The sequence below is a fragment of the Humulus lupulus genome, chromosome 6 (assembly GCF_963169125.1).
Source record: "Humulus lupulus chromosome 6, drHumLupu1.1, whole genome shotgun sequence".
NCBI lineage: Eukaryota > Viridiplantae > Streptophyta > Magnoliopsida > Rosales > Cannabaceae > Humulus > Humulus lupulus.
In genome coordinates, this window is record NC_084798.1 from 16,340,620 (window position 1) to 16,412,708 (window position 72,089).

The 72,089-nt window shown below is 32.7% G+C and overlaps 2 protein-coding genes and 2 long non-coding RNA genes across 5 annotated transcripts; all 4 read right to left on the reverse strand.

Annotated features, from left to right (window-relative positions):
- Positions 1-13,240: 13,240 nt before the first annotated feature.
- LOC133783841 (uncharacterized) lies at positions 13,241-14,418 on the reverse strand. 2 transcript variants are annotated; one of them, XM_062223460.1, is made up of 2 exons: positions 13,860-14,418; positions 13,241-13,571 (listed from the first exon to the last, which is right to left on the reverse strand). In XM_062223460.1, the coding sequence occupies exons 1-2, from the start codon at positions 14,182-14,184 to the stop codon at positions 13,510-13,512; spliced, it is 387 nt and encodes a 128-aa protein (XP_062079444.1). In that variant the 5' UTR covers positions 14,185-14,418; the 3' UTR covers positions 13,241-13,509. The 2 variants fall into 2 exon arrangements, with proteins under 2 accessions (XP_062079444.1, XP_062079443.1); XM_062223459.1 differs by having other exon boundaries at positions 13,855-14,418.
- A 1,291-nt stretch (positions 14,419-15,709) lies between these two features.
- On the reverse strand, positions 15,710-26,172 carry LOC133783842 (uncharacterized). Its single transcript, XR_009870980.1, has 3 exons — positions 26,109-26,172; positions 16,598-16,662; positions 15,710-15,777 (listed from the first exon to the last, which is right to left on the reverse strand). It is a non-coding gene; the product is annotated as an uncharacterized LOC133783842 (long non-coding RNA).
- A 14,158-nt stretch (positions 26,173-40,330) lies between these two features.
- Positions 40,331-40,860, reverse strand: LOC133783844 (uncharacterized). Its single transcript, XR_009870981.1, has 3 exons — positions 40,799-40,860; positions 40,440-40,682; positions 40,331-40,352 (listed from the first exon to the last, which is right to left on the reverse strand). It is a non-coding gene; the product is annotated as an uncharacterized LOC133783844 (long non-coding RNA).
- Positions 40,861-44,627: 3,767 nt separating this feature from the next.
- On the reverse strand, positions 44,628-50,912 carry LOC133784758 (G-type lectin S-receptor-like serine/threonine-protein kinase At4g27290). The gene is made up of 3 exons (XM_062224034.1): positions 50,738-50,912; positions 45,385-45,437; positions 44,628-45,266 (listed from the first exon to the last, which is right to left on the reverse strand). The coding sequence occupies exons 1-3, from the start codon at positions 50,910-50,912 to the stop codon at positions 44,628-44,630; spliced, it is 867 nt and encodes a 288-aa protein (XP_062080018.1).
- Between the last annotated feature and the right edge of the window lie 21,177 nt (positions 50,913-72,089).

Genomic DNA, 72,089 nt, shown 5'->3' on the forward strand with positions numbered 1-72,089 from the left:
CAAAGAGCTACAAGTACCAACTGAAATTATGAACTAATAGCATCCTAGAAATCATTGAAACATGATGAAGACAACTGAAACAGGACAATATAACCAATCTCAACAGCTCCTGCATTATGAGGTTTATACACAATAAATTGTGGAAATTTGAGATCATTAGCGATATTGTGATGTTCCACAACTTCCCCCTACGTTTTATTCTGAAACTTGCTGGTATTCGCAAATACAAGATGGACAAGTAAACCTGAAGGAACAAGAATATTGTAGTAAAAATTTTGATTTCTGATAACTTATTCACTCAAAAGTTTTTCAACCACAGGCCTTTGTTGAAGAAATTCAAATTTAATTTGATAGGATTTGTTTTATTTGTATTTATTTGTTCGTGCATTTGATATTTGTGCCCTGAGACCCAATGTCATCAAACTATCATAAGATAAAAGCTAATATAAGTAAGCTAGAAAATAGAATGATAAACACATCACTTTACACAGCAAACATTTTCAGTATAATTGTATTTGTATGGAAATATGTCCTTTTATTATTCACACTAACACATGAGTAATTCATTTAGATGCTAATGGATATATCATCTTAAGGTAAAGGTAAAATCAATGTGACTTAGAACTACCAAAAAGAACTTCAAAACAAATTATGTTTGAGGCCCTCAAGATAGCAACAGGATTTTTTTTATTATTGATTTATTAACTCACTCACATCACAAGTGAGCAAATCCCCCATTTTACCCTAACAACCTCGTATAGTGAAGGGATCTGTCACATCTTTCCCATGACTAGCTGGAATTTCCTAATTCTCTAATATATGAAAAATGGGCCGCATGAATCCATGATTATTTCTTAGTATTTATAGACACAAGATGATTAATAGCAAGCATGCCTCTTAATGAGACTACGGAATGTATCAAGTTGAACTTTGTTCAAATCATTGACAATTTGGTGAATCAAGATTCAAAAGGTCACAGTGAAGAAATTAGTATCATGCAAATAAAAGTTAGAATTAAACTCAGTACGCGTGTGTTCAAAAAGGAACAAGCAAATGATTAGAAAATAATAAGATAATGATTATGTAAAAGCTTACTTGCTTCAGTACGCGTGTGTTCAAAAAGGAACACGCAAATGTGTATTTCCAAATCTACAGATAATCATGTGTAAGTACAAAGTGATACTTCCAAATCATTTTTTATTGCTAGATGAAATTGTACATATTACCTTGAATTAACAAGGCTGGATTTCCATCCCTTAGATTTGAGATTTCATCAACAACTACAAAAGTGGCTAAATTTTGGATCTGTCAAATTTTAAAAGCAAAAGAGTGAAGTTTAAAACAATGCCTAATTTGTTGAAACTAATCAAATCACATACCATAATTATTTTATGTATTACTTTATAATTTTACAAACATTGACTTTGCACATATTATTTTATGATTGGTCTGAGAAAAATATTACATGTGGTACTACTACCTAATGTAACAAGCTAATTAACAATCCAAAAGACTAGCTTTATGAGAGGAACTCCTATCTTATAAACCCAAGATCAACACAACACATTTTCAAAATGGGACAAATGAGACACATCCGACCTTGACTGCCTTTCCCTGTGACACTACAACAAAATAGATGTTTTATGACTTTAATTGGGAGACATTGGAAGTCTACAATGTCTCCCACTTAGTGAGACGTTGTTGCTAGGGTCATTGTAGGTATATATCCCACGTCTCCCGTTGGGAGACGTGCCTCACTTCCCACGTCTCCCACTGGGAGAGGTGGAAAGTCAAACGTTGACTTTCCACCTCTCCCATTGGGAGACGTGGGAAGTCACTCACCTCTCCCAATGGGAGACGTGGGAAGTCCCTAGGAGACATCCCACGTCTCCCATTGGGAGAGGTGAGTGACTTCCCACGTCTCCCAATGGGAGAGGTGGAAAGTCAAATGTTGACTTTCCACCTCTCCCATTGGGAGACGTGGGAAGTCTCCCACCTCTCCCATTGGGAGACATTGAAAGTCTCCCACATTTAAAAAAAATAAATTAAATAAATTTATAATTAATATTATTAATTTAAATTGAATAATTAATATTAATTAATTTAATATTATTAAATTAATTTAATAATTAATTAAATTTAAATAATATTAATTTAAATTTAAATTATTTTAATCTAAATTTAAATTAATTTAATAATCAATTAAATTGGAAGAAAAAAATATATTTGTTAGATATATACAAGAAATACAATATTTATTAGAAATATTCAAAATGAACAAATATTGCATTGTGTATGAAGAAAGAGTTAAAAAATTAAAAAAAAAAACCTATCAACGAGGTCGGTAACTTTGGATTATCGGCAACATATATGTCGCCCATTCTTGTCGCAACTCATCAATTTGTGCCTCTGTATATGATGTGCTTGTTAGCTGCAAGAAATATAAAGTAAAATATATTAATTAATTATTTGATTACATTTATAGTTTCAAAAATAATTTGTAAATTTTAATTAATAATACCGTTCTCAAGTAATGCCCAGGACTCGCATGCTCAATCAAATCCTTCAACATCCTCATTAAGTAGTATCCACATGCCACATTGTCCGGTTGGTGTGGACACTAATTATTTAAAAATATGAGTAATTTATTATTAAATTGAAACTTTTTAAAAAATGCATACATATTATTCTACTTAATTATTATAAATGTTCAAAAATTTCTGCTAAAGTTACTTACCTGAGGTTGCTTAATGCGTAGAGTATCAGGGATCTCGACATCAGGAAGATTCATAGAGAAAAAAAGATTGAAAGCGCTGACGATCACTGATACAATCTCCTCACGGTTATTTAGCTCTGAATTCACCGGATCACAACAATAAACATGATATGCATATGGTGCCAAAATAAGCAACATCCAATGTTCACTGTATAAGAAAAACAAAAAAATTATAGCTCAAATGTTAAACAAAGAAATTATTGATATGGGACGGAAAAATGACAAGTTTTTAAACTTACCCATGGTTCCAAGGGACAAGCATAACTTGTTCTTTTGATTTTACGTCATTGCAACGTCTGAACAGATTCTGAACACGATCGTCGAATGAACTCCCTTGAGTGGCGACGATATTAGGATTGACAAATAAAAACTTATTTTGGCGACCTTGTTGTACCACATATCTGTAAATGAACCTAATACAAAAATATGAAAAATTGTTATATGAATGAATAAATCAAATTAGAAAATTAAATGAACAAACTTATTTGTCAGATATATACCTCATGTAGCTGACGAGTACTGCTTGTCCAATCTTCTCCTTTCGAGCAAACTGAAGTATGTCATCCTTAAATATATAACAGTGAGACATATCCTGATCAAAAACTTCAGACTCTATGCCTAGATTGACACACTCACCATCATCCCAATGAGATACGATATTCTGTAATCGTTCCAATGGAGTTTGGGCCAATTGTGTTGGAGGAGTTTGTTGTCGTCTTCTTTCTCGAGGTTGTTGTGTTGATGGAGCTCTTGGTCGTTGTGATCTGGTCCTACTTGTAGAGGGAGTCTGTATACAATTATATCAACAATTAAAAAAATTACAAACAAATATAGAATTGTAAAGATAATTATGTAAAAACATGGCATCACCTCATGAGTTACATCTTCAGATATAATGACAAAATCCTTAGGCCACGCTATTGGCGTCCCAATGGCCTGAGCAACTATGTACATGTCCAAATCAGGATATGCAAAAGGGAGAGGACAGGTTGGCTTAAGAACACTCGTAATCATAACTTGGAAGTTGTTGCCTGCCTCTCTTTCAATGAGTGTACCTGATGCAACAATGTTTGAAGCCGAACCAATTGCTAATTGGCATGCTCGGCCCTGCATAAGAAACATATTATATACAAATAATCATGTTGAAGCAGTAAAGAAATTTATTTGGTTTCAGAATATTCAAGAAAGTTTAATTACCTCTTGCAAAAGCGGTTGTAGTGCAACAATGTGGTGTTCTGCTTGAGGCACTACTGGGTCCGGAGTATAGTAGGACGCCTGCGCTGGTGGCACTGGTGGGTCGGGCACATAGTATGATGATGGCGCTGGTGGGACTCCAACGTTAGATCCTGACCCGCTCTGTTGGGCCAATAATTTTCTCAAGAGCTCATCTTGTTGTTGAAGGCGCTCTTCTAGGCGTTGTGCTTGTTGACGATGCTCTTCTTCTTGTTTTCGAAATCTTTCTTCAAATTCCTTTCTAATGTCGTCATTCGAAGAAGAGGCTTTTGATTTATTTTTCGTTGAGGTAGGTGTTGGAGTATTCCAATATACTGAGCGGGACACACCGTGTCCTCCAGCCCTAACACGTCCTCGAGGCTCAGGAGTGCCCAACGCCCTCGTCAGCACATCATCAGGGCCATCAGGTGCCCATTTACCCTCAGCTTGGAGTTGCCGGTAATGATCCTGTGAAACAATATTCACAGAAAGTTATATATATAAGCTAATAATTTGACATATCAACATTATTAAATATGAGCACTTACAATATTTTTTTGAATCTCAGAGGCCTCTCCAATTAGCTCTCCTTTTGCATTCCGACGACCCATGCTCCATAAATCTGCCCTATCAAGTTCAGTCAGACTTTTCCCACTTTGTTCCATTAACATCTCTTCAATACGCACATAGCCTCCTCTAGAGAGGTTGTGATTGTATTTATTCAGTGCTCGATAATTTTGCATCTCCTCTCTCTTTCTTTGCCACTCGGGAGTTAATCTTGAGTTCACAAACGCTAACCATTCATCCGGAGTTATGACATTCTCAAATCCAAATGGCAAAGCTGGCGGGAACTCATTTGGGTATTTTTTCAAAGCGTCGTAAACATGTACCCTAGTAAGATTAGTCTTCCAATTTCGGAAGTACTTTCCCGCATCCTTCAACATCTGTTGCTTTTGTTTGGGGTCCAAATCATAAGTTTTCTGCAAGTTTGAAAGTAATAAGAAGCATATTATCAAAATAATATATATTTTAAAAACATTAAATGAAATATAATTAATAAAAATATACCTTCATTGTGTCCCATATTTTATTTTTATCCACCACACTAACATCTTTCCAACTGTTAATGTTGATGGACACAGTTGCTCGAACAACTGATCCAAGCTGTGATGAAACATTACTTCTAGATCCACCCACTAGTTGACCATACTCATTGTATTCAACAGGAGTAAGATGTCCTTCACTCCTTTTTTTGGTGTTTCTAGACATCCATGTACGTCCTCTCACAGATTTATTTTCTTGCTCCACTGACTGAGAATTAGGGCGTTGCTCTCCCTCATCAGAACTACCACCAAAAGGATCAGCCTCCATCTGTGAAACATAAATATCATTATCATAACAATTTTGGACACTCATAATCAAAAGATGAAACACATTGTGATAACAACTAAGAATTTCACATATCATAAACATATGAAACCTATTAAATGGTACCTCAAGACCCATTATCATCAACCCACAATCCTTCACCATTTTCACGGAAACAAATACAATCATCATCAACTTCGTCATTATCTTCTATTGCGGTGAATGTGACAAGTTCTTCTCCGAGAGGTATATCATGTAAATCACCATCTTTAATGTTCCATTCTCTTGTTTGCGTTGGAAGAACAATTGACCATTGGTTGTCTGAAGGATCATTCACATAAAATACTTGTTTCGCTTGTGAAGCTAATATAAATCGATCAGATTTGTGCCCAATTCGATTTAGATTAACTAATGTGAAACCAAAATCTTCATATATTATGCCGCTGTCACTTTTCACCCAATCACAAAAGAAAACAGGTACTCGAGTTGTGATATAATCTAACTCCCAAATTTCATTAACTACTCCATAAAAAGTCATATCACATTCAACTGGATTTTTATCTTTTGCACTAGAGACTTGCACAGTTTTAGCAACAAGGCTAACACCACTGTTTTGTGTGTTTCTGTTGTTATCGCGCTCCCTAGTGTTAAATATAGTACCATTAATCATGTATGATGGAAACTTGATGACATTAACTGAAGGTCCTCGAGAAATCCACTTAACAATGTCTGAAACCTTAATTGATGTGTTTTGTAATTCTGACACAACCTATCAAATCAACATACCAAAAACAACAAAAAATGTCACCTTGTAATTAAGTACTAATTAATGACAACTTTCAATAATCAACACAATTTACCTTTTGTTCTATCCAACTACTAAAAGTTCGATAATGTTCGTCTTGTAACCATTTTGAGTTCCTTGACTTGGATGGAAATTTGGTCTTTATCTAATTAAAATGTTCCCTTCAATTATAAATATGTTGTTAAACAATTGAATATACGAAATTACACAACTTAAACTTAATGTATTATATGAGTATAACTCACTTGATATAAGGTTGAATTTCACTTATATTCTGCAACACAAGACGATGCGCTTCATCTAGAAGATCTCGACTTACTGTGCATACAACGCTACCACGACGACTCTGAATCTCAACATTTTCAACATCATTTAACCCAATTTTCTGTACACCAGTCATGTATTCAGAACAAAATTCAACTGCCTCTTCTGCAATATAACATTCGACGATGCATCCTTCCGGCCGACTTCTATTCCTAACATACCCCTTAAGAATCTTCATATATCGCTCAAATGGATACATCCATCTTAAATAAACTGGGCCACAATATCTTAGTTCTCTAACCAAGTGAACTGTCAAATGGATCATTATATCAAAAAATGCCGGCGGGAAATATTTCTCCAACTCACACAATACCTCAACAATTTCATCTCTTAACTTAGGTAACTTTAGCGGATCAATCACCTTACAACACAGTGACTTGAAAAACAAGCATAACCTTGTGATTACATCTCGAACTCTCCTAGGCAACACAGATCGAATGGCCACTGGTAGCAAATGTTGCATTAGAATATGACAATCGTGAGATTTCATGCCAGTCAGAATACAACTTTTCATGTCTACCAATGACCTTATATTTGAGGAATATCCGTTTGGAACTTTTATATTAAACAAACATCTGCAAATTTCCATTCTTTCCTCTTTAGTAAGAGTGTAAGCTGCAGGAGGTAAATATGTTCGTCTCTTATCTGGTTTTGGAGTCAATTCATCCCTTATACCCATTGCAACCAAGTCTTGTCTAGCCTTAATTCCATCCTTAGTTTTCCCAGGAATATTCAACAAAGTGCCAATCAAACTATCACATACATTTTTCTCTATGTGCATAACATCTAAATTATGACGTATAAGTAAGAAAGGCCAATATTCAAGTTCAAAGAAAACAGATTTCTTTTTATAACACCCTTTTGGCTCTTCCACAACCTTGGCCTTGCGACTACGTTTCATCTTTGTAGGTGTACGAACTTTGGGCTTCCCTAACTTGAACACAATTTTAGACATCTTCTCAAGTACTTGGATCCCATTCAATGGCTCAGGAGCCTCTTCAAACTCGTGTTTACCATTGAATGCCTTCTTCCAAGTCCGAAGTTTATGCGTATTAGGCAAGAACTTCCTATGTCCCATATAACATATTTTCCGAGAGTGTTTCAAGTATTCAGAACATGTTTTTTCTTGACAAACGGGGCAAGCTTTATATCCTTTCACACTAAACCCAGATAAATTTCCATAAGCAGGAAAGTCATTAATTGTCCACAATAAGACCGCTCTAAGATTAAATTCTTCCTGCCTATATGCATCATAAACCTTAAACCCTTCATCCCACAAAGTTTTCAAGTCATCTATAAGAGGAGCTAGATAGACGTCAATATCATTACCAGGTTGTTTAGGTCCTGATATCAACAAGGTCAAAATTGTAAACTTTCTCTTCATACACAACCATGGGGGTAGATTGTAAATAACAAGCATAACAGGCCAACAACTATACTTACTGCTAAGGGATGCGTGTGGATTAAACCCATCAGTCGAAAGACCTAGACGAATATTACGAGATTCATTTCCAAAAGAAGGCCACTTCAAATCAACTCTCTTCCAAGCAAGGGTGTCAGCTGGATGTCTTAATTTACCATCCTTTATTCTTTCATTAGCATGCCACGACAAACTTTTAGCATGTTCGGCATTTCTAAACAATCGGATGAAACGAGGAATTGGCGGAAGGTACCACAAAACTTTGGCAGGTACTCCTTCCTTGACATCGTCACCATTTCTTTTCATTTGCCATCATGACTCACCACAAGTAGGACACGATTTTGCGTCTGCAAAACTATTTCGATACAATATGCAATCATTAGGACATGCATGAATTTTTTCGTACTGCATGCCTAATGAGCATAATGTCTTCTTTGCCTCATAAAATGAAATTGGAATTTCATTAACTTCAGGCAATAACTCCTTCAAGAAACCAAATAACTCAGTAATGCTTTTATCACTCCAGCCATGTTTAGCTTTTAGATTGTACAACCTAAGCAGCGCAGATAATTTTGTAAATCTTGTACAACCAGGGTAAATTGGTTTCTCAGCATCATTAAGGAGTGTCTCAAACTTATTTGGGTCTACTCCTGATCCATAATGTGCGTCGTCAATCATTTCATCTAATGGATCCCAGTTCTCCTCCAATATATTCCTCCTCACTCCTTTTGGTCTACTTGGCAGAGTTGGAGCAATCGGAGCTATCTCCCCATGGTAATACCAAATTGTGTAACTCTTGTCGATCCCATTGAAATATAAGTGTTCTTTAATCTTTTTAAGATCCATCTTTTTAACATTTCCACACTTAAGACATGGACAATAAGTAAAATTTGGGTCTTTCACATTTTCCGAACAAAACCTTAAGAACAAATCGACCCCGTTCCTAAATTCCGCAGATAACCTATTCGCTGACATCCATTGTTTATCCATATATTCTCCTATGTCTATGGAAAAGAAAAGAAACAACACTAAATAAGCACGTGATAAAGTTGTATGTCTATATAAAACTAATTTTTTATTATCCTAGATAAAATCGGGCAGCATTTCCCCTATAATAGTGACCTAACCATCTGCATGTGAATAGCAAAACAAACAATTCAAACAACACACAATAAGTTTATTCCTTATAGCTCCGCAGCACACAGTAAAATTTATCAGAACCTACTTCACTAATACACACAAGTTCTCAACCTTCCGTTATCACCGCAGCACACAATTTTAATCTCAGAACCTACTTCACTATGGATGAATATTTAAGATATTCAAACTCCTCTAACATTTGTTTAATAATATTAAAAGTAGAAGTAAGAGAATATATATGTACCTCTTGCAATCTTTAATCCAAAAGCTAGCAAAGTTACTTCACTTAGTAATCAAATTCGCTATTAAATCCACAAACCAATAAAATTAAATTAATAAATAATAAATAAAACATCACTAAATATCTAGCAATATATAACGTATTATTGTAATTTTAGAAACTTAAATACCTCAAATGTGTGATTGATATTGGAATTTTGATGCAAAATACTCTCTAAAATCTCACCACAAAAATCACAACCTATGAAATTAAATTAATTAATATGTTAAACATTACTAAACAAATATCACTAAATATCTAATAATAGTAAATGATATTGGTAAACAAATAAAAAAAATCTCAATGTGCCGCTAATTATAACCTCAACAAAAAATCAATATAAAATTTCATAACCTAAAAACTTAATAATAAACAAAAACATAAAAATTTTAATATATTTCTATTTTATAAATTATTTAAAAAATTAATTTTAACATAACTATATATATAACAAAATAGTTACAATTTAAAAAAAAAATTCAAATATACAAAAATATATCTAAATTTCGAAATAAAAATTGATAAAAATTTAAAAAAATCATGAACATATATACTCTAATGAAATATATACAATGTGATAGGTTAAATTAAAAAAAAAACTATAAAATCATAAATCCCTAAAAACTTCCATTGAAAAACCACAAAAACATACAATGTATATAAAAAAATGCATAAAAATGTAAAACTAACACAAAATCATGTATATTACTCATCCTAATGCAAAACCTATGATTTATTTGCAAAATAATTAACTAAAAATCAAGAAAATAAAAAAAAACTTACCTTAAAACCCTAAAAACGCAGCCCCAAATCGCCCAATTCTTCTCTGGTTTGTGCTCTCGGGTTCGTGTGAGGAAGAAGAAGGCTGATTTGGTAGTGATTTATAAGAGGAGACATCCAACGTCTCCCACTGGGAGACGTGGGACACGTGGCACGTCTCCCAGTGGGAGACGTTGGATGTGCATGGGAGTACATCCAACGTCTCCCACTGGGAGACGTGCCACGTGTCCCACGTCTCCCAGTGGGAGACGTTGGATGTACCCATAAATCACTACCAGCCTATTTCCAACGTCTTCCACTATTTTTAATGTCTTCCAATTGTAACCATTAATATGCACTTTCAATGTCTTACACCATTAGCCATTTAAAATCCCTTCTAATTTTTAATGTCTTACACCAATGGTGTAAGACATTGTAGGGAGTCATTGAAAGTAGAATTTGTTGTAGTGTGAGGGAGTCACTTTCCATATGGGTACACCTCGGTGCGACAAGTTTCATAGGTTTGAAGCATTTAAACCTATATGAACTAAGGGAGAGCTCAAAAGGCAAAGAGATAATAAATGAAACTAAAATCTTGGAGAAAATTTGATAATGATTATCATTAAACTTCAATATTGGGATTTAGATAGTACAAGACTTCTCCCAATAAATTAAAATAACATAGATATTTTACAAATAAAATAAATTTTATATAAAACTTACACATAAGTATTCAGTCATGGGCTGATTACATCAATTCACCCCACCTAAGAAGGAAAAAAAACTAGACATCTACTCTAAACTTATCATGTAGAGTCCAAGAACTTTACTTAGCTAGTTAGATAGTAGTATTATAGTACTAATAGTATTATCTTTATGACTGTGGATTTTTGGTTTAGACCGGGAATTATTTGGACACTCATAGTAGTACTTGTATATTTTCTAAGTTTAACCTATAGTTTAAGAATATTAATGTTAACCTAAGGTTTGATTAATATGGCTGATATTGAGGATAATATTTATTATACTATAAGGTTTAGATAAGAACCAATAGGATTTTAAGCACATGTTATGTATGGGTGATTAAGGATTAAGTATTTTGAGAATTAAATTTAATAAGGGTAAAGTTTGAATGCTCTAAGGTCAGTCAGCAGCTTTGAATACATTTAAGGGCTTAGTCAAGGCTGTTTACTCAATTTGAATTAAGCTAAAAATGTGTAATTTCGTGTTTAAATAATCAGCGAATGCCGATATATCGCAGCTATAGGGGGCGATATATCGCAGCACGTAGATACGGAAAACACGAAACGATGCACGTTTGCCTCGGGCATAATGGTCCAGGCGATATATCTCCTATAGGGGGCGATATATCGCCTCCTTCAGCTTATTTTGAATGTTTTTGAAATCATTTTCCATTCAACCCTTTAACCTCTTGATAAGTTCAGCACCTTTTTGAACGAGTCTTCAGCCTCTGCTGAATGATTATTCAAATTATTTTCACCTAAAAAGCCATTATTTTTATTCAAGTTAAATTAAGATCCTTTCATTCCAAAACTCTATAAATAGGACCTAGTACCCATCCATTATTCATCTTTTGCTCTAAGTTCAGAGGCTGCAAGTTGCTAGGTGAGTGTGAGAGTGTAAACACTTGGGTGGGGAAATCATAAGCTTGATCATCATAAGCTTATCAAACACTTGGGGAAAGTAAGGTTTTATAGTATTTCGGTTCGAGGTTTAGATTGGTCTTACAAGTCTTCAAGGTAACCCAAACTCTAGTTCGTTTCTGTACTTTTTTCTTTAAAAGTTCTCATAGACTTCTACTTATTCTAACCTTATTCTTATATTGGTTAGGAAATCTAAGAACTTGCACATAAGATTTTGGTAAGTATTTTCTCAATGGTTTAGTCCTTCCATTCCTTTCATTTCTCTTCTTCTCTATACTCACTCTTTATCAAATGGTTCTTAGGAGTGTTCCAAAGTCCCACCTCTGTCCTCTTATCCCGGTATTTTGGTAAGGAAAATAGGATAGAAATTCATATGTTATATGTTTTATATGTTATCTTATGTTTCTTATGTTATGATAAGTGTTATGTTATGTATGTATGTAGGCTTGGGCATATGACCCATATGACTAACCAGACCCCAAATAGATTATGGGCATATGACCTGCTTAGCTAGTAGGACCCCACTAATCTAATGGGCATATGACTTGTTTAGTCTATGGGACCCCAAGTAATAATGGCCATTATAGTATGTGTATGATATAAGTGTAATGTATGTTATGTTATGTTTTTATGTTTCTTATGAAATTTATGTATATGAACTATGTGGTAGATTTTCCATGCTGGGCATTAGGCTCATTCCTTTTTCTTTATATGTGCAAGAAAATAGCTATAGTGGCGGGTAAGGTTCGTGGATGCTTGGGGAATGTGTATCGGTGATGAATGGATTCAAGGAGTCAAGAGTTAGATTTCGAGGATGTAGTCTTTTATTTATGGTTTATGTGTAATTTTTACGCACCTATTTATGTAATTTCTTTTCATTTCAATTAAGATATGTTTTCTTTTTAAAACAATGGGATCCCATATCGTGCTTTGAGTTATGTAAGTTTAACATTGGTTTTTACAAGTTTTAATAAAGTATGATCTTTTTCACTTGTAAGTTCTATTAAAGATTAGGGTCTATGTAGAGTTTTTGTTAATCACTACAAGAAAAAACAGTATTCATAACACTTAAAAACTGCTAACCGGGACTATTGATAACACTTCTGAAAATGCTAACATAGCCCCTGTTATTAAAAGTCCAGTGTTTTCTATAACAGTATTTGAATGTTATGTTCGGTGTTATCTTAAACTATTCAATAACACATTTTTAGGTGCTATAATATTCAAATAATAACATTTAGATAGAGTTTTTGGTTATAAATTTGAAGTTTAATCTTATACTTTTTTCATAACACTTTTCAACTGTTACATTTAATTATTTTGATAACATTTTTAGTTTGTTATATTATATAAATCATAGCAAATTTTTACGCTTATAATATGTTTCTAAATCATAACATATTAAGGTTTTTTATTGTGATAAGAGTACTTATAAGTTTTTTTTTTAATTAAAAGATTTTCATTATTGTATTTTGATAAAAAAAAATCAAAATTAATCATAAAATGTAATTCTCAATATATTGATAAACCATAAGTATTACATTAAACAATAACTAATTCAAACTATGAATGTGTCTATTTCATGAAATCTTAGTTCTAACTTAAGTTTGAAAGCATAACATAATAAAGTTTCTTGAACATTTTTTACTTCAAAAATGAAAAACAAAAACATTACAAGATACACAAAAGTAAATCATGCATGAAACTTGCTCCATCCTTCAATTCATCATCCTTTGTGCACTTGTCTAGAAGACAAAATTCTCACATTCTATGATATCCCTTTGGGTCTGGTTGACATGACAAGTCCTGGAAGTGATCTGAACCTAAAACAGCACATATGGACATTAGACACATATTATTTCCCTTAAAACCAAATAGATTATTACATAAATATGCATGAACATCAGATGAGATGAACCTCATACCACTAGCTATTTTGCACAGCTTAATGATTATATGTGCTAAAGACAAAAAAAAATGGAGATGCTTAAAAATTAACAAAGACCTGTAAAAGATTTCATTAACCCACTTGGAATCCAAACTAACATGTATTTAGCCCAGGTAATGAATGAATGCTATACTATAATTTTTACAGACTTATAATACCTCACCAACATTCATTGCTTCATCTGTTAATGCAGCCACTCTAAACACAACTCCTAACAAACCCTCAACAGCCAGAGTTATTGCATGAGCTTCACTAGCAACTAAGACTGTAACAAACCCATGGACAAGGCAAGCCAAGATGACAACCCAAGCAGTAACAAGTTCTTGAAATGCCAGAAAATCAACTAGCAAAGAAATATCAAAATATAAATAAGCATAATAGAAAACAAAATGAAGATTCAAACAAAGCTTGGGAACATCTGCAAGATGAAAACTAAAATAAATAAATAATATAACAAGTGAATGCAAATCCAATCCCATAACTAACATATAAACTATAACTTACCAAAGCTATAAATAAGAAAAGAGAATACAGTGCAAATAAAATCAAACTTGTCAAACAACTTGCTGCCATTAAGACATTATAGTTTTTCAGACAGTAGGGAGCAATGAAGACATAAAGTGTTTCATAACTTTCTTCATAAAGCAAGGCAAAGGCTTGATACATTACAAACATAATCAAGCAAAGTTTTTTTTTTCAAATAATAAAAAAAACAGCTATATGTCCTTTACTGATATTAAAACAATGAAATACAAATCAATACAACTTAATCTTAACTAGAGTTTATAAGAGCACGCATATTCCTACTGAATTCTCAATAACTTAGTAATATAATCAGAATTTGGTATTATTCCATTGTATGCACTACTAGGAAACAAGATCTTAATCATATTAAGTCACACAATAGCCAACACATATATTAACATCAAAATAAAATAATTATAATAAAATCAATGATATTACCTCAAGATCTTAATCATATTAAGTCACACAATAGCAGAGTGAAAAGAGCTTACCCCACAGCTCGAACAACATTTTCCAATTTCTAAAAACAAAATCTGAAATAGAATTGAATAGAATCTAAAATAGAAAGATTCAGATTTTACCCAAAATTGCAGAAAAAAAAAGATGAGAGACTTGGATTTCTAAGAGAAAAATCTAAAATGACAGAGAGTAATCTATATTCATAATTCTACTTTGGTTAGGAGTGCCCAGCAAGAGTAATAGTTGCATACTTTATTGCTACATTGTACCTACAGAGATGAAATGATAAAAGAAAAATTATGCCAGGCATAAAGAGTATAAGCAAGGGAAAATGATTTCACAGCACAATAAGATTAAAACAAGAGGAATTATGTATATGTATAGGACAGTGGTGATGAATGAGAGAGAAAGTACGAGTGCTGGGGCATTGTAACTAACTAATGGGGAAGTTTTGGTTTTATTTTGAAGCGGTGGATTACCAATCACTGTAAAAATAATCATCTAGTTGTTTTTTATGCCCTGTTTTCTTAATTTGTTTTCTATTTCTATTGTTGCTCTTTGCAACTACTTAGAAAATAATTCCCTTATATTGCTCTCTAAACAAGTTCAGAATAAAGGAAAAGCTAGAAGGAATCAAATAACTCAAGAAAATAAAAGGCCAAACAAGAAACTAGAATACACTCAAGCCATATATTATAACAACTCAATGACTAAGAAACAAAATAAAATAACTCAAAAAATATACAAATACAGAGAAATAAACAAGAGATAACCACTATAAATTCCAGCTACCTGAGTTAGAAAATAGACATATATACACATTCATCAAATTAAACTACAACAATCATAAAAAGCACAACCTTTTATTTACTCTCTTGCTAACTAAACTATGAAAAAGAAACAACAAGGTTTGTACATGAAACAAAGAAAGTTCAAAGAAAAGTCTAGAAAAAAGAGTTAACAGTATGAATGCAGTCTCAATGGAGTGACTAATAAACCTTTTAATATGTGGACGGAAAGAGAGGCATACTTGGTTTCAAATATGTATCCAAGGAAAAAGAGTCCATTCTAGAGTTGTCATTATTTTGTAGGCAACCCTGTATTAACACAAGTAATTAAGTCAAAAATTTCAACACTCAATAGCTTTGCAAGTTGCAATGGCCACAATTAGCAAAAAATCACTAGTTTCCATATATCTCAAGTTCACATGTTGTGCTTACTTCAAACTAAGAGAACAAAACTAACAATTGTATTAATGTTAATCAATGCAACTATTTTAATAGCAAAAAATCACTAGTTTCCATCCCGCTTGTTTATGCTAAAATTGGTAGGAGAAGGGAGAAAAAGTATATTCTGTTAAAAAAAAACAGTTTCATAGCTTAAGTTGCTGTTTATTTTCAAATAAAGGGAAACTAAAAACAAAAAATAATAACTGGTAAAAAAATATAGTGGAATGGTTATATTTACAGCCTCTAGAGAATCCCTTTATAACCCATTTGAGTATACTAATTTATGATACATAAGGAAAATAAACACCAACGCAAATCCCTAGCAAAGAATGCAAAAATGACATTATTAATTGAGGCCATCAGAACTCCAGTTGTAACATGGTAATAGTTGACATCCATTGAAATTCAGAAAAGTTTGACAGTTAGTGACATTCAAAAGGCAAAGATAAGTGATGAGCATGGACCGTATCAAATTAAAGGTTCAAGTTTATTTGTCTATTTTGAATTATGATAATATGGAACGTAGCTTCTACAATTCAAACTATGGTGCCAAATTATTTAAAGAACCACATGTATCGGCCACTTAAAAAAAAATCTGCATTAACAAAATTGGTCTTTTCCTAATTCAAATCCCAAGTTATTGTACCACCTGTTTATTATTATTATTATTGTTGTTGAATGAACATACCTCATCACTCTTTGTAGAACGAGATGGAGGGACTGGAACAGGAATCTTGGGTGGTGGATGACTACCTGCAAGAACAGCTACAGAGCTCAAAAAAAAACTTGGACTTTTTTTTTTCGAGGATTCACAGGATACAAATTATTTTTGGGGGCAAGATAAATATATAAAATTGTGTGTGTGTGTGTATGGGATTTAAATTGATTCTGATAAAAAAAAATACACACATACAAGTTGCACACACATCTATAAGTTTATATAGATGAAAATAAATGTAGAGTCCAAGAACTTTACTTAGCTAAGATAGATAGTAGTATGATAGTATTTATAGCATTATCTTTGTTACTTTGGATTTTTGGTTCAGACCGGGAGTTATTTGGACACTCATAGTAGTACTTATAGATTTTCTAAGTTTAACCTATAGTTTAAGAATATTAAGTATAACCTAAGATTTGATTAATGTGACTGATATTAAGGATTATATTATTATATTATAAGGTTTAGACATCAACCAATAGGATTTTAAGCACATGTTTTGAATGGTAATTAAGGATTAAGATTTTTGAGGATTAAATATAATAAGGAGTAAAGTTTGAATGTTATAGGGTCAGTCAGCAGCTTTGAGTACGTTGAGGGCTTAGTCAAGGCTGTTTACTCCATTCAAACTTAGCTAAAAATGTGTAATTTCGTGTTTAAATATTCAGCGTGTGCCGATATATCGCAGCTATAGGGGGCGATATGTCGCAGCACGTAGATACGGAAAACACGAAACGATGCACGGTCGCCTCGGGCATACTGGCCCAGGCGATATATCGCCTACAGGGGGCGATATATCGCCTCCTTCAGCATGGATTCAAACTCTTTTGAATTCATTTCCTTTCAGCCATTCAAACTCCTTCAACAGTCCAGCATCTTGTGAACGAGTCTTCAGCCTCTGCTGAACGATTATTCAAATGATTTTCACCTAAAAAGCCATTATTTTTATTCAAGTAAAATCAAGATATTTTCATTCCCAAACTCTATAAATAGGACCTAGTACCCAGCCATTATTCACCATTTGCTCTAAGTTCAGAAGCTGCTAGTGTTAAGTGAGTGTGAGAGTGTAAACACTTGGTTTGGGGAAAAACTATAAGCTTAAACATCATAAGCTTATCAAACACTTGGGAAGTAAGTGAGTGCTATAGTATTTCGGTGGATGTTAGATTGATCTTGCAATCTTTGAGGTAAACCCAAAACTCTACTCTAGTCCTTTCTGTAGTCTATGTTATTTCTTTTCTCAAAACCTTCTACTCAGTCCCCTAACCTTATTCTTATTTTTGGTTAGGGAATCCAAGTTCTTAAGCACTTAAGTGGTGGTAAGCATATTTTCGTTTAATGGTTTAGTCTTCCTATTCTCTTTCATTTCATCTCCTTTCTTTAGACTCACCCTTGTTCATTGTGGTTTTAGGAGTGTTCCAAAAGTCCTAACTCAGTCCATTTTATCCCGGTAACTTTGGTAAGGAAAATAGGCTAGAATTAATATGTTATGTGCTTATGTTATCTATATGTTTTTATGTTATTAAAAGTGTTATGATATGTATATGTGTATGTTTGTAGGCTTGGGCATATGACCCATATGACTAACAAGACCCCAAATGGGTTATGGGCATATGACCTACTTAGCTAGTAGGACCCCATTAATCCCATGGGCATATGCTTGTTTAGTCTATGGGACCCCAAGTAATAATGGCCATTATAATAAGTGTATTATGTGTTATGATATGTCTTTACGTTATTATGACATTATGTTTATGTTTATGACTATGTGTTAGATTTTCCTTGCTGGGCATTAGGCTCATTCCTTTCTGTTTATGTGCAGGAAATAAGCTTTAGAGGCGGAAAGATTCGTGACGCTTAGAGGATGTGTATCGATGGTGAATGGAGTCAAGGGGCCGAGCGTTATTCGATTCGAGGATGTAGTCTTGTTTATGTTTTTATGGTTTTAAATGTATTTTCCGCATTTTCTATGTAACTCTTTTTAATTTTTAAGTTATTTTGTTTTAAAGACAATGGGTACCCACATCCTACTTATTTTATGAAAGTAACCTTTGTTTCCATAAGTTTTCAATAAAATTATGGTATTTCCGCAAAAATGTAAGTTTTATGTATAGATTCGTTAATGGTCCAAGTAGTCTAGATTAGTGGGTCGTTACAGTTGGTATCAGAGAAAACGGTTCCTTCGCATGAAGTTCTCCTCGATACACATGCTCAAAGCTCCGAATCGGACCGCCAAGTAAGTGTTTAAGTTACAAGTTACAAGTTACTTTGTCTATGTGTATAGCTAACGACTTTAGTGTTTATGTTTCAGTTAAGAATGAATGGAGCTTTAAGCAATGAGGATATCCGAGCCATTAAGGCTTTAAAAAGAATAAGGGAGCCAAGAAACACCGTAGGAGCACTAGAAAAGATCACTCGAAGATTGATCTTGTTCCACAAAGAGATAGGTCACCTTCAAGAGTCTAAGCAAATCATGATGAGAGCTGCAGAACAATATGTCCTAGTAATTAGGCTTTTAAAAGATTTTCCTTCAGCAATTTTAACTTTAGAAGAAATATGGGAGAATATAAATAATGATGATGACTTACAAGCAGCCCTAAGATATTATTCTCTCATACTTAAGTTCACCTATGATTTAGAGTTTCAATTCACTAATGAGCAACAACATAGGATCTTCTTGAATCTTCCCCGAGGAAATTTTGAGGCTCAAGACAATGATGATTATAAGGAGATAGATAATGATATGCTAGATGAAGGATCGGATGTAGAAGATCCCGATTTTTAGAATAGCTAGTTTTTCATTGTTTGTTTTGTTTATTTCTTTATTTATGATTGTAATAAGTGAAAATCTTTTTCCAAATTGATTTCATGTTATTTTATTTTCATGTATGAGTTTGATTTTTTTTCGCAATCATAATGAGTAATAAATAAAATGAATAATGACTAAGTTCAGTGAAGGTGGATACAAATCAATGAACCAAGTTTCCTTATTGAGAGTTAGGGGGCCTTAGTAGTGGGAACGATTTTACTGATCCCAGCCCTCCCTCAATATTGTTAACTTTGGAACAAAGATAAGTTTCGAGCCTGAGAATTAAGTCATATAGGATGATTAGAAACACACTTAGAAAATAAAGATGACTTGTTTTTCTAAGTATAGAAACCCACTCTAATAATAAATAAAGACCTATATAATTTTTCATAAGAAGTCATAATAAATAGGTCCGAGATATGTTTGTTTTAGAATAAGTTTTTGCCTTAGAGCCTATTAGGGTAAGTTCTAACAAGTTCTCGACTGTTAGAACTTTTGGTGAAGATGTCGCTCCGAAGATCTGCACGCACCAACGGAAACGCCTCCAACGTTGTTCCAACGACCAATGATGCCCTCCAGTTCGCAGAAGAGGAGTGCGTGCTACTACTAGCCGCAACGTGCCGACACCATCAGCTGACAACACCGTGGAAATCGCTAGACGGCGACAACAAGTCGAGGAACTCTTGCAGCAACAACGTCAATAGGCGCAGACTCAGCCCCAGCCTCCGCCGCAACCGCAGCCGCAGCTACAACAAATGGCCCTAGCACCCCAACAAGTTGGTCCATATGGGGGATGGCCAGTGACGAACTACGCACCACATCCAGTACCGAATATGGAGTCAGTATATGAGAGGTTCCGCAAGCAGCACGCTCCAAACTTTAAAGGGACTATAGACCCCTTTGAGGCAGAAGAGTGGCTAAGGATGTGAAGCCAATTCTTACGCACATGAATTTCAGTAATGCAGACCGCATATCCTGCGTCTCGTCATTACTCAGGAAGGATGCCAGAATATGGTGGGACTTAGTTCAGCAGACTAACGATGTCACCACCATGATATGGACAAGATTTGTGGAGCCGTTCCACAAGAAGTATTACTCCTCGGCAGTCATCACTAATGATAGAAGAATATGCTCGTCAGTTCAACAGATTAGTCAAGTTTGCACCAGAGTTGGTCCCAACCGACTTTACGAGGTTGACCAAGTTCGTCAGAGGACTTAGACCAAAGATGGAATTAGGGGTTAAGCTAGCAGACCTGGGAACTACAACAAAAAGGATTCAGAGGAATGCTAAGAGGGATTAAACGATGGTTCCAGACCAAAGTCTTTGCATTGACCCAAGGAGGAACCCATGCTAGTAACAAGCATTTATAGGTCAGATCATATCCTCAATAGTATATGTATCGCTAGATTGGTAGCAGTATACTCGTATATCTCGTTAGGAATGATAGAAAAACTAGACAAACCTAGTGAAAGATTTAGAACTAGGTTTGTAACCGAGTTGCCTTCGGGCAGAGTAGTTCTATCATCACGAATAGTACGAGGCTTACCGATCAAGATTGAGGACATAGGACTAGAAGGAGATCTGATAGAGCTAGTAATCAAGGACTTCGACGTAATACTAGGCATGGATTGGCTAGCACGGCATGGCGCAACGATCGACAGCAAACGCAAGAAGGTGATGTTCGAGACTCCTGACGGCCAGAGACGATGCTTCATGGGACAAGCTTCAGGACTACGCACACCGTTAGTGTCATCTCTCAAAGCTCAGAGAATGATGGAGAAAGGATGCCAAGCATTCTTAGCCAGCATCACGAATGTGGAGAAGGAGACATCACTCAAAGTTGGAGATGTTCGGGTTATACAAGAATTTCCAGAAGTTTTCCCCGATGACTTGCCAGGATTGCCGCCAAATCGAGAAATAGACTTCACGATAGAATTAGTACCCGGCACCGAGCCTATCTCTAAGGCACCATACCGGATGGCACCTACGGAACTCAAGGAGTTAAAGACACAGCTATAAGAACTCCTAGACTTGGGTTTCATTAGGCCAAGCCATTCACCATGGGGAGCTCCGGTACTATTCGTGAAGAAGAAGGACGGAAGTATGCGCATGTGCATAGACTACCGTGAGCTGAATAAAGTGAACAAATACCCGCTACTTCGGATTGATGATTTGTTTGATCAACTCCGAGGCGCGACTGTATTCAATTTACGGTCCGGGTATCATCAGCTCAAGGTAAAGGGAGAAGATATTCCTAAGACAACCTTTAGGACTCGTTATGGACGTTACGAGTTCTTGGTTATGTCTTTGGGTCTTACTAACGCACCAGCCGCGTTTATGGACTTAATGAATAGGGTCTTCAAAGACTATTTGGATAAATTCGTCGTTGTATTCATCGACGATATCTTAGTATACTCCAAGGATGAAGTAGAGCACGAGGAACATTTGAGGATGATTTTGACGCGATTGAAGGAGCACCAACTCTACGCGAAGTTCAAGAAATGCGAGTTTTGACTCTCACAAGTGGCGTTCCTCGGGCACATCATATCGAAAGACGGAGTTGCAGTAAATCCATCGAAGGTAGAGGCCGTGAAGGATTGGCCTAGACCAAAGAACGCGTCAGAAATAAGAAGCTTCTTAGGGCTAGCAGGTTACTATAGAAAGTTGTAGAGGGCTTTTTCTAAGATAGCCACTCCACACACCAACCTGACCCGGAAGCAACAAAAGTTTAACTGGAACGATAAGTGTGAAGAAAGCTTCCAGTTGCTTAAAGATAAGCCTTGCTCAACACCAGTACTTAGTGTACCGACACCCGACGATAAGTTCGTTGTCTAATGCGATGCATCAAAGCTAGGATTGGGAAGCGTGTTGATGCAAAAACGACAAAGTAATAGCCTTCGCCTCACGTCAGTTGAAGGAGTATGAACAACGCTACCCAACTCACGATATGGAGTTGGCAGCGATGGTCGATGCAAATCTGGCACCATTATCTTTACGGAGAACGGTGCGAGATTTATACGGACCACAAGAGTTTAAAATACTTCTTTACACAGAAGGAGCTCAACATAAGGCAGCGCAGGTGGATAGAATTAGTCAAGGATTACAACTACGAAATCCTATACCACCCAGGGAAGGCGAACGTAGTTGCCGATGCGCTTAGTAAGGAAAAGCTATGGGAACTTAGCAGCCTTATCCGGAATTGAAAAGCCTCTATAGCAGGAGCTTATCAGTGCCGGAATAGATGTGATTATAGGCAAGCTGGCTTACTTGTCTATCCAATCAAATAGGACATACGGATTGGTCAGAGACATGAGAAATCGCTAGCACCACATATGGATGCAGTCAGAGAAGGCAAGACTACAGATTTCTCAATATCCAGACAAGGATTATTGAGATATAAGGATCGGGTATGCGTGCCAGACAATCAAAGTATTAAGAAGACGATCCTAGAAGAAGCGCACAACACCCCATACTCGGTTCATCCAGGGTCTACCAAGATGACTCATGACATCAAGGCAGTCTATTGGTGGCCAGGGATGAAGAAGGACATAGCGGAATATGTATCTAAGTGTCTGGTATGCCAGCAAGTGAAGGCGGAGCATCAGCGGCCTGCAGGATTATTGCAACCGCTTAGCATACCGGAGTGGAAGTGGGACGATATAGCCATGGACTTCGTGACGGGTCTGCCAAAGACAAATAAGCAGCATGATTCTGCTTGGATAGTCATAGATAGACTAACCAAGTCGGCTCATTTTCTGCCTGTTAAGACTTCTTATACGGCAGACCAATATGCAGACATCTACATCCAAGAGATTGTACGATTGCATGGAATCCCCAAGACGATAATGTCAGATAGAGGATCAGTATTTACGTCAAAATTTTGGAGAAACTTACAAATAGATATGGGTACTAAGTTAAGCCTTAGTACAACTTTCCATCCTCAGACAGATGGGCAGTTTAAGCGTACGATTCAGATCTTAGAGGTATGCTACGCGCGTGTATACTTGATTTCGAAGGATCGTGGAACAAGTACTTACCGCTGATCGAGTTCTCGTACAACAACAGCTACCAGTCAACGATCGGAACGGCATCTTATGAGTTGCTATATGGACGAAGGTACCGATCACCGTTGCACTAGGACGAGGTAGGAGAAAGGCAGCTTCTAAGGCCCGAAGCTGTTAGACAAGCTCAAGAAGCAGTAACGCTTATTAGACAGCGTATGCTGGCTGCTCAAAGCCGTCAGAAAAGATATGCGGATACCAAGCGACGTGATGTGGAATTCCAAGTTGGAGATCAAGATATCTCCTATGAAAAGTGTCAAGCGGTTCGGAAAGAAAGGCAAGCTTAGTCCCCGATTCTTAGGTCCTTTTAGATATTGGACAAAATGGGAACAGTTGCGTATAGACTAGCCCTACCGCCAGCATTAGCCGATAGTCACAACGTCTTCCACATCTCGATGTTACGCAAATATGTGTCAGACCCATCTCACGTCCTCAAGTACGATACGATAGCGCTCCAGAAAGACTTAAGTTACGAGGAACGACCGATTAGCATCCTAGATAGATGGATGAAGTAGTTACGGTCTAAGAGCTTTCCTATAGTCAAAGTCCTATGGAGCAATAGTTCTGAATGCGAGGCAATGTGGGAGTTGGAGGAGGACATGCAAGGCCGGTATCCGGAGTTATGTGATAAGTAAATTTCGAGGACGAAATTCTTTTTAGTAGGGGAGAATTGTAGAGTCCAAGAACTTTACTTAGCTAAGATAGATAGTAGTATGATAGTATTTATAGCATTATCTTTGTTACTTTGGATTTTTGGTTCAGACCGGGAGTTATTTGGACACTCATAGTAGTACTTATAGATTTTCTAAGTTTAACCTATAGTTTAAGAATATTAAGTATAACCTAAGATTTGATTAATGTGACTGATATTAAGGATTATATTATTATATTATAAGGTTTAGACATCAACCAATAGGATTTTAAGCACATGTTTTGAATGGTAATTAAGGATTAAGATTTTTGAGGATTAAATATAATAAGGAGTAAAGTTTGAATGTTATAGGGTCAGTCAGCAGCTTTGAGTACGTTGAGGGCTTAGTCAAGGCTGTTTACTCCATTCAAACTTAGCTAAAAATGTGTAATTTCGTGTTTAAATATTCAGCGTGTGCCGATATATCGCAGCTATAGGGGGCGATATGTCGCAGCACGTAGATACGGAAAACACGAAACGATGCACGGTCGCCTCGGGCATACTGGCCCAGGCGATATATCGCCTACAGGGGGCGATATATCGCCTCCTTCAGCATGGATTCAAACTCTTTTGAATTCATTTCCTTTCAGCCATTCAAACTCCTTCAACAGTCCAGCATCTTGTGAACGAGTCTTCAGCCTCTGCTGAACGATTATTCAAATGATTTTCACCTAAAAAGCCATTATTTTTATTCAAGTAAAATCAAGATATTTTCATTCCCAAACTCTATAAATAGGACCTAGTACCCAGCCATTATTCACCATTTGCTCTAAGTTCAGAAGCTGCTAGTGTTAAGTGAGTGTGAGAGTGTAAACACTTGGTTTGGGGAAAAACTATAAGCTTAAACATCATAAGCTTATCAAACACTTGGGAAGTAAGTGAGTGCTATAGTATTTCGGTGGATGTTAGATTGATCTTGCAATCTTTGAGGTAAACCCAAAACTCTACTCTAGTCCTTTCTGTAGTCTATGTTATTTCTTTTCTCAAAACCTTCTACTCAGTCCCCTAACCTTATTCTTATTTTTGGTTAGGGAATCCAAGTTCTTAAGCACTTAAGTGGTGGTAAGCATATTTTCGTTTAATGGTTTAGTCTTCCTATTCTCTTTCATTTCATCTCCTTTCTTTAGACTCACCCTTGTTCATTGTGGTTTTAGGAGTGTTCCAAAAGTCCTAACTCAGTCCATTTTATCCCGGTAACTTTGGTAAGGAAAATAGGCTAGAATTAATATGTTATGTGCTTATGTTATCTATATGTTTTTATGTTATTAAAAGTGTTATGATATGTATATGTGTATGTTTGTAGGCTTGGGCATATGACCCATATGACTAACAAGACCCCAAATGGGTTATGGGCATATGACCTACTTAGCTAGTAGGACCCCATTAATCCCATGGGCATATGCTTGTTTAGTCTATGGGACCCCAAGTAATAATGGCCATTATAATAAGTGTATTATGTGTTATGATATGTCTTTACGTTATTATGACATTATGTTTATGTTTATGACTATGTGTTAGATTTTCCTTGCTGGGCATTAGGCTCATTCCTTTCTGTTTATGTGCAGGAAATAAGCTTTAGAGGCGGAAAGATTCGTGACGCTTAGAGGATGTGTATCGATGGTGAATGGAGTCAAGGGGCCGAGCGTTATTCGATTCGAGGATGTAGTCTTGTTTATGTTTTTATGGTTTTAAATGTATTTTCCGCATTTTCTATGTAACTCTTTTTAATTTTTAAGTTATTTTGTTTTAAAGACAATGGGTACCCACATCCTACTTATTTTATGAAAGTAACCTTTGTTTCCATAAGTTTTCAATAAAATTATGGTATTTCCGCCAAAATGTAAGTTTTATGTATAGATTCGTTAATGGTCCAAGTAGTCTAGATTAGTGGGTCGTTACAATAAATTAGCATAATCTACCCGTTAATCATTAGGACAACTCTGTTTCCTCTCGTAATCTGAACATAGTTGGTCTCCTGCAAACAGCAATATTTGGACAATGTGAGATTGGATATCTTGTAAGATGAAATTCAAAATGTTTTCACTATAAGCTCAGCAATGCCTAATATCTAAAGGGAGTGAGAGGCTTGAGCAAGAAAAAAAAATAAAGGGAGTGCAAGAAAAAATTATAATTTTTTTTAATATCAGGGGGATACTTTTAGAAGAGAGCTGGGAATGGGAGAAAAAAAAATAGAGGGTGTAACATTACCCACCATAAATTTTTTTGGCTATTTTTCTAAATAACAAAGCTAAATATGTTAGTAGAATATAGAGAATGGAACACAGGAACTGAAACAAATATGGAATTGAATCCAAAATATGTTACAGATTCATGTGTCTTTCAATTTCCATTTACCATTACTAAAATGGCTACAAAACTAACACCCCCTGTAATCTTAGCATCTCCCCTTCCCTCCAAAACCTTTTAAGAAATCAAATACCAAACCCACCGTCTCAACATCAATTTTTATAACAAGTTTCTTGCCATTATTCTATAATCACCTGACACTTCATTATTTTAATGGCTGATAATTGATCACAGCCAACTCAATAGTAAATTATTTTAATTAAAAGTGTTAAATAAAAATAAAAACTATATATCAAAGAAACCATTGTTACCTGATCAAATAAAACCCTGTAGGCATTGAGATCGTGATACAGTGCACGCCCTTTTCTGCTACAGTACTCCAGAGCTTGTGTCAGATGCAAAGCCACCCACAATCTCATGGCCCATTTCACTGGTTGAGCATCCCCTATAACAGTGCAATCATAAGAAACAAACTATCCAAAAAAAATTACAAAATCATTCTTAGCTAAATTCAATTCAATTGAGTCGTGAATGAACATTAGAGGTTTATTTGAGAGAAGAAATATCAATTCATAAGCACTACTTTCCATCAATAGCACTTCCAAAATGATAAACAAGCAAGTACTTGGGCAATCAAGGCAATTAAATACCAATATTATATTTGGAAAGACAACCAAAAAAAAAATTACTTTTTGATTCATAATTGAGTTGCCTAGACATAATTAAGGAATTCATCACAGCACAACATCAATATGAGAAATGAAAAAATAAAATTAGGAATTTTGAAATCTTAAATTTCATGGCAAACAAACAACAATCAATTTCACAAAAAATAAGAATCATCAATTCAGAATTAACAAACAAAACTTAAAAAAATACATGAAAGAAAATACTTGAGAAAAGCTATACAAAATATGCTGTGAAAAATTGGGCCCTCTTAAGAGAAGCTACATAAACATTCAGCACATACATTGAATATAATAACTTCATCATTGAGCCTAGGAAAGTTGTGTATGTGCATGCAAAAACCAATAAATCACATAAACTCAGACTGCTAGATCGTTGTGTAAGTTATTTTAACTAAACAAAAAGACAAAACAAATAAACTTACTGCTAGATCATTTGCAAAAATCAAATAATGTTTGCATTAGATATCAAAAGGATTTTAGATCCAGGTTATATGTTTGCCAATGTTAAGTCAAATCGTCAGCTGCTTTACTATCTAATAAATCAGGCAAAAGGTCAATACATATACGAAATGATAAGCATTAATCTCTTCTTGTGTAGGGATATATTCTTTAGAGGGATTGTATGACTCTTCGTGACCTAAAAGAGGGGAAATTTTAACAAAAATTTAATAAAGAAAATTATGAAAAAAAGGGCTAAATCCTATGTTGATTTTCATTCCAGAAAATAGGTGATCAGTTGTACCTGGAAATTTCGGCTTCGACGCAGGAATATAAGCTAAATGCCCAGACTTTTCGTTAGAGTTGGATTCATCTCCCCACAAGAGGTAGACAGATGGTTCTTCTTTAGGCTCATCAAATTTAATCAACCCCTTACGAATAGCCCGACAATAGCGAACAACCTGTAGATACAGCAAAAGTGCAAGGCCTGAATAATTAAACTCATGTTTGAAATTCCTTCTATTATTCTATCTCAGCAACCAGTAGGTGAAATGAAAGCTCAGAATGAAAACATAACATAAATTTCATTCATTACATTAGAGATAAAAGAAAATACTAAAAAATTTACCAACTTCTATATAGAAACAGTGAAGTTGACAATAGCATACCATTTTATCTTCGCTCTTTGAACGAGTGAAGCATCTCTTGGGTTCAGGTGCATTTGAAAGGGGATGTTTAGCACCATCCCATTTGAACCAGTCAACATAAGGCTACATTTGAAACACAGATAATTGTATGTGAAAAGAATCTTACAAACAATTGACCAATAAAATGGACAGCTAAATATATACATACCGCATACATACATCAAATTGCAGTCACTACAAAAAAGGAGACTTTTGCCGGCGCAAATTTGCGCCGGCAAAAGTATGGTTTTGCGCCGGCAAAAACTATGGAGTTTTTGCCGCGCAATTTTGCGCCGGCAAAGAATTGCGTCGTATCTCCGTCGCTAATGTCACTTTTGCCGACGCAAATATAATGCGCCGGCAATGGACTTTTTTGGCGACGAAAAAATACGCCGGTGAAAATATAAATGCGCCGGTAAAAAAATCTGTCACGATATTGTGGAAAACACTTTTAGCGGCGCAATAATGCGCCGGCAATAGTTTAATTTTTTAGTGGCGCATTTTTGCGCCGGTAAAAGTGTATATGTGAAGGTAAGATTGAAACTCTTTGCCGACGTAATTTTGCGCCGGTAAAAGTATTTTTAAAATAATAATTTTTATTAAATTATTAATATTATTTTCAATATATTAATATTAATTAATAATTTTCAATTTTAATATATTAATAATTATTTAATTTTTTAGTAATATTATTTAATTAGAAATAAAAATAAAATTAAAATTTTATAAATAAATAAACAAAAAATTACAACTATTAATATTTATTGTCTCCACCAAACATTAAAATATAAAAGTAATTTAGTAAAATAAATGTCTCATAAATTAAATTTTAAATAAATAGAAAAAAAGTTCTACAAATGAGTACTGGCCGCCTCATCATTCCCGCCCCCATCAGCATCATCGTCCTCGTCCGAATCCTGGTCTGGTAAGTCAACAGTAAAACCAGGAGCCAATTGACCAACCTGCTTCAACAAAGCACTGAGCAGGAGATCTTGACGCCGTTGACGACTCTCAAGTTTAGTCGTATGCTTCTTTAGGTTCTGATTTTCTAGCATAATGTCCTGATTTTGCTGCAAAATGGTGTCCACTTCAGGTGGCAATTGCCCGGACATTTGAGAAGTTGACGAAGATGCTGCCCTCTTTGCGCCAATTGCCTTCAACCTAGGCAACCCCCCAAACCCTTTCTTATAACGCGAGCGGGGTCCAAGGACATCCGTGACAATATCCATATCAGGCGGGAAATGACCGTCGACATTATCGCCGACACAAGAAGCAGCAGATGATGCAGGGGCCGTACTCTGCGATGCTCGACGTTCGGTCATCTCATTCTGCACAATAAAAAGCACGTATTTCGAATTCCAATATAACATTATTTGAAAACCTAACTTATAAATTTTTAATATAACAACATATAAAATATAACTTTATTATCTATTTGCCAATATCCTATCATTAATGACTGCAGACCAGTGACTGAAAAAGAATGTAATTAATTTTGTTCCCGTATCAGGGAGCAAGTGGGCTAAAGTAAATTTGTTCATGAAAATCCATATCTGAATCAAAATCATGAAGATGTTGTTGATATATACGGTAAGTGCAGTTAATTCCATTAATGAGGAATTTACGTCTCCAAACATATACATCAACTATATTTACATGTTTTTGATTCAGATATGGATTTTCATGACCAAATTTACTTTAGTCCACAAGCTCCCTGATACGGGGACAACATTAATTACATTCTTTTTTTATCTTAGTCCACAATCATTAATCATAAAAATATTGGCACATAGATTATAAAGATTTCATTGTTAAAAATTTAATTAATAATTAATAAATAATTACTAATTGACAACAACAATTAATAATTAATATTTATTAATTATTTACTAAACTTTTTTAAAGTTAAATGATCATAAATTAGTTAAGGTTATGCAACTTACATGTTTTGTCGCCGCTGCATCACTAATCCACTTATCCTTCTTCTTGTGCAGGTGCTCGAATGTGTCGATCTTGCTCAGGAGCTGGCCAGTAGATGGGTCCATCTAAAAAAGCAAATTATTTAAACATTGTGACATTTATAATATTTTCGTAAATGTAAGGATATAAGTTATTATAATTTACGTGATCATAAACATGGGCAACGATGGATTTGGAACCGTGTCCTCCTGGTATGGTCATTTTAGCTCGAGCTTCTTTATTTTTCTTCGATATACGCTTCAAAAAGAAAACAGTACTCATTAATCTAAATTGTAATTTTATAATTAAAAATTAATGTAAAATGTACGGCATACCTGGTGAGAATCAGAAACCCAAAAATCACACAGAACTGCCCAATCAGAAGAAGTGATCGACACAAAAGGTTTTGACTTCGCTCTCTCATTGTCCACCTCTCCTCCAACATCTACCCAGTGTTTCTTCATCGTGTGGCGCCAATCAGTCAGATGTTTTTGCATTTGTCTTACCATGGCATCGTTGATTACTGGATTGTCTTCTGGATAAATGAATTTTTCCTAAAATCACAATTAAAATTGGAATTTGTTAAAATATTTTGAAGATAGACAAAATATTTAATAATGAGTTATTAAAGGTTTAAAGAATGCTTACAGATAGTCTCTTTCGAATAACTTCGATATCAGCTGGTTTTACTTGTTCCCAAGCTAGTGTAGTTGGGGGTACGGTGCTACGCAAATAACGAGCCATAGAATTGTTGAACCACTTGCCGTACTTTTGAATAGCTTTTCCAGTTTCTTTATCAAACTCTACTTTCAAATGAGTAACTTTTTTGATGGCCAGCTCCTTCTCGATATTGGCACCGTAATAAGCTCCCCTGCCTCTCTTGGAGCCACCACCTGTGTCATTACTTGTTTCGGCCATTCTACATTAAAATATTCATTAATTAACTAATTCAAATTATGTATGTCTATTGTTTTTTGTTATAAAATTAACATTTATTCATTATGGTATTTCCAAACCTACCCTATTCCGACCTAGTGGATCCCTTGGAGATAGTAAGAAGTCATGTACTTCTCCTCAGTTTTTTAAAATGTTTATCAAACATTTTAAAAAAATGAGGAGCAGTACATGAATACATTGTCTATCCCCAAGACATCCACTAGGTGCATCACTATTATTTTTTGTTATTGAATTAACATTTTATTACTTATTGTCTTTCCTAACCTACCCTATTCCGACCTAGTAGATCCCTTGGAGATAGTAAGCAGACATGTGCGACTACACACTTTTTCAAAATATTTCATCAAACATTTTGAAAAAATGAAGTACATGAATACATTGTCTATCCCCAAGGCATCCACTAGGTGCATCACTATTATTTTTTGTTATTGAATTAACATTTTATTACTTATTGTCTTTCCCAACCTACCCTATTCCGACCTAATAGATTCCTTGGAGATAGTAAGCAGACATGTGCGACTACCCATTTTTTCAACATATTTCATCAAATATATTGAAAAAATGAGTACCAGTACATGAATACATTGACTATCCCCAAGGCATCCACTAGGTGCATCGCTATTATTTTTTGTTATTGAATTAACATTTTATTACTTATTGTCTTTCCCAACCTACCATATTCCGACCTAGTAGATCCCTTGGAGATAGTAAGCAGACATGTGCGACTACCCATTTTTTCAACATATTTCATCAAATATATTGAAAAAATGAGTACCAGTACATGAATACATTGTCTATCCCCAAGGCATCCACTAGGTGCATCACTATTATTTTTTGTTATTGAATTAACATTTTATTACTTATTGTCTTTCCCAACCTACCCTATTCCGACCTAATAGATCCCTTGGAGATAGTAAGCAGACATGTGCGACTACCCATTTTTTCAACATATTTCATCAAATATATTGAAAAAATGAGTACCAGTACATGAATACATTGACTATCCCCAAAGCATCCAATAGGTGCATGTGTACCTATATCTAATACTATCATTAATTAATGATAATAAATAAACTTTTCATTGAATTAAATAAAAAGTTACATACACTTGTTTAAATTACATATCACTGTCCTCGTCATCACTAACTACAACATCATTACGAACATCACTATCACTATCACTATCGACTAGAACATTATCGTCATCCTCATCGTCTTCATACTCGACCAACGTGTCGTCTTCAAATTCAACTTCATCATCGACAACAAATTCATCTGAACCTTCGCCAACCAAATCATCAACGTTGTGCACTTCAGTGGCATTGACATCAACCTGATCATACTGAAGATTATCAAAAATTGGAAGTTCTACCCACAACTGAAATGAAGAAGAATTAACTTCTTGCAATATTGGTATATCATTTGTGGTCTCAGTATCATCAACATCGGAATTTGTGAAATCCCATACATTCCTTGGAATGTATTCATTAACGAGCCTCCAATCATCCCCATTTTTCACATCTCGAAGATAATACACCAACTTCGCTTGAGATGCGAGAACGAAAGGATCATCTTTATAACATTCTTCTTTCACATATACGCTCGTAAAATTGGATTCCACTTTAATTCTACTTGTATTGAACCATCTACACTTGAATAGGACAACACTGTAACCCATCAAGTAGGACAATTCAATTACTTCTTCCAAAACTCCATAGTAGTTCACTCCTTCCTCACTTGGCACCATTACACCGCAATTTTGTGTTTTAAGCTTCATATCACGACCACGAGTCACAAATTTCACACCATTCACTATCATCCCTGGATATGAATACACGGTGCCGCTTGATTTGTTTGCGAGAGCATACAATTCATTATTCACTTCAGTAGGTGTTGACTCATGCAAACCGTTCACCTATCAACATTAACATTGAAAGTTAGTTTTGGATTGACTAATTGGGGTTTCAGAAAAGAATTGACTAATATACATACTCTTTCTTTGAACCACTGAGGAAAATCAGTTTTTTGTTGAACTTCAAGATTCAAGCCCCCCCGTCTTCTTAATTCATCCATATGCTCACTACAAATGAACAAAAAAACTATGATTTTGGCATTTACTCGGTATATAAACCAAACATCATTATTGAAAAAATACTAGAAAACACACCTAAGGTACTCCTTAATTTCGGCACAATTGTTCAAGATATACCACTCAGCCTTTTGCTTTAACTGCGGATTGAGGAGCATATTTGATTTCTTACCAAATGGACGACCAACAGCCTTATAAATAGAATATTCCCGATTTGGTTGGGATTCAACGCGATCGTCATTCCTCTCAGGTCGATTGAATCGAGTCTCAACCCCCCGCAGGTACATTGAGCAAAAGGTTAAAGCCTCGTTCACCACGTAAGCTTCTGCGATTGAACCTTCAGGACGTGCACGATTTCTTACATATTGTTTATAAACTCCCATCGAACGTTCAATGGGATACATCCACCTAAAGTGCACGGGACCGCCAAGAATTGCCTCTTTCGGAAGGTGCAAAACCAAATGCACCATAATATCGAAAAATGCTGGAGGAAATATCATTTCCAACTTGCATAAAATGGTGATAATGTCTGTCTCCATCTTCTCAAGGTCTTTCACATTCAAAGTCCGTGCACAAAGTTTTTTGAAAAAACCGCACAACTCAATAATTGGCTTCCGAACTTCCGGAACCAAAAACGACCTAAGTGCGGCGGGCAACAACTGCTGAAACAACACGTGGCAATCATGTGATTTCAACCCAGTTATCTTGCCATCATTGACATTGACATTCTTCGAAAGGTTTGCAGCAAAACCGTCCGGGAATTCAACTGACTTCACAAATTCACAGAAAACTCGACGCTCCGGGACACTGAGGGTGTAACTGGCGTGCGGTTTCTTCCACTTGTTTCCCTCTTTGCGGAGGTGGAGTTTTTCCCTAATTTTCATGTCTGCTAGATCAAGTCTTGCCTTGTCAGTGTCTTTAGATTTTCCCTCTAAGTTCAACAAAGTTCCCAAGACACTGTCGCAAACATTCTTCTCAATGTGCATTACGTCCAAATTATGCCTCAACAATAACTCCTTCCAATAATCAAGCTCGAAAAATATGCTCTTCTTCGACCAATTAAGTTCAATCGGAGCCCTTTTGCGTTTCACACCACCAAATTCTTTGTGTTTCCCAGGATGTCTAATCAGCAAATTCTCTAATTGCTTCAAAACATCATCACCGGAGTAATGTTTCGGTGGTGGCCTGAGTTCCCTGTTACCGTCGAATAGTGCTCGTTTGCTCCTCCATTCATGATCCATATCAAGAAATCTCCTATGGCCAATGTATGCAATTTTACTTCTAATCCCTACAGAGGGAGTTTCTTCATTGCATGTGGGACACGCCTTGTACCCTTTTGTGCTCCACCCAGACATCATAGCATAAGCTGGGTAGTCGTTAATGGTCCACAAGACTGCTGCACGCATATTGAACAATGTACTATTGTATGCATCTCTTGTCTCGACACCATTCATCCATAACTCCTTCAACTCGTCAACCAAAGGTCTCATATAGACATCGATATCTTTTCCAGGTGAAGAAGGACCTGGAATAAGAATAGACAACATTAATGACTGTGGTTTCATGCACTTCCACGGCGGCAAGTTGTATGGGACAAGTATTACAGGCCACATGCTGTAAGAGTTGCTCATGTTCCCAAAAGGATTGAAACCATCTGTAGCCAACCCAAGCCTAACATTTCGAGGTTCGGCTGCGAAAGATGGGTACAACTCATCAAGGTGCTTCCACGCCTTACTGTCAGCGGGGTGCCTCATCACACCATCTTCCCTTGGCCTTTTAGAATAGTGCCATCTCATATCCTCTGCAGTATATCTGGAACTGTACAGCCTTTTCAATCTCGGCGTCAACGGAAAGTACCGCATGACCTTATGGGCCACTTTCTTCCCGTTCCCACGATTATCTTGCCAGCGACACTCACCACAAACAGGACAGAATTCCAAATTCGCATTCTCCTTCCAAAACAGTGCACAGTCATGCTTGCAAGCATCGATGGACTCATATCCCAATCCAATACTCCGCAACTTTGCCTTCGCCTCATAGTTAGACTTAGGTAAAATTGTTCCGTTAGGCATAGCGTCGACTAACAATTCCAGCAAACCATCAAAGTAATGATTGCTGCACTTGTTAATTACTTTGAGATGCATCAGCTTCACCAAGAAGTTCAACGCGGAATACTTTCGGCAACCCGGGTACAGGTCACTTGACATCTCCTTAAATAAATTGTCATACTTGTCGCGATGTTGAGGATCATCTTGGGGAGGATCATTATAGTTTCCATGGGGAACGTCATCTTCAGCGTAAACATCCTCCAGGATATCCGCTATCTCATCTCTATCATGATCTCGTACCACAGCTGGTGGCGACGGCAGCGCCTCTCCATGGTAATGCCACACTTTGTAGGACTGTACGATGCCATTGTTGAATAAATGCATCGAAATTGCATTTATAGGCTGGAACTTAACATTCCCACATTTCTTGCACGGACAGCGAACCAAACCCCGATCGTTCAACTGATTTTTGGCGATATCGAAGAACTCCTTAACACCATTTCTATACTCCAGAGACCAACGATTCCTCGCACTCATCCAGCTTCTGTCGCTTGCCATCTTTAAGCGAAATAATTAAGAAAATATTAATAATTGTCTTAAAATAAGGGAAATGATAGTCAAAGTATTTCATGACTGTTTGTCTCCCTAATTATCACTAACTGATAATAATATCCTATCTCTGGCAAAAATAATTATTTATAGAGATATTTCCGGCTAAATTACTCAAACTTACAACTTACTAACACTTAAATGACACGTGACACCACATGATTGGTACACATTATTATTATTATTATTTTAAATAATTTTTCATAAAAAAAAACATTTTATTTTTTTTATTTTTTTTAAAAAATCCAATTTATTGTTTTCCAATTTAAAGGTAACAAAAAATAATTTTTTTTTTCATTTTTTACAAAAAAAAAATCAAATTTGCTGCTTTTAATCAATTATTTAGGATTAAGTAAAAAAAATATTTAATCTTAAATTATTGCTTAGATTTTAAACAAAATTACTTAATCTTTAATTGAAAACAAGTAGACAAAATGATAAATAGGAAGATTTTAATAATAATAAATTAAAAATTTTGAGGATATTAACAATATAAAATTAAATTTTAAAAAAAATGTATTTTTCATACTTAATCTTAAGTTGAAAAAAATTTTGAATTTTTTTTTAAAAAATGTAAATTTTATTTTTTTGTTAAATTAAAAAATATTTTAAGAATAATAACAAATTTTATCAATCATGTACTGCCACGTGTCCGTTGACTAGTCTACTTTAACATTTACTTATTTATTACTTTTAATTTAAAATTAATTTAATTATACATTAATCTCCATTTTGTAATTTTTTATTAAATTCTTTAATTTGTATTGGATTATTTACTTAATCAATAATAATTTTATTATATTTATATTTTATTAAATCATTTATATTTTTAACTTTTTCAATTACAAAACATCTAATATTAATGTTAAAATTAATTATTAATTATTAATTATTATGATTGGTAATTTTATTTTATTTAAATTATAGTTAAAAATTATTTTTTTGATGAATTTTTAATTATACTTAAATATTTATTTAATTAATTATTAAACTTTTATTAATTTTACTAACTCCAACAAAAATTGGGCAGCATAACGACTATATTTCAAACTATCCCAAAAATTTAAAAACCTACAAATTAAACACATATATAACCAGAATAGTCCCAGAGCAATATACAGAACATTCTCATAACATGCACAACATAAACCAAGATTAATAACATATATCAAATCTTTCTATATCAGTAACATCAAAACAATTTATTTAGTAAATATTTATAAACAAATAATATTTAATATAAAAAATATAATATATATTTTTTTAATATACATAATCTAATCTATTTTTTAATATACATATTAAGCATTAAAATTAAAAAAATATACATTCTCAAATCAAATTTTTTTTAATAAATACTAAAATTATATTTTCTTTTTCATTATTAATATCATTTTTTTAAAACTACACATTTATTTATTTTATAAACAGAAAAATATAATTATAATAACAAATATCACACACATACATTTATATTAATCAATTTCTACAAAAATTTAACATTAAATAAACATATATACACACCCATTTACAGAAATACATAAACATATATCCATATACAAACATATATACAGATATATAAAAAAAAAACCAAATTTAAGTATATATATATATTCAGATATAACTAATATATATATATATTCGGATATAACTAATATATATAAATATATACATATATATAAACTAATATATATAAATATATACATATATATATTCGGATATAACTAATATATATAAATATATACATATATATATTCGGATATAACTAATATATATAAATATATACATATATATATAATCATATATAAATATATATATAAACCGAAATATATATAAACATATATAAATATATATATAAACTAACCTTTGCATTTGTTTCACCGAGAGAGTTACAACACACCTGTTCATAGGGAGAGAATAACAAAAAAAAAATACAATTACAAAACATAATATTGAGAAAAAAATCCAAAAATGTTAAAAAATTTCTCATTTTACTAACCTTGAGAGATGCTTCAATATATAACTTGAGCCACGGCGTGTGATTATGGGACACCGGTGGTCGGAGACTATCACAGAGGAGAGAGAGAGAGCTTTGCTTTCACAAACTCAGAACAGAAATGGGGAAGAAGGAGGCTGCGGCTGAGATATATCGTTAAGACTTTTGCCGGCGCGTTTCGTTGCGCCGGCAAAAGTGTTTAAGTAAACCCTAAAGTAAAACGATGTCGTTTTAATTATCTCGACTTTTGCCGGCGCGTTTGTTCACTTTTGCCGGCGCAACGAAACGCGCCGGCAAAAGTAAGCCCACCTACTTTTTATTTCAAACGTGTAAAAATTTAAAAACACGTTGACTTTTGCCGGCGCGTTAGGTGAAATGCGCCGGCAAAAGTTTGTACGCTTATTTTGAAAAATCTGGCATTACTTTTGCCGGCGCAACCCCGACTTGCGCCGGCAAAAGTCATCTTTTCCGGCGTTAAATTGGGCCGGCATAGGGTTTGATTTTTGCCGGCGCAATTCATGAATTGCGCCGGTGAAAGTGATTTTTGCCGGCGCAATTACGAATTACGCCGGCAAAGAACTGGTTTCTTGTAGTGAGTATAAGTTCTCATGTGTGCATGACTTAAGAAATCAGATATTAAATTTTGCAATTTCGCAATTACATAATTTAGGCTTTTTTCTTTCAAGTGTATACACAAACTTTTCAAGAAATTCATACAAAAGTTAATCATATACAAAAACTTGTCAAACCTTGTTGGCTGCCATAATAAACATATTAATGAATTGAAAATTTATAACTGTCCTAAATAACTTCTATCTCACACTACAACTTGATTCATTCCAATAATCTCCTTGTAGTCCATAAAAGTGATTTAAATATTAAGATTTCAACTTGCCATTAGTTCTGTACAAAAGTGTTACAATTTTAAGCAGAAAGCACATTATTTTATTTGAGTTCTTGAAAGATAGAAGCCATACCACTCCAGAAAAGATTAAGAAGGCATATATATAACCAACCCAAGCTGGATCGCCTCGTTGCATGGACTGCAAATCGGAACAAGATAAATAGAAAGTCCATGATTCAAATTCAAAAACTACACTCTACAATGCATAAAACAAATTTAATGGTAAAAGTGGATTGAAACAAGTTTCATTTCACATTGAGCTAATTTATTGTTGCTATGTCGAATATATAGCTTCTATAATGAACATACTAAATCTTTCTCGTTATTGCAGTAAAAATGTCAAAAATCATTAGCTTCAGATTCCAACCATAACCTTTTCTCACTGCAAACTTGGGCTAATAACAATGGTATCAGTGCTCAAATCATCTTTAAACCATATGAAGTATTAAGACTTTGGGAAGATTAATAAACATGGCCAAGTTAGTATATTCTCATCTTTCAAAATTAGAAGCTTCTGATTTTAACATTATTAACATAAAATAAAGATGCCATTTTTTTCTCCTTTTATTATTAACACAAAGTAATTTTGAACTTCGTGCCTATACAAACCAAAATACAGAGAAAATGGGTCAAAGAGGGTTGGTCAACATAGAAGAAATTGGAATATGGAATGTCACAGATCAAATGGGAAATATAACCCTGACAAATTTTCTTTGACAAAGTCCAACGCAACCAAAACTCTCCTGAAAGGTAACCCAAAACAATATATTGAAAACAACCAGACTATTATTTCTTTATAACAGAAACAAGTACAAATTGTAACACAAAAAAAAAAACCATATAACAGTTAATCATCAAGACCAAAAACAGAGATAACCACAGCTAAGAAAAGAGATTATGCACATCATAGCAGGCAGCAATGGACGAAACTGGTATGGGTGCTCATCACTACTTGAATTAACTACTTATGAGTGATCAAAGTTCAGTAACTTGTAATTTGAGTTGACAACTCAAGTAGTGTTCAACATCATATGTTAGTTTATAATTGCTTATTATTATTATGGGCACATGATATACATTGACCTAAACTGGTATGGGTAAACTTTGAATTATTGCTGCATGTGAAAAATATTAACAAAAATCATAAACTCTTTGTCAATGTCGAAGGAGAAATAAAGATTACCCCTTTTATTTTGCTATTCTTCAACGAGGGAAAAGAGTGAGAGAAAGATCAAAAAGAAAAAAAGCATATGCAAAATAATCTAATGAGCCGCAAGTCATCTCTTTTGCCCAACAAATTGAAACAAAGAATGAAAAAATCGCTTTCTAAATCAAAGAAAGACTCACCTCAACTACTGCGTGGAAGACATTAGCCCTGAAAAAAATCCCACCGACCCTCCAAGAATGGCGACCTGATTAGCTTGAACAAGTAAAAATCCCATAAAAATTGAAGCTTGGAAAAACCCCCCAGAATCCTTAAACTGAATAAATAAATAATCTCAAATTCAAAGCTCAAATGCTAGGTCTTATCAACTACAATACACAAATTCTTAAAACTTGAGACTCACAGCAAGAAGAAGGGATTCTTTAGCGGTTAGCCTCTCCATTTCTTGGGCGTAAGCAGCTGGAGCTCCTCCCTGTACAGCCTGCTGGACCATTGCTCTGCAAGTCAATCTCCGTCGGAGTCGGCGAAACATGGGGAGGGAAGTTGTGGTAGATGAGACGGAGGAAGACAGCCACGCCGTAGACCCAAGAGTCGAGCCTCCCTGTCACACGACCCAAGCCGCAGGCCCCATCACCTTGTTACACGCCTGCAACAAATAGAGAGAAAGAAAGAAAGATTGAACGAGTGAGAGAGAGAGAGAGAGAGAGTTACTGAGTGTGAGAGAGAAACAGAGGAGGCGTGTAGAGTAATTAGGGATTCAACCTTAGAGATTGCTTTTGTGTTTCATTTGGCGCCTGTGTATTTCATTTACCGCCCATTTTCCGTCTTTTTCTATTACCATGCGACAATAACACTTATTAAAATATGCTATATTTTAATGTAATATATGGGCATAATTGTTGTAGTGAATGGTCCAAAGTCTAGAGTAGTTGGGTCATTACACATCAAGAGGGATTATATCTGGTTAGATCAGTTAAATCAACAACATTGAGGCTATGTTTAGTAAGAGGGAGAAGTGAGCAGATGGTGAGGAGAGGAAGGAGATATTGGGAGAGGTAGAATCCTCTTGTTTGGCAAGAAAGATTGATGGAGGGAGATGAGAGGTGAGAGGATTACAAATCCTCAAGAGAATCCATGCTCTATTACTCTCTATTGTAGTTTGTTTAGAATTACTAATACACAAACTTGTATTAAAAAATTGAATTGAAAGATCATATAATAATTTCATATATAAATAGAAATCTATCCTTCCATTTTTCTATCTCTCTTACCAAACAATTCAAAAAGATTATTACTCTCCTTTCACTCCCTTCTATTCTCCCTCCACCCTACCAAACTGTGAGTGTTGGGAGATCATCAAAACAGCAAGTAAATCAACAATGTAGGCATTTAGGCTAATTTTCTTCAATATCTTGCAAGGGCCAATGCATATCCAATGTGGGATAAATGCAACTTATGCCCGACGTCAATGTTTTTTTTCTTCATAGAAGAAACAATATTCTTATAGCCTAATAAGTCACAAGTTGATTCATTCTAAAACATCATATAGAGTATAGTCAAGGACTTTCACAAATTCGACCACCACTGCAACTATTAGTATCAATCATACCATAAAAATATTTTAACATACCCAACAATAACTATTGCACTTTCTCATAGGATTGATTTCTTTTATTTGAATTTTCTGAATATGTCGAATGAGCTTAATCCAAACAAAAGATGGTAAACAAGGTAAAAAAAACAAAAATTATATCACAAAACACACATATATATGAAACCTATATATGCAAAAGTATATAAATATTGCAAATATTAATTAACCTATCACTTGTATAATAAATAACACAAGTCCATTAAGTATTTTGTTATTTAGACATTATTTCAAAATTCTAGAATGCATAGACAATAATAGTAAACAATCATTTTTTGAAAAATTAGGCACAAAAGTTTTATCCACTTATAATAAAAAAACAGAACAGGACCATATGTCACAAGAGAAAGACCAAACTTACATATGACAAAAGAAAAGAATTATAATGCTCAACATAATACTCTCCCCTACTTCTATATTGATTCATTTGTGTGAAATAAAAATAAAAACAAAGTATTTTTTTTAATATTCAAAATAAGTATATTACTTGACCTTACTTTTAACTGACTTCTTTGATTTCTTTATGTGAATTAAAATCCTTGTTAGATCGTGCTTTGCCATAGTTAATGACCTTTTTTGCTCTATCCATTATGACAGTTATGTCTTCTACAACATTTCATCATAGCAAGCAGTTGATCATTCAAGATGGTTTGAGCATAAGCATCCTTTTAAATAATGAACTATCAAACCCAACTTCATATTCCTTGTAACCTCAATTATAGAAGATAAAAAAAATTAGAGCAACCAAATTGAGAACTAAGAAGCTGAATAGTCATAATAATTATAAATTATATATATCTTAAACTTTTGTGTTACATCAATACACTACTATATATTATATAACACTCAAAAGAATAAAGCAAATATAGAATAGAGCCATGAAAACACTATAAACAAAAAAATAATGCTCATTATTGGAAATATATGTGTGAAAATTTGTAATTTAGAAAACATTAATTATTTATTAGTCTTTATAGTTTTTTTTATCTCATATCAATACACAAATCTTGTGATTTTTAGAGGGACGAACAAAAAAATACTTCAACAATGTAAATACCATACCTATACATTTCATATTCTTAAAGCAAATGAGCAAACTATATCCTAATATTTCTTCCAACACTATAATAGGAAATAATAAGAAAAAGAATGCCAATTTTTAGTTAATTAAAACATACATATTTATTCTTATCAAATAAAGTTAATATAGAAAAAAGTAAAGATATTGAGATTTAATAGTAAAATTAGCCAAATCAAGCTCTCTAACAATCAAACAATAGAAGAAAGAATACTGATTTCTCTCTATCTCTTTGTCACTCCTCTAATTTATATGAGTTTATAAGTTTTATATATCAAATAAAAGCAAGCAAGAAAAAGTGGTGTATATATATAAATATATATATTCATAAAAATTCATCATCTTCCCTTCCCTTCCTTTCCAACAATAGTATAATATATATTTATTTATTATTATGAAACTGAAAACTAAAAACCATAGATGAGATTTTGAGAGACGCACAGAGAAGAAGAACATGACAGCTGGTAGGGCACTTGTTCTTGCTTATGGTTGGCAACAAAAAAAAATTGAGAGATTAAGAGGGATAGAGACGGAGAGGGAGAGGATGATTTGTAGTGAGAGAGAAAGGTAAGTTCTTTACCAAATTTTTCAGCTAGGGTTTGAGGAAAATGAGAGGGGATAGTTGGAGGAAATGAAAAGATGATGGGAGAGATAGCAAGACAAGACAATAGATTAAAAAAAAACACTTATATTTCCCTAAGTGCTCTTTATTTTTTCTTTGCCGCTTTTTTATTTTTGAGTACTTTTACTTTACCGCATTTTTCATATCTATTACAATACTTTTAGAATAATCTCATGTTCGTGTGTTGTTAAAAGTGGCTTTTGTTGTAGTGTACACATATCAAGAAAAATGCTTTGTATGTGCATGTTAAAAAATTCCCATCCAATTCACACAAACCATGTCTTATGGTCGATTATAAAATATATTCACAAGAACAATGGCATCTTCTGTTCAAAATTTCCAGGTATGCTTAAAAATATCTATATTGTACATGTCTTCAAAATCAATATTTTCTTTAAGTTCCATTCGGTTTCAAATGAAATTTAATGTTATGCCATGAATGTTGGCTAACCCTCAATGGCAATTGTTACTTTATTAGAATAAAAACTTGTCAATTTCTTTATAGACCATATACTTCTTGGATTTGCAAGGTCAAAATATTACTCAGCTAAAATATTACATTAATAGATGAATGAAGTAAGGGTAGAGACTCTTACAATAAAGTACTCTCCACTTGAAAATGTAAAAGTCAATTAAAATCATCCCACAAGCTAATCCAATCAGAATAGCTATAATTATTTCTGCTCTCTTCACCTTAAGATTAGCTCTTGCTTTTCCTAAATAAATTTTTGGAGCAAGAAAAGAAAATATTAATGAATTAAAATAGAAGGAAAGGAATTTGAACTTGATACAGAACTAAAATTTTCAACCTGTAATCTGTACCTATTTCTAAAGCACACAGTCGAACAAATAGATCTTGTCCGATGGAAGGAAATTATCGAATATCATAAAGATCTCCAAACCAGACGACGCAGCCACTGCCTTCATCTCTGATATCTAAGTTTGTATAAGCCGTACAGGAACAATTGCTCAGGCATTTAGCCCTACATTCCCGTAGATTCATACTCTTGTTCACCCATGTATGTTGAGCATCCAGCAATTTCAAACCAGAAAATTTCAAAAAGCCATCTTTCCCTTGATCATGGCAGCTTAGTGGACTACTTCTTACACACCCTTCAGACTAGTCCATTGAATTCCAATCCTGTAGAGACATAGGCTTATAACCTTTTAAACATCGACATATTGGATTCTCTGTCATTATACACTCTGCATTTTCCCCACATTGGCCATAGTTGTCACACTAGTCTCGAGGGTCTGAAAAGTAAGGCTTCCAAATTTTCTCAATTTCAATCCATATCAAACGTTGACGAGCACTTGTCGTTCGATTGATGACAACTCTTGTGATCACAGACTTATTCTTGAGGATGTACGAGTAGTAAACTTCATCATCACTGTAAACAAACTTGTAATCGTAAAGAGGGCTTGGTCTCAACTCAGGACAACCACTATAATGTAGGCCATTCCATGGCCCAATTCGATAAAATTTTGCAGATCCTTTCCAAAGTATTGGTTCAGAGTACGTACGGTGTTGTGCATCATATTCAATCCCATAAATAAAATCTCCATAATAGGGATCATTCAAACTTTTCCATGATGACAACCGCCTAGTAAGACCTCTCTTCAAGTCCCATCCAAATTTCATTCCAGACAACAATGTATCACCAGGGTAATAAGAGCTTTGCCACAAATAGTTCTCTGTATTCTCATCTTTCTCATCTTTCAAAATAAAGTTACCATTATCCAAGAGTTTAACCCATGGTTCCCAGGCTTGTTTCAACGAGCTTGTAGAGCAAACGACACTCTTATTCTGTCCCAAAAGCTCAAGATTTCCAGTGTTGTTTATTGTCAACGATTCAGAGGAATCGTTGATCGGTTTACACTGGTTTGCAACCCAAACCACAGTTGGACCGGGGATGTTTCGATACCAAATTCCCAAATAACGGTTGTTTGAACTGCTTGGGTTAAAGAATCCCTAAAAGAGTTCCTTCACTTGAAACCAAAGTTGTGCCATCTCTCGGAAATTGCAACGATCCAAGGCTATCAACTACAGCTAAAGTTGTTATAAAGAGAAAAACTCTAAAAACAACAAAGATAAAGAGAAAAAAGTGATAATTTGGTTAGTTTTTCATTCTTTTCCAGCAACCAAACAGCTGTTAAAACCAAAATACTCCGAGAAAGTAAAGAAAAGAAGAAAGTACCTGCTGTTTTCGAGACTCTCACTACAAAAAAAAAAGTGTTTTAGCTACCAAAAAATTGGTAGCAAACTATGTCTTTTTGGTAGCTAATACCCATTTTGCTACCAAAATTTGTTGGTAGCTGGTTCGTAGCTAAAACCCCGTCGCTAAAGGTTTCTTGCTACCAAAAAATATTGTAGCTAATTATTCTTATTTGCTACTAATTTTTTAGTCGCTAAAAATATTAAATCTAGTAGCTAAAACACTACTTTACGGGACTACTAGAGGGTTTTTGATACTATAATTTCGTAGCCAATTGCATTTAAATTGGTAGCTAAAGAATTTGTGTCATGAAAATTTATTTTATTTTCAATCCACCAAAATCATTTTACTACCACAATTTGGTAGCAAACAATCACAAAATTAGTAGCAAATTATTTGTTTTGTACTTTAAAATTCGATACTTTTTCTACTAAAATTTGGTAGCAAAATTAATAATAAATTAAATAATTTTTTTAAAATATAATTTTATTAGTTTTTTAATTTTATTATTTTATCAATTCTATTTTTTATTATAATATTTACAAAAAAAAAATTAATAAAATATCAAAATTAATTTTTATAAAATAGATAAACAAAATACAAACTAAAAAAAATATTTAGTACAAAATCAATATAAAACTTAATACAAAAATCTATACACATGTCAAAAATTGTACTTTTAGTTCATATTTACATATATAAAGAAGTTGGCAGCAATTCCACTTCATGCTCCCTCTTGAAGGCTATTTTCATTTTATTGTTGTTTTTAGTTCCAACAACAATCATTCCTAAAAATACATCACAAGCATTCAGAATTCTAAAATATTAATTTTGTGGACAATTGCAAAGAATTGCAACATCCAATTAATATAAAGCATAAAGAAAAATAACAAACACTCAAGGCTTGGGGACACTGAATTTCATTCTCTCATAACAAGGTGCATGAAAAAAAATAAAGGACAATGTGAAGTCATTATTGTGCATACAATGAACAGCTCGCATAAACAAAACTAGAGTAGAAAGGTCAATAAGCTATTAGCCATTTCAACTCAATCCAACAATAACAATATCAACGAGCCAAGTAATATTGACAGTAGTCTACAATATCAAAGTTACTAGAAAGGGCCTAAAATTGATAGTAACTATATTTAGAATGGCAAAATAACATTCTATTAATAAGAGAAGAAACATGCCATTAGAGGTAAAAAGAGGAAGTGGAAAGAACTTGGTTTCCACTACTTATTTACAATTTTACAAGCTCATGCCAAATTGGTTTCTAGTTTTTTAGATTATTTAAATTTTGTGATTTATTTTATTTAAATGCTAAGTGTGATGAATTGTTTTATTTAAATGTTGTTTATTTTATTTAGTTGTTGTTTGTTTTATTTGATTGTTTGTTTAATTGTTAGAATTGTTTGGTATAATCTTTTGAGTTTAAATTTGTTAATTGTTTGTTTGGTTAATTAAATTAATAAGTGAATAATTGTGTAACATGTTTATTTTACTATTAGTGTTATATTTTATATAAGTGTGACAATTGATGTGATTATGTGGGATTTGGTTGAATGCACTAAGGTGCATGGTAGATAGTGATGCACTCTAGTGATTTAGTATGTGCAAGTTTATGGTAATAAGATGCACATGTGTAGATTTTCTACACACTTTTATTCCTTTATTAGATTTATTTTAGTTAATTAACATGATGGAAAAATAAAATAAAATAAATAAAAGGAAAGGAAAGATGGTGGGCGTGTAAGGAAAATGGGAAGGCAATAATTTATCTTTTCCTAAATGGGTTTGGTTTATATTTGATTTATTAATATCAATTGTGTAATTTATATTTGATTGATTGATAGTTGTATGAAAATTACATTTGATTGATTGGATGTTATTTTATTTGGTATAATTATTATGTGAAATGTTAGGAATTACTTGAAATCTTTTCTTTCATTTTGATTTTCCTTTGCCGTGTATGTGTGGTGTTGTGGTCAAATAGGTATTGTAAGAAGTTTCCTTTATGAGGTGTGAAAAGAAATAAGGAAAAGACCCATTTTTTTATTTATTATTATTTATGAAATGATATAGGAATTTATCAAGACAATTATAAAAGAAGAGAATAGGAAACTATAGATCATTCCACCCTAGAGTATTCGGCCAACCCATTATAAGTAGAAAAGAAAGAAAAGTTGTTATTCCTTTTCATCACACCAAGCCACCAGCCCATATAGTTGTATAAGGAGAGTAACGTGGGGAAGGAGGACAAGAACAAGGGTTGTTCAATTGTGTAAAGAACTAGAGGTAACATTTGTTCATGATTTCTTTAAGACTTTTTCTTTCTTCATTTTGATTCTAAGCTTTGTTATTTTGGATGTATGGTGTTTGAAAATCCTCTATAGGTGGCAAGGTTTTCTTGCTAGAGTGTTCTTGATTCAACAATCAAGAGAGGTAATGGTCTTTCTTAGCCGATATATTGGTTTTGATGGGTTTATCTTTGAGGTTTTTGATGGTGATGCTAATGGTTGATTATTGTAGGATTGATGATTATGATTTGTATATTTTTTAGAATATGATTTGTTTAAAAAGGGTTCATGGGTATGATTGAGGGAATGGATTTGATAGGGTTTATAATGAGGATATATGTTATGTTTATATTGCTATGGTTATCTTTTTAATCCTTGATTTATGTAAAATGGTAAATGATGATTTTAGAAATATGATAAGGAATATGTTAGGATCGTTATAAGGCATGTTCATGAGATATGGTGTTATGAATTTATGTATGTTATTGCCATTGTTATTGTTGTTGGATTTCATGTGTAGATTCAATGGAATAGAAAAATTGGTTTTATAAGATTTCATGTGAATATGTTAGTAATATTCTTAGAATCATGTATATAATAAAAGTATGATGAGATTTTGAACATGTATGATTTTATGTGAAATTTTTGGGATAAAAGATGAATCTCATGAGAAATTAAGCTTGCTGATTTTGTAAATAATTGGGTAAAAGTTTGATAAAAAGATGATTTGCATGCATAAGTAATGTCCTTGATGTTATGTTAATTTTATGAAATTAAAAAGGGATTTTAAGTCCCATTAAAATGATATTTTACTCAAATAATTACCTACAAAATTTTTATTGAATTTTTGAGAAAATATGAGCTTTTAAATTGAATATGGTGATTTTTAATGATAAAAATAGTTGCTGGAATTTTTGTAAGAAAATATGAAGTGAGTTTCACTAAAATGAATTTGATGAGTTCTTGGAACAAATTATTTTCCTAAGTTATGGTAATATTGAAAAATGGTATTTTTAATGGTATGGATGCATATTTTGATAAGTTATGATTTTTCCTTTGTTTTGATTGAGAAAAATATTTAGATTCTATTTATTTGTGATTCTTGAAGAAAATAAATGATGGCTGAAAGTTTGTTTTAAAAAGGGGTTAAAAATTGTTATTTAATGTCACATATGGATTTTTGTTACATAAAACTAAGTCTTAAATAATTTAAATAAAAATATATTTTCCACACTTAAAAATATTTTTTTTTTCACATCATTTATGTAACACAATGATAAAATTTATTTTTCTAAAGAAACATATTAAAAATAGGTATTTTAATTAAATCCAAGCTTTTTGGTTAATTCTTTGTAATTTGAGATTAATAAATGAAAATGTCACATATTTTATTTTTAAGCTAAAATAAAATAATTTTATAAAATAAAATAATGTTTTGAGAAATTTAATCAACATAGAAATTTTAAGAAAAATAAAGCATGTTATATGTCTATTGATTTTAAAATAATAAAAGTAAGAAATGTAGAATTATCGTTTTTGAAAACGTCTCTATTACGCAATGTTCCCACGTATGCATGTTATATGCAACTCCACTTTTACGTCCAAAATTATGTTTATTATTCAACTATGTGGTTTTTATAAAACGATCATGCATGTAAAATGGATAAAACGAGCATTATTCTTTTTTGGCGATAATTGCATGTTTTGTGTAACTGTTATTATGTGTGGATGGCCCATGCACACATGAGTTGTATGGAAGGGCAAAATAGTAATTTTATGAACCTAAGAAATGTTATTTTGATTATGATATAGGCTCGTTGAAATATTGTTAAATTTCTTAGCTTGGACCTGAGGTAAGGAAGTTAGATAGATTTTATGATTTTATGCTATGAATGGTAAGACTGTTGTATGAATGAATTGTTATGAATTAGGAATGCCATAACGTGATGATATGTTGAATGTGATATGTGTATGGATGTTAGATACATCAAACCAGTTACGATGTTAGATACATCAAACAGATTACGATGTTAGATACATCAAGCAGATTACGATGTTAGATACATCGAACGAGTTACTAAGGACATTGAGACGTAACTCCTAGGACGAACGCGCCGAGGTTATTCAAGGACCAGAAATCTCCTATTTACCTCATAGGGTGACATGGACAACTAGCGATCCATGCTCATCATGTATACTGTATGTTTGTGAAATGATGATTTGTTACGATTATGTTATGATATGATGATATATTACGATTATGTTATGCAATGATGATATGTTACGATTATGTTTTGATATGCCATGATATTGTAGATGAACGTTAGTGTTTGTATTTGTTGTATTCTTACTTGCTTATTTGTTTGTACTTCCTTACTGGGCTTTTAGCTCACCCCCTTACTTTCCTTCTAGGTAGCAAATAGGATTTCTTTATGGCACGCGTGGTGACGTGAGGAGTTCTATCATCATGGGGTGTATGGCGTGGGGTAATCCTATGGACGGAAAAACGATCATCGTAGAACGCCATTTAAATTATGTTTTGTTTTTAAGAGACTTTCCTAAATTATCAGTGGGACTCAGTTATTTTATTTTGTTTCTTTTAAACTTTGCATAAAAATTTATGTTTTCTTTTAAAACTAATGGCGCCAACTTGCATGGTTTTAAGCAAGTCCCCACTGAGACTTTGATAATGAGTGGTATTCTTTTACAAACTATGTTATGCGAATGTTTTATAAGTATTAGCTTAGGGCGTTCTTTACAATGAACATGAAAAATTAAAGAATACCAAGAAGAGAATTTCATGTGTAAACAAGTAAAAGTAGTAGTTAACGTACCACAAATTTTAACAGGTGCTTCAAGCTCCAAGAGAATGGGCTGTCTCAAGAAAATATCTCTAGAAACAAAGCAAAGCTGCTTAATCTCAATCTCTGAAAGCTGGACTTGCTTCCCAGGATTTGTTCTAACTTCAAGAAGCCTATTAATTATACCATCAAGAACCGAACCATTCATTTTCTTTTCTGGTCTTCTCCTTCTTCTGATGATGGTGAACCTAAAAAACCAAGTCTTTTTGACTTACACAACACCAGAGAACCAAAAAAAGAGCACAAAAAGACTAAGTAAGAAGCATAAAGAAGAAGAATACTTTGTTCTTCCTCTCAAGCTTCAAGATTTTTGAGTGAGAGATAGAGAAAGAAAAGAAAAGAAAAAAAGGATATATTCTGAGTCTTTCACAGAATATTTCTAGAGTATTACAATATTGTACCTTTGATAAATATTTGAATCAAGATTATAAGTTTTATGAAAGATGTTTGAGAAGAATATATATGTGTATATAATATGTATACACTAAGGAAATCAAGGATGTTTCTGTGTTGTGTACATCTTTGTTGGTTTGAATTGTATGTGAATAATGTTGGGATAAGGCTTGAGTGCATGATTTTTGTTCTATGTTTTGATCGCTTTGGTGGGTTAGAGTGATTACAGCCAAATCCAAATATATGACTCACCAAAACTGATTTCTATGTATATGGGTCAATAATACAAATATCTTTGACATAATTTAAAAAACTAACCTATTATATATATATATTCAGTTTTTTAATAATTAAAAAATATTTTACTTAACTATAACCACATATTTAGGAAACAACAACCATTCAGTATAAAATGTAAATTTAGTTTTAATTTTTGTAAAGTAGGAAATATAATTTATTATAAAAAAATAATTTAATATTTTCAAATTTTTATTTCATTAAATATACATATCTCACGTATAATCAGCAAAAATATATGAAATAAAAGTATTAATTAAAAAAATTACAAATAACTAGTTTGAAATTTAAATTTTAGTTTTTCAAGGAGGATGCTATCTAAGAAAATTAATATATATATAGTAAGTATCTCTTTTTTTTCACTAGTTCATCGACATTTTGTTGAGGTATGTATGGCATATACTGATTAAATATCATGGCTATATTGGTTTGATTGTTTAATTAAAAAAATTTCTTTAGGTGCTTCAACTGGGTGTAAGGAGAAGGTACTGACAAACAAGTTTTTATTCTCTCTACCATATTTCACTAAAACAATATGCATGGAAATTAACTTGGAAATAAAACATTGATCATAGACATATACATCTTTTTTTTCTTATGAATGTTGTTATACTTTCTTGAAGATTCATTAGGTGTTTTTTGACATTTTGATCAAACAAATCAAACACTCTTTGATGGAAATCTATAATCAAAGAAAAAAAAATACAAAGAACAAGTAACTAGTTCACTTATCTTATATGATATGCTTCTTTATTTAAAATTTATTTATTTCTTTCTATTTCAGGTGCTTCAACTTAGATATAGAGATAGAAGGAGAGTTTTTGGTGCTTCAATTACAACAAATATAGAAGGAACTAGTACCAAATATCAATATCAGGTTTGAACTCCCTACTATATTTTTTTACTAAAACAATATCCATTGAAATCAATTACTCAATAACAAGCATCATAGATGTAACGCCCCGATTTCCCGAGACGTTACTTAGGGAGTCCATTTAAAAATAATAAACAATAAATACTTTAAGACACTAAGAGAAAATATTTATTTAAAATTTAAGCAGACAATGAGATCTCATTAGTTAAAAATAAAAATGTTGGACGCTAGGTTTAATAACAAAAACATAAAGAAAATAACCATTCAAGTCTGAAAATTTAAAAACATAACATTTATTTCTAAAAACATAAAATAACTGGAGCCCAGCCTCTAACATGTTCCGTCCATGCCTCGAGCCCGCACCACTCACTGCTTTGCTTTGCCTTTACCTGCACACAGAGTACCCATGAGCTAGCGCCCAGTAAGAAGAGCTATGTAGGACATAACTCCCCAAACCAAGAAACATAAACTTTCAACTAAACATAAATAAACATCATAAGCACAATAATCATCGTGTGATATATAAACACCATATCACACTAACATAATGTGAGTTACACTCACACACATAAATACTAACAAGTCATGTTGATCGGACATGAAATGTAATCTGCCTTGCCTGCGCTGTACTCACACTCGGCATTCCCACTGTGGCTACTCGTCTAGCCTGCGCTGTACTCACACTCGGCCGTTCCCTCGAGACATCGTTTCCCTGCCTGCGCTGTACTCACACTCGGCAGTTCCGTGGTGGCATCCTATTATCCTGAGTTATACACACCCAAGATAATTCCTGCAAGTGCTATACTCACACAAGCAGCTAAAATCTAGTAGCACGCCTACTCTATCCTCTTAGCATGTCTACTAACTAAAATCTCTAGCACTATCCTCATGCTAGTCAACCTAATGCAGCAATTCAAGTCACAAAATAATTACATAATTAAACAAATAAGAAAACAAGGTCGCACGCATAACGTACACCCTGTGCGCAGATGTCCACTCTTCTTACCTTGAACAGTGCGTTTTCCGCTGACGTGTCTCGAACCACTCGCTGCGTCACCTCGATGACCACTAGCTCCTAAACGTCCAATTACACAGCGAAAATTTAGGAAAAATAAAATAGGTGTTATGGTTTTATTTCAAAACCTTAATTATCGAAATAATTTAACTATGTCATTTTAACATGCATGACACGTAAATTAAAACAATTTCCACAAAATGTTCAAACCATCATGTCACATACACAAACAATGATGTTTCTAACATATCGCATGAATTCATATAAATACTTTTTATGTGAAAATTACCAAAATACCCTTTAATATCATAATTACATTAAAGACTCAATAATTTTATAAAAATTATCATATGACAACAAAATTTAATAAATAACTTTTCCAAAACCCTAAATAATCAGCAAATTCTCATATAAGACCAGAAAAATAATTTTTAACATTTATAAATTATTTTTCCTCAATTTCTCAAATGAAACCAAAATAATAGAAATAAATACACAACCAGCCCAAAATTCAAACTAACATACAGAACTGTTTAAAAATCCAAAATAAACTTATAAAAATTATTTTAGAATTTTCTGGGCAAAATAACTATTTTTCTTAATTAATTTTATAGAAAAACTAATTAATTATAGAAAAATTTATAACTGATTACAAATAGAATCTAACTATACAAATAAGTTTCTACACCCTACAGTAACACACAAAAAATTACCTAGGGTTCAGAACAGTAGCATTAATATTTTTTTATATTTAAAATATAACATAAGCCAAATAAATCATGAAAATTACATAAATGATACAAATTCGAAATAAAATTACAGAGAGCCTTAGAATCTCATTTTAAACATATAAAAAATTCTCAGAATTTTTAGAATACTTTAAATAATTTTTCACATTTATTTTCTTAAATTACATATTTAAAAGAAAATAATTGAAGAAAATTATAAAATACGATCAAAAATTAAATATAAACATACAAAGCCATTCTAAATAATACAGATATAATTGAAACATAAAATCATATTTTTCTGTACAAGAAAAATATTTTTCATAATTAATATTTATTTAAACTTCAATAAATCATAATAATTCAAAGAAAAATCAGAAAAATATGAAACCAGTTGGAAAATGCTCTAAAATTAATGTACTAATTTTTAAGATTGAAAAACCAAAAAAAACACCTCAGTAAACACCCAGATCGGGTTCGCCAGAAATATCGCCGGTTTTGTCTTCTTCTCCGGCGACAGCGACTCTATGGCTGAGTTTTGCTGCTTTCCAACCCTTCTCTTGCTTGGAAAATGATCCCCTTATGTCCAGAACTTCAAAAAAAATAGACCCCAGCCCAAAATGATATCCGTAACCCCTTGTTCCGAAGTCTTCTTCTCCAAGTCCGGTGTACCGCCAAAAATGGAGCTCAAAATTAGTTTTTCTTGCTCTAGACCATTTCAGCCTGTTTTTTCACGTCAAAACCGATTATTGGAGTCCCCTAAGCTTGTTTATCACCAACCACGCACACCATACTCTCTTGAACACACTTAAATCCAAAATTATCCAAGAATATGCATTTTCTTGGATAAAAATGGTGAATCACAATCCGAGGCTTTATAAATGTATTTCTCACACTCAAAATGTTTATTTCCTCCCCTAGAATGATTCTACAAGGTTCATTACTGCCCAGATTTTTCCCAAGTGCGAGAACTCAAAAATTTCTTCTCTTTTAAAAAAAACGATAATAACCCTCTCTCTCTTCAATCCTTTGATTCCCTCAATATTCCCACGATTTCTCCATCAGATCATCATGGTAACACGTTTTAGAATAGGTTTAAAAAAATAACTTAGCGCTTGAAGTGGTAAAATCCTCTTTTCAAGGAATTTTATTATTTTTTTTTCTTTAAAAAAATAAAATAAATTGACTAAGTTCCACAACTGATATTATCAGTTAAATTTCGAAAATTTAACCAATTTTATGAATATTTAATCATGTTAAAACAGAAGAAATAAAGTCTCTAAAATGCCCCTTGAACCAATCCCAAACTTGAGGGTATTATGGTCTTTTTGCAAATTCTAATATTTAATATTATGGCAAACCAAAAATTACACATAATAAGATAAAATAATTTCAAGCATATTATTATTACTATTATGCTCATAATAATAATAATAATTACTATTATAATTTTTAAATAAATAAATAACTTAACCCGAGCCATTATTTATTCACTTGACATTATTCTCATGTTGTGATTCCACAAAAACTCAAACATGAGAAACCATGAATTTTATTTCCATTGGAAGTCATACAAATCCAATAAATCCATCAAAGGAAAAGAAAAAAAAAGACAAGGATGCACAAAATGGGAAAATTACGAAATTGCCCTTCCAGGAAAACGGATATTATAATAGACATATCTATTTTTCTAAATTGAATTTATTTAAAAACAATGAGTTAAATATTTATAATTTTATTTCACTCATTTTACTAACAGTGCACTAGCTAGTCGATACACTAGTACATTATCACAATTATAGTAAAATAGTATACAAAAATCATTGAAACTTCATTTCTTAAATCTATCTGTGCAGAATAAATATGTTTATAAATACATATATATAATAAAATGTCAATTATTACTGCTATGTAGAGACACTTCTATGAATTTCTTAGTTCTATATGATTAGAACAGATTAGAAGAAAAAAAATTAAAACCAAATTGAAGCCTACCCAAGAACAGAACAAGAAAAAAAAAACCAAGGTTCCCAGGATTTGTTCTAACTTCAAGAAGCCTATTAATTATACCATCAAGAACCGAACCATTCATTTTCTTTTCTGGTCTTCTCCTTCTTCTGATGATGGTGAACCTAAAAAACCAAGTCTTTTTGACTTACACAACACCAGAGAACCAAAAAAAGAGCACAAAAAGACTAAGTAAGAAGCATAAAGAAGAAGAATACTTTGTTCTTCTTCTCAAGCTTCAAATTTTTGAGTGAGAGATAGAGAAAGAAAAGAAAAGAAAAAAAAGATATTCTGAGTCTTTCACATAATATTTCTAGAGTATTACAATATTGTACCTTTGATAAATATTTGAATCGAGATTATAAGTTTTATGACAGATGTTTGAGAAGTATATATATGTGTATATAATATGTATACACTAAGGAAATCAAGGATGTTTATGTGTTGTGTACATGTTTGTTGGTTTGAATTGTATGTGAATAATGTTGGGATAAGGCTGATTGAGTGCATGATTTTTGTTCTATGTTTTGATCGCTTTGGTGGGTTAGAGTGATTACAGCCAAATCCAAATATATGACTCACCAAAACTGATTCTTATGTATATGGGTCAATAATACAAATATCTTTGACATAATTTAAAAAACTAACCTATTATATATATGCATATTCAGTTTTTTAATAATTAAAAAATATTTTACTTAACTATAACCACATATTTAGGAAACAACAACCATTCAGTTTAAAATGTAAATTTAGTTTTAATTTTTTTAAAGTAAGAAATATAATTTATTATAAAAAAATAATTTAATATTTTCAAATTTTTATTTCATTAAATATACATATCTCACGTATAATCAGCACAAATATATGAAATAAAAGTATTAATTAAAAAAATTACAAATAACTATTTTGAAATTTAAATTTTAGTTTTTCAAGGAGGATGCTATCTAAGAAAATTAATATATATATAGTAAGTATCTCTTTTTTTTCACTAGTTCATCGACATTTTGTTGAGGTATGTATGGCATATACTGATTAAATATCATGGCTATATTGGTTTGATTGTTTAATTAAAAAAATTTCTTTAGGTGCTTCAACTGGGTGTAAGGAGAAGGTACTGACAAACAGGTTTTTATTCTCTCTACCATATTTCACTAAAACAATATGCATGGAAATTAACTTGGAAATAAAACATTGATCATAGACATATACATCTTTTTTTTCTTATGAATGTTGTTATACTTTCTTGAAGATTCATTAGGTGTTTTCTGACATTTTGATCAAATAAATCAAACACTCTTTGATGGAAATCTATAATCAAAGAAAAAAAAATACAAAGAACAAGTAACTAGTTCACTTATCTTATATGATATGCTTCTTTATTTAAAATTTATTTATTTCTTTCTATTTCAGGTGCTTCAACTGAGATATAGAGATAGAAGGAGAGTTTTTGGTGCTTCAATTACAACAAATATAGAAGGAACTAGTACCAAATATCAATATCAGGTTTGAGCTCCCTACTATATTTTTTTACTAAAACAATATCCATTGAAATCAATTACTCAATAACAAGCATCATAGACATATCTATTTTTCTAAATTGAATTTATTTAAAAACAATGAGTTAAATATTTATAATTTTATTTCACTCATATTACTAACAGTGCACTAGGTAGTCAATACACTAGTGCATTATCACAATTATAGTAAAATAGTATACAAAAATCATTGAAACTTCATTTCTTAAATCTGTCTGTGCAGAGCATATATGTTTATAAATATATATATATATAATAAAATGTCAATTATTACTGCTATGTAGAGACACTTCTATGACTTTCTTAGTACTCTATGATTAGAACAGATCAGAAAAAAAAATTAAAACCAAATTGAAGCCTACCCAAGAACAGAACAAGAAAAAAAAAACCAAGGTTCCCAGGATTTGTTCTAACTTCAAGAAGCCTATTAATTATACCATCAAGAACCGAACCATTCATTTTCTTTTCTGGTCTTCTCCTTCTTCTGATGATGGTGAACCTAAAAAACCAAGTCTTTTTGACTTACACAACACCAGAGAACCAAAAAAAGAGCACAAAAAGACTAAGTAAGAAGCATAAAGAAGAAGAATACTTTGTTCTTCTTCTCAAGCTTCAAGATTTTTGAGTGAGAGATAGAGAACGAAAAGAAAAGAAAAAAAAGATATTCTGAGTCTTTCACAGAATATTTCTAGTACCTTTGATAAATATTTGAATCGAGATTATAAGTTTTGTAACAGATGTTTGAGAAGTAGTATAAAATGTCATTTGTATCCAAAGTCATTTTAGAAGTATGAAACTAAATTTTTGCTTCAGGTATCAAACCATACGTTTTAGTACAACTTGATCCCATGTGAACTTTTTTTTGGCTGTGTTTCTTCCATGCAGAGGACAGTTTCTTTTGGAGAAATGTGTTACCAAAATGACTTTTACAAGTTTCAATTGAAATGATTTTTCTAGGAGAGTCAAAATATTTGTCATCTCTTGTCCTAGTTGTAGTAATAATGTTTGTAACTTTAGATGTATTGTCATAATAGGTCAAAATTGTTTTGGCATTCTTAACAGTCATTTTGAGAAATACTCCTAAAAATTCATTTAGTTAAAATTACTCATATCAAGTTGCATTTCCCACAACTGTCAATGATATATATGAGCTAGACCAAGTTCCCACCTTTAACCAATATTAAACATATATATATATATGTGTGTGTGTGTATAATATGTGTACACTAAGGAAATCAGAAGAAAAAAATTTAAAACCAAATTCAAGCCTACCCAAAACAGAACAAGAAAAAAAAAAACCAAGCTTTACCTGTGTGAAGATAGCTGGGGCTCATCATGAAGCTACGTTGCTAGGGCTCATCAGAGGTGAAAAGCATACTTAGCACTGGTTCGTGGTTGTGGTTCAAGAGGACATTGTTGGACTTGAGATTTCCCTGTCGTAGTTTTAGAACTCCGTATAGAGGATCCCCTGGTGATTCCTTGGATTAGTTTAGAAGGAGTATATTAATAAATTAATGACTGTGAAAGAATATGATTTTGTGTTTGTGTGTGTATGTGGAGATTTCTCTTACCGTGCATAAAAGATGCCTTTAGGAATGTACTCGGAGACTAATAGTTTCTCCTCTCTCCACCGAACCGCCTCATCTCGACGTCGAACGCCACAGGCAGCCCAAATGACCATGGTGACCTTATAGGCTGACCCTAACCCGCCATTACCAAGCACCTCCGCCGTAGCCTTCATCAAATCCGACAACCCAAAAAAACCCTATTCATCTCACCATTATCAAATCAGTCATGGACCCTCAACTTTGAATGAGAGAGACAGAGAGAACTAGAGTTAGAGGGAGACAGAAATACGAGAGAGAGGGGAAGAATAATGGGGTCTGGTTTTAATTTCAATTGAGTGAGAGGGAGCTGGGGATTTGAGAGTGTATAGGGGAATATGTAGAAGAAAATGAAATGGGGCTTTTCTTTTCAGCTTTATTGGCTATGGTAGCTGGGCGAAAGGGTGAGAGAGAGAGAGGGATTAGAAGAATAAAACTTTGAATCAAAGACATAAAGAGAGCTATAGTGAGAGGGAGAAAGGAATACGAGAGAGAGAGAGAGGGGGGAAGAATAATGGGGTCTGGGGTTTGATTTCAACTGAGAGATAGAGAGATTACAGTGAGATGAAGCTAGGGCTTTGTGAGTGTATAGGGGAAGAATAATTATCATTTTAATTACACATAATTCCCAAAATAATTGGATACTCAATACAATTACCCAAACTAGAACCTAACATGCTTCCTAACCATTTATACAGATTACAAAACATGATTAAACAACTTAGAAACTTATACAAAGTATTATTATTATTTATGCATACATTACCCCTTTTTTACATGTATAAAATAGCAAATAATTAACCAAAAATAACAAATCATCCTAACATAGTTCTAAATCAGTCCCAGACTGTAAGATGTCATTTTAACTTCATAAGAACAGTGCCCAAACAGTAAACAATAATTTTAGCAACATCAAGTTATTTTCTATAATTTATATACGTAGATAACCCATTTTGATTCAAATAATTCAAGATAAATAATAAAACTGTAAATAATTATCCCAAATTTCACATAATAGCTTCTAACCGCCATTAAACAAGCTTACAATAATTATTCTGAGTCATTTACATTAGCCTAGGTATTTTCTATAATTTATTTAAGAAATAACCAAATAAATTCAAGAAAATTACTAAAACATTTAAACCTTTAATCTAAACATACAGAACAGTGTTGTATCAATCACAAATCATATAAATATTATCTCATAATTTTCTGAACAGTTTAAGTTTTTTTCATAATTATTTCCTAAGAAATTTAAATAATTCATAATAAATCAAGGATTTATCAAAAAAATTATCAAACTTCACCAAACTCTCTAAATTATCAATTATAATCTAAAACAAGAAAAAAATTTAAATAAAAACCTCTGGAAATGCCCAGATCGGGTTCGCCAGGGTTGTCTTCTTCTCCGGCACCGACGACTCTAAGGCTGAGTTTTGCTGCATTCAAACCCTTCGATTGCTTGGAAAATGATGTCCCTAACCCCTTGTTCCAAAGTCTTCTTCTCCAAGTCTGGTGTACCGCCAAAAATAGAGCAAAAAAATGTATTTTGCGTTCTAAGCCTTTAAGCTCTGATTCTTTACGTCCAAATTAACCCTTGGAGTCCCCTAAGCTTGTACACACGCCTCATTGAACACTCTCAAATTCCAAATCCTCCAAGAACCTTAACTTTAATGGTGAAAAATATAGTAGATTTCGAAAACAACACTTCTAGGTCCTTTTATCACATCAAAAATCTTCCTTAGATCATAAATAATGCATCTAAAATGATCAAAACAACCCAGATTTTCCCTAAGCTTCCCAAACCTGAAATTATCCTTTCTCTCTCTAGGTTTTGTGAGAAAAACAGTTATTTTGCTCTCTTTGCTTGCTTCCCTAATTTCTATCACTCAAAAACTCTCTTGGTCGTGCTATAACAAGAAATAAATGAGTAAAAGATAACTTGGTTGATATTTGAACACTTCTTCCTCCAATTTCCACAAAACAAGGGATTTTTCCTTTATTTTAAAAAATTAAAGAATTAAAATAAATAATATCTGGTTATATCACAAATTTTAATCGGATATTTAGAATATTGTTTATCATAAAATATCCTCAAAATATCCCTCAACAAATCTAAAAAATAGAGACATTATAGTCATTTCATAATTGCTTGTAATTACTATTATTTAATCCATTTAAATAATAATAATATAATAACTCATAAAAATAATAATATTAGTATGTTTCTTTATTTTTTTAGCAAAGCATCAAACTTTTGAAAGAAAAAAAATCATATCATTAATGTATGTTTTTATTGTTTTTTGTATTAATCATATTATGGTTTATGTTGATTTTTGTTGTAATATTATTTTAATAAATATTTTGTTGTTCTAGTTATTCTATAGGTTTGTTGTTTGGAGATTTTAAATTTTGGCATATGACAAATTTAAGTTGTTATGTTGTCAAAATTAAAAAAAAAAACTATATATCTTATAATAAATGTTCTGGAATTTTCTGAGGGTAAGATTTAAAAAATCTTGAAATGATCGTATTAAATTGTTATGCTGTCAAATTTTTTGTGAAATTTTATTAAGTAAAGTAGTTTTAATTTTTTTTTCTTATATGTTATGTCAACATAATGAGAATTGTAATGAATATTATTTAATTTAATTAATTAGAATTAGTATAATTAATTAAAAATTATTAAAAAAAATTAATTAGTATTTAATTAGAAGTTAATTGATTTTTTTTGTCCCGGTATGATTATGATTGATGGTTGTTGACTAAAACCATCAATTATAAAGATATCGGCACAGAAATGATAAATTTAAAATATTAATAATAAAATAATGAATGAAAAAGATTAATAAAATATATCCAATTATTTAAAAAAATAAATTAGTCTAAAAGTTAAATAATAATTAATTTGTAAAATTATTATTATTATTATTATTATTACAAATTAAAAATTATGAATAAAGAATTAAATAAATAATAATTTTTTTTAATTATTTTTAATTAATTAAATAATAAAAAATTCATATAACATTATCTAATAGTAAATAATATTAAATTATTTGAATATAGTAATTGATAATTTTATTTAATAAAAATTTTCATTATTTGGATCATCTTCGCAGCAGCAGTCTCCACAAGCTTATTACCCTTCACCACCAGCACCACACTTTGCTTCACCACCATTGCTGCGTCCTAACATTGGTGATCAAGATATTGACCTGAAAGTTAATTAATATTTCTCGCCTGGTTGGCCCGATCCAAACAATAATAATTAGTTTATATTTTTAATTAAATTAAGACAATTGATGTTTTATTATGTTTATGTTATGATTAGTTTATATGTAACTAAATTAAGACAATTGATATTTTTATTATGTTAATTTTATAATTAGTTTATATGTAGTTTTGTTTAATGAACATTAATTGTGTTATTAATAGTTAATTTTAATTTATGTTAAATTTTATTATCTTTAAATAAGTATGATATGTATATTTATTATTAAATAAAATAAAACGAATTATTATATTTTATTGTTGGCGGAATAATAGGGGTGGGACCCGCTGATATTAAATGAGTCAAACGAGGTTGACAATTTTTTTACACCGGCGGAGTCCCGCCCCTATAAATATGCTAGTATTAACAGAATACAGGTGGGGTGTCAGTCTGCCAGTAATACCCCTAATCACCAACTGAGTATTACCGGCGGACCCCCGCCTCTAATATACTAGTAGAATGCCCTATTATTACCGGCGAAAGCCTCCGCCTCTAATACTCCCCTTTGTTGTAGTGTATAACAACTTTTAAAACACAAAATGAAAAATTGTTACACCTAGATTTCGAGATTGAGGAATTATGATCCTAAAATCTAGGCTCGTTAGGTGTAAGCTCGAAACAAGCACATTCGTTATATGATCCTTCAGTTAGACAGTTTCGCTGTAAATGACAACCTCGTGAGCTCAAGGAGTGTGTAGCCTCGAAGATGCTCCGAGCTTATGAGGTAAGCTCGGAATAGCAAGGGTTCAACACTTGCCTATATTTCTTGACGCATCTCTTGCCCTTGGACAAGATGGTTCGAGCTCGAGAAGTATAAGCTCGAATGTGATGACTTCGTCAATGGTTACTTGTTGTGAGCATAAGCGAAATAAGATGATGAGCTTGTGATAGAAAAATGGTCTCGGAGGTGTAATGGACTCAGTATCTGAGCTATTCGGTTACATGATAATGTATTTGTTGTTGTAGAATCCCTATGTTTAAGGGATATTATGTAATTTGCTAACCAATCCCACGTTTTAGGGGATGTTACCGTAAACGTAGCAAATAATGCATTAAGTGGCATTATATCATTTGATTCGCATAATATCTTCTCGAAATTCGTGTGAACGAATTCTAAAACCTTCTCTATAATAGAGAAGGAAACTCCATTTGTAAAGAGAGGGAAATCTTGAGATCTTGAGAAAAAACTCTGGCCAACGATTCTCTGAAAGTTTCCAGAAGACTCCCAAGCACTTATAACACAGACTCGAGGACTAGGCAGATTCAAGTGCTGAACCACGTAAAAAGATCCTGTTTTCATCTTCTTATTTCATTTCCTCTGATGTATTCTTGTTTAATTGCTCTCCTTTTTAAGTTGACAAAAAACGGCGTCAACAGTTTGGTGCTTTCGTTGAGAGCCATTAAACAGTGCGTGAGTTTATTTAGTCAAAGAGCCTCTCGAATTAGCAATGGCTGCAAATGATCCCAATATACCTGAGGAAGAAATTCTAGACGAAGATGAATACCCCTGACGGCCTGGAAAGCAGCCTATGGTGAATTCTGATCCCAATGAGAGGAGTGACTCGTCTAACTCCAGAGGACCACCTACCCCTAGTGCCGAGAAGGATATGTACTACAATCCCAAGAGATATGTTCCAATCGTGGAACTTGAGAATCACCAACTGCGTAAACAGTTGGTAAAGGCTACAAAATGCAATGAAGACTAGCCACACTAGCTGCTGAAGCATAGGCGGCTCAGGCCTCGCCTCCGCAAGATACCCAAGCTCCGCCTCCGCGGGATGCTCAAATCCCACCTCGTACGCCTAGAGGGAAAGCTCGTAAGAACGCGGCCTCCAGAAGGGCAGAGCAAGCTCCGCCACCAGCATTGCATCGTGTTCCACTGAGACCCCAGAGAAGTAACCAGGCTGAAGATGTTGCCAACCCAACTGCAGAGGGACAAGCAGGAATAGGGAATAACCGAGCCCCCTCAGTGACTCGGACCCAAAATCTTGGTGCCACGCAGAAGTTTTTTCCTTTTCCTTTCCTCAACCTCATCAATTTGACATCAGAAGTGAGCTCGAATATCTTCTTGTTCACACCTCACTTTATGTTCGCGAATTAGCCACGGATTTTGAGTGAAGGGCGATTCAAGGCATAGATTTGTTGGAAAATAGGGAATTGCGAGCATTGACCCCAACCGTTTTTCAAAACTCTGCGACGTCTAGCAAGAAAGAAAAGGGTGAGGGCCAGGCACACAAGGAATAAAGAATGAATTTCTAGATGGTTCGAGCTCGATGACTCGGAATGGTAAGGTTGTTATATTATTTTATAATATAATGTAATATTATATTATATTATATTATAATATAATGTTTTAGATTAAATAAATGTGACAAAGAGTATCACCTATTGTAATATATAATAGGGAGTTACAATATTTAGATATATAAGATATATCCAAATAATGTAACATATTTGATGTTACAAATCAGTAACTTCCAAATATTACCCATTATTGTGTAAATTTGGTGTTCCACAATATTGAGATGAATTTCATAAAACCATTTGAGAAATGGTTGTTAGAGATATGATTTTAACCCCAATAATATGTTTTGGGGGTTACAAAATCATTTGGGAGGGTTTGGAACCATTTGAAAAAATAGCACAAATTTTTTTGCTGAAAATGGTCAGTGGCCGAGGCCTGTGGGACAGAGAGTAGTGGTCGCGGCCACAGGCCAAAACTGACCCATTTTTTCAGTTTTTTCAATCTTTGTTGAACGACTCAAAAACCCAAATAACTCCCAAATCTCATTTTTAATTTCATATTAATCCAATTAAACATTGGTAACAGTCATGGGGGTTGGTGGAATTTGAAATTTAAAGGGTGTCTCTAAACTCTATAAATAAGAGCCTATAGCTCACTTGAAAGACACAATATTTCTACCCATTAGAGCACTTGGCTAGAGACACCTTGAGGCTTGATAATTCCATAAAGCATTTCCTTTAATCTGAGAGAGATCCCTTAGTGCCTGAGTTAGGGGGAAATAAGCTTTTGAACAAAGGTTTTAAATCTTATTCAAGTTGGTGATCCCCAACACTCTTCACTTAGGTTGTGTAAGTGAGAGTTTTCTTTGTTTTGTTCTTACAATTTCTTCTATTGCTTTTCTTCTAATTCCTCATGTTTTATTTACTTGTAATTTTGTTTAGAGTTGTAATCTTCTTTTCTTTTGTTCCAAACATTTTTACTTTACTTGTAATCTTTTGCTTAGAGTTGTATTTTCACTATTCTATTCTTCTTTTTCTTTTGTTTATTTGTACTCTCACTTATAGAGTTGTGACCTTATTTAATCAATCTTTATTTATTTGTAATATATTGCCTAGAGTTGTAATATTCTTACCTATTTCCATTGAGACAATCTATTTTTTCCTAACAAAGGCAAGCTTGATCGAGATCGAAATCTCAAAGGAACGGGATGAATTCAAAGGAACCCCTGATCCATTGTTAGGCTCGGGCTTCGAGCGTGTATTTGATGCGGAGAAGGGAAAGTGGGTTCATTTTATGAATCCCTGATTTTCAGGGAAAAAATTGACAGTTACTCAAAAAAGGTGATAATTTGGGAAACGTGCAATTTAAAACCCTAAATCAGTACCCAATTTCTTGCTCTATACCGTACATTTCTCGTAATAAAAAAATATATATAAAAATTAAAAAGCTACACTTGCATGCTCTACACTAAATTTGGGCTTGAAACCCATGGTACCAGAAATTTGTTGAATCCAAAGTCCGCGCAGTATCAGTTAAACTATACGGTAAAAGTTACAAATTGCTACAAATATCCTAGTATAAAACTAGGAAATATGCTCACGGTGCAACAAGGACACAGAAATGTAAAAACAAAATATATATAAACATATGAGATCAAGAACATAAACTTACACACAATGGCTTGCGGATACAGAGAGATTGACGACTGGAGGAGTGGTTGCAAGAATTATCTCATGGGGTCGAACAAGCCAAAGTTGTTTTGCCTTCTCGGTTTGGAAAACTTGCAAGAACAGAACAATGTTTGAGTTCTGGTTTTTTCTCCTTTTTTCTCTGAAAGTTTAAAATGCAAAATTGATGGGAATAAGATGTTATGGGCATATTTATAGGCCCCAAAGAATGTCAAATGTCGAACTGATTTGGACCGTTGGCCGAATTTGGTATTTGATCGAACGAATGGGCACAGACGTGACAATGGCGGCATAAAGATGGCAAATGAATAGACGTGGGCATGGTACAAAAGTACTCAAGTACTCCAGTTGAGCAACCCCTGGCTGACGCGTGCCCACTCTTGAGTACATTAGACGGTACAGTTTCCAAGGAGGATAGTTCAAAAGTTTCTTTCTCATAGGATTTGAACTGATACTTTTGAGGGGGCAAAATGTTACACCTAGATTTCGAGATTGAGGAATTATGATCCCAAAATCTAGGCTCGTTAAGTGTAAGCTCGAAACATGCACAATCGTTATATGCTCCTTCAGTCAAACAGTTTCACTGCAAATGACAACCTCGTGAGCTCAAGGAGTGTGTAGCCTTGAAGATGCTCCGAGCTTATGAGGAAGCTCGGAATAGCAAGGGTTCAACACTTGCCTATATTTCCTGACGCATCTCTTTCCGTTAGACAAGATGGTTCGAACTCTAGAAGTATAATACGCTCAAATGTGATGACTTCGTCAATGGTTACTTGTTGTGAGCATAGGCGAAATAAGATGACGAGCTTGTGATAGACAAATGGTCTCGGAGGTGTAATGGACTCAGTATCTGAGCTAGTCAGTTACATGTGAATGTATTATTGTTGTAGAATCCCTATGTTTAAGGGATATTATGTAATTTGTTAACCAATCCCACGTTTTATGGGATGTTACCGTGTACGTAGCAAATAATGCATTAAGTTGCATTATATCATTTGATTCGTAGAATATCTTCCCAAAATATGTGGGAACGAATTCTGAAACCTTCTCTATAAATAGAGAAGGAAACTCCATTTGTACAGAGAGGGAAATCTTGAGAGAAAACTCTAGGCAACTATTCTCTGAAAGTTTCGAGAAGACTCCCAAGCGCTTATAGCACAGACTCGTGGACTAGGCAGATTTAACTGCTGAACCACATAAAAAGATCTTGTTTTCATCTTCTTATTTTATTTACTCTGATATATTCTTGTTTAATTGCTCTCATTTTTAAGTTGACGAAAAACGACGTCAACAAAAATCAACAATAATTTAAAGAGAGAAAAAAAAACATTATTTGAAGCTTAACCGATACAATTAAATCAATGATAAAGAATTAACCTCACATTACCCTTCCAAATGCATTAATTGATCATTTGGGGAATAATATATACTAATTAGTATATAATTATTATTGTACATGTCATTTTTATATTAAATTTACTGTTTAATTTTTTTAAAATGTAATTTTGATTTTCATAATGTAATAGTTTAAGTTCAGTCTAAATTAATAATTTTTTGTCTTTTTTTTTACTCAATATAAAATTATTATTTAATTATGTTTATTAATGTTAATATTTATATAAGATTAATATTTATAAAATTAATTATTGATGATAAAAAGAATAATATTCTCTTTTGATGTAAAATTTGAAGTAGTGGATTGGAGATAAAATAGTAGTTTCATAAAATATATAAATGTGATAAAAATGAGGTAAAAGTTAAGTTATTATGATGTTGTAATTGTAGATAGTAATTATTATGTAATTTTTCATACACTAGTAATAATATGAGGTGCCAACAGAACAATCTCTGCTTTATAAAGATTAAAGAGGAATAAATACTAACAAAAATACACACTAATCAATTTTAAGTGATTAATTTATAATGATGTATATAGTTTAATATATATAAATTTGTGTGTAACTTTTATTTATTGCTAACATAACATAAAGTTAAATACTAATATACAGCAAATTTGAACCATATATAACCCTGTTTGGGACAACTTTTAAAAAAAAAACTAAAAGTTGCTTTATGAAAAAGTAGTACAATAATGATGTTTTGTAAACAGTCAGAAATCAACTTATTTAATAATTTATACATAAGCTAAAAGCTAAAGCTAGCAAACCCAACTTTTAGTTTTTTCTAAAAATAAATTTTTGAAATTTTTTTGCCATAAACTTATTTATTATATTATACAAAATAAAATTATTTAAAATAAATTAATATTATTTTTGTTCAAAATTTTTTTTTATAATTTATTAGATATTATTTTATTTTAGTAAAATTAAATTAACAAATCACTTTAATATAGAGTTTATTATACACTATAACATTATTTTTGTATGTCATAGTATTTTTAAATTATAATTTATCAAAAACATATCAATTTAATGTTTTAGGAAAAAATAAGGGAAAATAAAACATAAAAAGTGATAGTTTTGAGATAACTTAAGTTGTACATATTTGTTATTATACACGAACAAGATTATAATACTATCATCATTATAATTTGAATCTTATAGCTATATCGACTAGTTATAATATGTAATAAAATATTTTTGTTTATGTTGACGTCGTTTTTCGTCAACTTAAAATATAGAGCAATTAAACAATAGGAACTATGGCGCAGATAAATAAGATGGTAGAACAACAAGAATTTTACGTGGTTCAGCAGTTAACTCTACCTAGTCCACGAGTCTATTTTATTAAGACTTGGAGTTTTCTGGAAATCCTTTAGGGATGAATTCTCTAGAATTTCTCTTAGTATATCAAAAGATCTGTCCTCTACATATGTTCACGAGCTCTCTATTTATAGAGAGATTTCAGAGTTCATTCCCACATATTTCGGGAAGATACTTCTGCTAATTAATTAAAGTAATGATATTAAATACTGTAACTCCTATATACAAGGAAACGCCTCCTGAAGACCAGGTCTCGAAATCTGGGTGTAACCGTTTATGATCACTTTATTAGTTTTTTATAAAAAACATATTTAATTTAAACATGTAAATTTGTTTTAGTAAAATATAATAAATAAGACATCCTGATACAAGTTTTCCACCTCACAGCACTTTAAGTTTTGTAATTTACCAAACACTCAACAAATTTTCCCTATAACACAGCTAAAGTTGTTTTTCCCCACAACAAAGCTATAACTATTTTTCCCCACAATACAGCTGTACCAAACTAGCCCATAATTGCGTTAATTTTATGGTTTGTGATGTCGTATTCGTATTAGTCTTCAATCACTGCTAATTTATTTGACATGGCAATTCATCCTCATATCATTAATTTATAATAGATTGCACATTTAATTTCTCATCCACAAATATTGAAAAATGTTTTTATATATATATATATATATATATATACTTTTCTAGTGTTTTTTTATAAGCACAATGGTAAAAAAACAAATGTGTCTCTATTATTTACTTTTCTTATTGATAAGTTAGGATAACAGTAAATCTCTAGGATATGAGATCTACTTTATGGAAAAATATGAACCACACACTAAATGTTCATTATTCTTGTCCTTCGCTTTTATGATTTAAATTATCACTTCATTCAAAAGAATAAATATGTACCACATACTCTTTTTTTCCGTACAATGATATGAATTTATATTATTAGTACAGGTATATTCAACACAATAATATATGTTTTTTGTCTGCTACGACCACGCCATATATGTCATCCATTAATTTACGATATTAATTATAGCAAATATAATAAATCTTTAATTAACAGACAATATTCATTAAGCATGTGACTAAAAAAAAAACAGTACTAAAAATGAGGCTTTTAATTTGGTTTTTATACTTAATTTACTCCGGTTGACGAAATGATTAATTGATAACGTTATTCCATATGAAAAACTAAAGGAGTTTAAACACCAAAATCATATTTAATTTATATATAACCACCATTAAAACTTTGGAATCTAAATGCAAAATATATACATGATCATCCATCATAAAATAACACATTAAATTTTAAAATAATTATAAAATAAAAACTCCTAAAATTGTCACAATTTTCCCAATTCGCAAACAAAGAACCAAAAAACTAATTAAAAATCATATCACATATGATAGATTAGATGATATCTTCAACCATGGTTATTTCTTTGTCAAAGATATACCAAAGTATATGTGCGGCCAATTTTCATTTGCAGTAAATTCAATGATCTTTCGGGTGAATCTCTCGAACAAATCATCTATGACACTTTTTCAACCTCATCATCATCATCATCATCATAATAGGCTCCAAAACTGCTCTCATATAATTGGAAACATAAGTCCCTCTATTAAGTTTGTCAACCTCATCATCATCATCGATGCTGGTATTATTTGTTTTTCCTTCTGCTTCACTAAAACCAGTGTCCCAAGCAACTTCATAAGCTTCAAGCTTTCGCAACCAGAAAGATATCCTTCTTCTTCGATCACATTTTTAACTTCCATCACAGTTGGACAATATATTGGTACGTTGAAATTGCCCACACTTTTCTCTTCAATTATGCCCTAAAATAATAATATATTAATTTTAATTACAAGTGCTATAAATTATTCTTTAAAAAAAATTAATTTTAACTGTAATATCTAATTATATTTTAGTCACTGTAAAATCTTGTATCGACATTAATAGTGTATAACAATAAACTCAGCAATTTCTGCAAAATAAATCAAAGAAACATAATTAATTGTACCTCGAAGGCCATGTCACTTAACACCCTTCCAAATATCTCCAATATATGTTTAGTATCATACAACCACCAACGACCATTTCTTCTGAATTGGCTCAAGTATGCTTTCACTAACACACCAGGGCTTGTCTTTGTAATATAAATATTATCTTTTGTTGTGTGCTTCTCCTGTTTCACTAACCAAACCATTTGGTACCTTCAAAACAAATACAATTAATGAGTCACATATTTTCTACAAAAATAATTATGTTTAATCAATGTAATTTAAACAAATTACTTGAAAATTGGAAAAAAAAGAATTGATTAAATTATCAAACTTTATTAGTTTATGGTGATTGTTTAATTAAAGATCATGTCAAACTGATCATACATTTTTCTTATTTCTAAGCACTATTTTGAATAGACATTTGATAAATCTTAAAATTTTGATTTTGATTTATAACAAATATATATAAAAAAAAAACTATTCGGATTATAATCAAAACATGTCCTCTAAATGTTAAAATTAATTTTGAAAAAATTCGTATTTCCTAATTAACTAGATAATTTTATACTAATTTTGTTGTAATTTGAGATATTGAAGCAAACAAATAAAGGTGAAACATTATCATATTAATCCTTAATTATCTTGATATATATATATATATTGCATTTAAAAAAAACTATTTTATATATCCGGATTAGTACATAAATATTGAGAGATAAAAATTTAACCTAATTTTTATTTAATCTAAGACAACCAATCAGAAATGTATAGAGCGTGTTTTGCTCCTTAACTAAAAAATAATTTTTTGTTATTAAAAGTTAAAAACTTTTTTTAAAAGAACAAGTTAGGGTGTTTGGTTTTGTTTTCAGAAAACAATTTTTAAAAACAAAGTTACAAAAAACAAAAAAAATTTGAAAACAACAAAAAATTGT

Bases quoted from the DNA above. Each gene is read 5' to 3' on its own strand.
- LOC133783841 (XM_062223459.1), bottom strand. From the start codon at position 14,184: ATGTTAGTTATGGGATTGGATTTGCATTCACTTGTTATATTATTTATT. The intron at 13,572-13,854 runs GTATTATAAGTC...GTGCTGTTTTAG, and splicing joins AAGCAATGAATGTTGGTGAG to GTTCAGATCACTTCCAGGAC.
- LOC133784758 (XM_062224034.1), bottom strand. From the start codon at position 50,912: ATGAATGGTTCGGTTCTTGATGGTATAATTAATAGGCTTCTTGAAGTT. The intron at 45,438-50,737 runs GTACGTTAACTA...TAACAACTTTAG, and splicing joins AGCACCTGTTAAAATTTGTG to CTGTAGTTGATAGCCTTGGA. The intron at 45,267-45,384 runs GTTTCAAGTGAA...GTTGCAAACCAG, and splicing joins CGAGAGATGGCACAACTTTG to TGTAAACCGATCAACGATTC.